Below are 72,089 nucleotides of genomic sequence, written 5' to 3'. Positions count from 1 at the left end.
CCGAAGTGTCCAGCCTTATGTCTCATCCAGCTCTGGGTGTAGATGTGGTAAATACAGGTTGCATCACAAGCCCTGAATGAATTATTTAAGAATTGCTCTCTATTTCACTGTCATTGTGTTTTGTTTTTGAAATTCATTTTGATAATGGGATTTATCGGATTTTCACTGCTGCTTCTAGGCCACTGCACACACGCTTGATTTCCTTATGGAGACATATAAATCCATGGGTTTTAAGATTCTTACTTGTCAGGTATCTTCCCAGGCGTTGAATATAGGGTGTTGAGTCCATTTCGTTCAGCAAGGAGTAGGTTTTGTCTATTATATATTTGGCTTATGGAACGGTATCTGTGCTAATTTCAATCTCTGGTTTTATGCAGCATCCCAACTGACCTTTCCCCATAAGCAAGCATAAGTTGGTTTGCTAAATTTGAGACCCTGTTCTGTTTTGTAATTCAGTTCATGGGTAGCCAAGTTTACATTCCGTGTATTAGTGATAACTTATGATGTTTCTTTTTCTGTCTGACTTATTTCTCATAGAATCATCATACCTGAATCCACTCATTATGCCGCTACGGTCCTGATGACGTAGATTTCATTGCTGAGAGATATTCCATTGTACGTGCGTACCACAACTTCTTTATCCATTTTATGCTTTCTCGGATATTTAACTTCTACCGTAGATGAGGTTCTTGTAAACAGAGCCATCCCAAACTTTGGGGTGGCTGTGTGTTTTTGATTTTAATTTCCCTAAGCTATAGGACCATAAGTGGAAGTGCCATAGGCTGTGTTGCTTTGTTTCCTACGTGTTTCAGGAAACACCATACACTTTTCCAGAGTGGCTGTTGGCAATTTAAATCCGCCCATCAGCATAACAAGGCTCCCTGTTCTCCATGACCTGTCCTGCCTTTCTGGATTTTACACTTTTTTCAGATGGCCCTTTTGACCGGGGGGCAGTGAGACTTCATTGTAGTGCAGATTTCCTTTACACGCTTGCTTGGTTGGCCAAAAAGGGCGTATGCGTTTTTTCCTGAATATATTCAGGAAAAAACGCATACGCCCTTTTTGGCCAAGTGCATCATTGTCAACATTCTGCCTCTTTTCCTATGCTTTAAGTGCAATTCCAGTCTACCCCCTGAAATCGTTTTCCTGAAATTCTGCCCCGCTTTCAAGTCCTCTTCGAAGACTTACTTCTATACATTTTTGGACGATAGCTGTCATTCATAACTCTGCAGGTTTGTGAATTACAGTGCCCCTGAGCTGCTTCCTTCAACTCGCTTTCTTGTGAACTGGCCGCAAATCCGCAGGATTGCTTCAGGCCCTAATCTCTTTCCGGCAGGACACGCTGAGCCTTTGGTTAATTCCTCTTCCTGGTGGGAAATGAGCGTTCCATTTGCCCGTGCAGACACCTACAGCTAGTCTCTCATTGCTTCTCCCTATTCCTGTTCATCTTGCGCAGAAATTGCAAAGTGTGCCAAACAGGAGGTTAAAGGCACTGACTCTCCAAGTGGGGAGAGTGTTAGTAAAGCGTCTGGAATGGTGAACCCGAGTACCAGGGGACGAAAACTGAGATGCATTTGAAAACGTTTCCCAATCACACGGCGGACGATAGTCTGGATTTCCCATTCATGTTTTAGCTGAAGGAAGAATCCCTTAAACCTGGAGAGTTGGGACCCATGGAATGGGTACCATGCAGTATGACTTCAAAGGGTCTGCGTTTGCTCACCGAACCTCACCAATGCTATCAGCCCGAAGTGTCCAGCTTTATGTCTCACCCAGCTCTGGGTGTAGATGTGGTAAATCCAGGTTGCATCACTAGCCCTGAATGAATTATTTAAGAATTGCTCTCTATTTCACTGTCATTGTGTTTTGTTTTTGAAATTTATTTTGATAATGGGATTTATCGGATTTTCACTGCTGCGTTTAGGCCGCTGTACACACGCTTGATTTCCTTATGGAGACATATAAATCCATGGGTTTTAAGATTCTTACTTGTCAGGTATCTTGCCAGGCGTTGAATATGGGTTGTTGAGTCCATTTCGTTGAGCAAGGAGTAGGTCTTGTCTATTATATATTTGCCTTATGGAACGGTATCTGTGCTAATTTCAATCTCTGGTTTTATGCAGCACCCCAACTCACCTTTCCCCATAAGCAAGCATAAGTTGGTTTTCTAAATTTGAGACCCTGTTCTGTTTTGTAATTCAGTTCATGTGTAGCCAACTTTACATTCCGTGTATTAGTGATATCTTATGATGTTTCTTTTTCTGTGTGACTTATTTCTCGTAGAATCAACGTACCTGAATCCACTCATTATGCCGCTACCCGCCTGATGACGTAGATTTCATTGCTGAGTGATATTCCATTGTACGTGCGTACCACAACTTCTTTATCCATTTTTTGCTTTCTGGGATATTTTACTTGTACCGTAGACGAGGTTCTTGTAAACAGAGCCGTCCCAAACTCTGGGGTGGCTGTGTGTTTTTGAATTTAATTTCCCTAAGCTATAGGACCATAAGTGGAAGTGCCATAGGCTGTGTTGCTTTGTTTCCTATGTGTTTCTGGAAAAACCATACACTTCTCCAGAGTGGTTGTTGGCAATTTACATCCCCCCCATCAGCATGACAAGGCTCCCTGTTCTCCATGACCTGTCCTGCCTTTCTGGATTTTACACTTTTTTCAGATGGCCCTTTTGACCGGGGGGCAGTGAGACTTCATTGTAGTGCAGATTTCCTTTACACGCTTGCTTGGTTGGCCAAAAAGGGCATATGCGTTTTTTCCTGAATATATTCAGGAAAAAACGCATACGCCCTTTTTGGCCAAGTGCATCGTTGTCGACATTCTGCCTCTTTTCCTATGCTTTTAGTACAATTCCAGTCTACCCCCTGAAATCGTTTTCCTGAAATTCTGCCCCGCTTTCAAGTCCTCTTGGAAGACTTACTTCAATACATTTTTGGACGATAGCTGTCATTCATAACTCTGCACGTTTGTGAATTACAGTGCCCCTGAGCTCATGTCTTCAACTCGCTTTCTTGTGAGCTGGCCGCAAAATCGCAGGATTGCTTCAGGCCAAAGTCTCTTTCCGGCAGGGCATGCTGAGCCTTTGTTTAATTCCTCTTCCTGGTCGGAAATGATCGCTCCTTTTGCCCGTGCAGGCACCTACAGCTAGTCTCTCATTGCTTCTCCCTATTCCTGTTCATCTTGCGCAGAAATTGCAAAGTGTGCCAAACAGCAGGTTAAATGCACTGACTCTCCAAGTGGGGAGAGTGTTAGTAAAGCGTCTGGAATGGTGAACCCGAGTACCAGGGGATGAAAACTGAGATGCATTTGAAAACGTTTCCCAATCACACGGTGGTCCATACTCTGGGTTTCCCATTCATGTTTTAGCTGAAGGAAGAATCCCTTAAACCTGGAGAGTTGGGACCCATGGAATGGGTACCATGCAGTATGACTTCAAAGGGTCTGCGTTTGCTCACCGAACCTCACCAATGCTATCAGCCCGAAGTGTCCAGCCTTATGTCTCACCCAGCTCTGGGTGTAGATGTGGTAAAGCCAGGTTGCATCACAAGCCCTGAATGAATTATTTAAGAATTGCTCTCTATTTCACTGTCATTGTGTTTTGTTTTTGAAATTTATTTTGATAATGGGATTTATCGGATTTTCACTGCTGCGTTTAGGCCGCTGTACACACGCTTGATTACCTTATGGAGACATATAAATCCATGGGTTTTAAGATTCTTACTTGTCAGGTATCTTGCCAGGCGTTGAATATGGGGTGTTGAGTCCATTTCGTTGAGCAAGGAGTAGGGCTTGTCTATTATATATTTGGCTTATGGAACGGTATCTCTGCTAATTTTTATCTCTGGTTTTATGCAGCACCCCAACTCACATTTCCCCATAAGCAAGCATAAGTTGGTTTTCTAAATTTGAGACCCTGTTCTGTTTTGTAATTCAGTTCATGTGTAGCCAACTTTACATTCCGTGTATTAGTGATATCTTATGATGTTTCTTTTTCTGTGTGACTTATTTCTCGTAGAATCATCGTACCTGAATCCACTCATTATGCCGCTACGGGCCTGATGACGTAGATTTCATTGCTGAGTGATATTCCATTGTACGTGCGTACCACAACTTCTTTATCCATTTTTTGCTTTCTGGGATATTTTACTTGTACCGTAGACGAGGTTCTTGTAAACAGAGCCGTCCCAAACTCTGGGGTGGCTGTGTGTTTTTGAATTTAATTTCCCTAAGCTATAGGACCATAAGTGGAAGTGCCATAGGCTGTGTTGCTTTGTTTCCTACGTGTTTCTGGAAAAACCATACACTTCTCCAGAGTGGTTGTTGGCAATTTACATCCCGCCCATCAGCATGACAAGGCTCCCTGTTCTCCATGACCTGTCCTGTCTTTCTGGATTTTACACTTTTTTCAGATGGCCCTTTTGACCGGGGGGCAGTGAGACTTCATTGTAGTGCAGATTTCCTTTACACGCTTGCTTGGTTGGCCAAAAAGGGCGTATGCGTTTTTTCCTGAATATATTCAGGAAAAAACGCATACGCCCTTTTTGGCCAAGTGCATCATTGTTGACATTCTGCCTCTTTTTCTACGCTTTAAGTGCAATTCCAGTCTACCCCCTGAAATCGTTTTCCTGAAATTCTGCCCCGCTTTCAAGTCCTCTTTGAAGACTTACTTCAGTACATTTTTGGACGATAGCTGTCATTCATAACTCTGCAGGTTTGTGAATTACAGTGCCCCTGAGCTCCTTTCTTCAACTCGTTTTCTTGTGAGCTGGCCGCAAAACCGCAGGATTGCTTCAGGCCCTAATATGTTTCCGGCCGGGCACGCTGAGCCTTTGGTTAATTCCTCTTCCTGGTGGGAAATGAGCGTTCAATTTGCCCGTGCAGACACCAACAGCTAGTCTCTCATTGCTTCTCCCTATTCCTGTTCATCTTGCGCAGAAATTGCAAAGTGTGCCAAACAGGAGGTTAATGGCACTGACTCTCCAAGTGGGGAGAGTGTTAGTAAAGCGTTCAAATGTTGAACCCGAGTACCAGGGGACGAAAACTGAGATGCATTTGAAAACGTTTCCCAATCACATGGTGGACCATACTCTGGGTTTCCCATGCATGTTTTAGCTGAAGGAAGAATCCCTTAAACCTGGAGAGTTGGGACCCATGGAATGGGTACCATGCAGTATGACTTCAAAGGGTCTGCGTTTGCTCACCGAACCTCACCAATGCTATCAGCCCGAAGTGTCCAGCCTTATGTCTCATCCAGCTCTGGGTGTAGATGTGGTAAATACAGGTTGCATCACAAGCCCTGAATGAATTATTTAAGAATTGCTCTCTATTTCACTGTCATTGTGTTTTGTTTTTGAAATTCATTTTGATAATGGGATTTATCGGATTTTCACTGCTGCTTTTAGGCCACTGTACACACGCTTGATTTCCTTATGGAGACATATAAATCCATGGGTTTTAAGATTCTTACTTGTCAGGTATCTTCCCAGGCGTTGAATATAGGGTGTTGAGTCCATTTCGTTGAGCAAGGAGTAGGTTTTGTCTATTATATATTTGGCTTATGGAACGGTATCTGTGCTAATTTCAATCTCTGGTTTTATGCAGCATCCCAACTGACCTTTCCCCATAAGCAAGCATAAGTTGGTTTGCTAAATTTGAGACCCTGTTCTGTTTTGTATTTCAGTTCATGGGTAGCCAAGTTTACATTCCGTGTATTAGTGATAACTTATGATGTTTCTTTTTCTGTCTGACTTATTTCTCATAGAATCATCGTACCTGAATCCACTCATTATGCCGCTACGGGCCTGATGACGTAGATTTCATTGCTGAGAGATATTCCATTGTACGTGCGTACCACAACTTCTTTATCCATTTTATGCTTTCTCAGATATTTAACTTCTACCGTAGATGAGGTTCTTGTAAACAGAGCCATCCCAAACTTTGGGGTGGCTGTGTGTTTTTGATTTTAATTTCCCTAAGCTATAGGACCATAAGTGGATGTGCCATAGGCTGTGTTGCTTTGTTTCCTACGTGTTTCAGGAAACACCATACACTTTTCCAGAGTGGCTATTGGCAATTTAAATCCGCCCATCAGCATAACAAGGCTCCCTGTTCTCCATGACCTGTCCTGCCTTTCTGGATTTTACAATTTTTTCAGATGGCCCTTTTGACCGGGGGGCAGTGAGACTTCATTGTAGTGCAGATTTCCTTTACACGCTTGCTTGGTTGGCCAAAAAGTGCGTATGCGTTTTTTCCTGAATATATTCAGGAAAATATATTCAGGAATATATATTCAGGAAAAAACGCATACGCCCTTTTTGGCCAAGTGCATCGTTGTCGACATTCTGCCTCTTTTCCTATGCTTTTAGTACAATTCCAGTCTACCCCCTGAAATCGTTTTCCTGAAATTCTGCCCCGCTTTCAAGTCCTCTTGGAAGACTTACTTCAATACATTTTTGGACGATAGCTGTCATTCATAACTCTGCACGTTTGTGAATTACAGTGCCCCTGAGCTCATGTCTTCAACTCGCTTTCTTGTGAGCTGGCCGCAAAACCGCAGGATTGCTTCAGGCCAAAGTCTCTTTCCGGCAGGGCATGCTGAGCCTTTGTTTAATTCCTCTTCCTGGTCGGAAATGATCGCTCCTTTTGCCCGTGCAGGCACCTACAGCTAGTCTCTCATTGCTTCTCCCTATTCCTGTACATCTTGCGCAGAAATTGCAAACTGTGCCAAACAGGAGGTTAATGGCACTGACTCTCCAAGTGGGGAGAGTGTTAGTAAAGCGTTCAAATGTTGAACCCAAGTACCAGGGGACGAAAACTGAGATGCATTTGAAAACGTTTACCGGTCACACAGTGCACTGTACTGTGGGTTTTCCATTCATGTTTTAGCTGAAGGAAGAATCCCTTAAACCTGGAGAGTTGGGACCCATGGAATGGGTACCATGCAGAATGGCTTCAAAGGGTCTGCGTTTGCTCACCGAACCTCACCAATGCTATCAGCCCAAAGTGTCCAGCCTTATGTCTCACCCAGCTCTGGGTGTAGATGTGGGAAATCCAGGTTGCATCACAAGCCCTGAATGAATTATTTAAGAATTGCTCTCTATTTCACTGTCATTGTGTTTTGTTTTTGAAATTTATTTTGATAATGGGATTTATCGGATTTTCACTTCTGCCTTTAGGCCGCTGTACACACGCTTGATTTCCTTATGGAGACATATAAATCCATGGGTTTTAAGATTCTTACTTGTCAGGTATCTTGCAAGGCGTTGAATATGGGGTGTTGAGTCCATTTCGTTGAGCAAGGAGTAGGTCTTGTCTATTATATATTTGGCTTATGGAACGGTATCTGTGCTAATTTCAATCTCTGGTTTTATGCAGCACCCCAACTCACCTTTCCCCATAAGCAAGCATAAGTTGGTTTTCTAAATTTGAGACCCTGTTCTGTTTTGTAATTCAGTTTATGTGTAGCCAAGTTTACATTCCGTGTATTACTGATATATTATGATGTTTCTTTTTCTGTGTGACTTATTTCTGTAGAATCATCGTACCTGAATCCACTCATTATGCCGCTATGGGCCTGAAGACGTAGATTTCATTGCTGAGTGATATTCCATTGTACGTGCGTACCAGAACTTCTTTATCCATTTTTTCCTTTCTCGGATATTTAACTTGTACTGTAGACAAGGTTCTTGTAAACAGAGCCATCCCAAACTTTGGGGTGGCTGTGTGTTTTTGATTTTAATTTCCCTAAGCTATAGGACCATAAGTGGAAGTGACATAGGCTGTGTTGCTTTGTCTCCTACGTGTTTCAGGATACACCATACATTTCTCCAGAGTGGCTGTTGGCAATTTACATCCCGCCCATCAGCATAACAAGGCTCCCTGTTCTCCATGACCTGTCCTGTCTTTCTGGATTTTACTCTTTTTTCAGATGGCCCTTTTGACCGGGGGGCAGTGAGACTTCATTGTAGTGCAGATTTCCTTTACACGCTTGCTTGGTTGGCCAAAAAGGGCGTATGCGTTTTTTCCTGAATATATTCAGGAAAAAACGCATACGCCCTTTTTGGCCAAGTGCATCATTGTCGACATTCTGCCTCTTTTCCTATGCTTTAAGTGCAATTCCAGTCTACCCCCTGAAATCTTTTTACTGAAATTCTGCCCCGCTTTCAAGTCCTCTTTGAAGACTTACTTCAGTACATTTTTGGACGATAGCTGTCATTCATAACTCTGCAGGTTTGTGAATTACAGTGCCCCTGAGCCCCTTTCTTCAACTCGTTTTCTTGTGAGCTGGCCGCAAAACCGCAGGATTGTTTCAGGCCCTAATCTCTTTCCAGCAGGGCACGCTGAGCCTTTGGTTAATTCCTCTTCCTGGTGGGAAATGAGCGTTCCATTTGCCCGTGCAGACACCAACAGCTAGTCTCTCATTGGTTCTCCCTATGCCTGTTCATCTTGCGCAGAAATTGCAAACTGTGCCAAACAGGAGGTTAAAGGCAGTGACTCTCCAAGTGGGGAGAGTGTTAGTAAAGCGTTCAAATGTTGAATCCGAGTACCAGGGGACGAAAACTGAGATGCATTTGAAAACGTTTCCCAATCACATGGTGGACCATACTCTGGGTTTCCCATGCATGTTTTAGCTGAAGGAAGAATCCCTTAAACCTGGAGAGTTGGGACCCATGGAATGGGTACCATGCAGTATGACTTCAAAGGGTCTGCGTTTGCTCACCGAACCTCACCAATGCTATCAGCCCGAAGTGTCCATCCTTATGACTCACCCAGCTCTGGGTGTAGATGTGGGAAATCCAGGTTGCATCACAAGCCCTGAATGAATTATTTAAGAATTGCTCTCTATTTCACTGTCATTGTGTTTTGTTTTTGAAATTTATTTTGATAATGGGATTTATCGGATTTTCACTGCTGCGTTTAGGCCGCTGTACACACGCTTGATTTCCTTATGGAGACATATAAATCCATGGGTTTTAAGATTCTTACTTGTCAGGTATCTTGCCAGGCGTTGAATATGGGGTGTTGAGTCCATTTCGTTGAGCAAGGAGTAGGTCTTGTCTATTATATATTTGGCTTATGGAACGGTATCTGTGCTAATTTCAATCTCTGGTTTTATGCAGCACCCCAACTCACCTTTCCCCATAAGCAAGCATAAGTTGGTTTTCTAAATTTGAGACCCTGTTCTGTTTTGTAATTCAGTTCATGGGTAGCCAAGTTTACATTCCGTGTATTAGTGATATCTTATGATGTTTCTTTTTCTGTGTGACTTATTTCTCGTAGAATCATCGTACCTGAATCCACTCATTATGCCGCTACAGGCCTGATGACGTAGATTTCATTGCTGAGTGATATTCCATTGTACGTGCGTACCACAAATTCTTTATCCATTTTTTACTTTCTGGGATATTTTACTTGTACCGTAGACGAGGTTCTTGTAAACAGAGCCGTCCCAAACACTGGGGTGGCTGTGTGTTTTTGATTTTAATTTCCCTAAGCTATAGGACTATAAGTGGAAGTGCCATAGGCTGTGTTGCTTTGTTTCCTACGTGTTTCTGGAAACACCATACACTTCTCCAGAGTGGTTGTTGGCAATTTACATCCCGCCCATCAGCATGACAAGGCTCCCTGTTCTCCATGACCTGTCCTGCCTTTCTGGATTTTACACTTTTTTCAGATGGCTCTTTTGACCGGGGGGGCAGTGAGACTTCATTGTAGTGCAGATTTCCTTTACACGCTTGCTTGGTTGGCCAAAAAGGGCGTATGCGTTTTTTCCTGAATATATTCAGGAAAAAACGCATACGCCCTTTTTGGCCAAGTGCATCGTTGTCGACATTCTGCCTCTTTTCCTATGCTTTTGGTACAATTCCAGTCTACCCCCTGAAATCGTTTTCCTGAAATTCTGCCCCGCTTTCAAGTCCTCTTGGAAGACTTACTTCAATACATTTTTGGACGATAGCTGTCATTCATAACTCTGCAGGTTTGTGAATTACAGTGCCCCTGAGCTCATGTCTTCAACTCGCTTTCTTGTGAGCTGGCCGCAAAACCGCAGGATTGCTTCAGGCCAAAGTCTCTTTCCGGCAGGGCATGCTGAGCCTTTGTTTAATTCCTCTTCCTGGTCGGAAATGAGCGTTCCATTTGCCCGTGCAGACACCTACAGCTAGTCTCTCATTGCTTCTCCCTATTCCTGTTCATCTTGCGCAGAAATTGCAAAGTGTGCCAAACAGGAGGTTAAATGCACTGACTCTCCAAGTGGGGAGAGTGTTAGTAAAGCGTCTGGAATGGTGAACCCGAGTACCAGGGGACGAAATCTGAGATGCATTTGAAAACGTTTCCCAATCACACGGTGGACCATACTATGGGTTTCCCATGCATGTTTTAGCTGAAGGAAGAATCCCTTAAACCTGGAAATTTGGAACCCATGGAATGGGTACCATGCAGTATGACTTCAAAGGGTCTGCGTTTGCTCACCGAACCTCACCAATGCTATCAGCCCGAAGTGTCCAGCCTTATATCTCACCCAGCTCTGGGTGTAGATGTGGGAAATCCAGGTTGCATCACAAGCCCTGAATGAATTATTTAAGAATTGCTCTCTATTTCACTGTCATTGTGTTTTGTTTTTGAAATTTATTTTGATAATGGGATTTATCGGATTTTCACTGCTGCCTTTAGGCCGCTGTACACACGCTTGATTTCCTTATGGAGACATATAAATCCATGGGTTTTAAGATTCTTACTTGTCAGGTATCTTGCCAGGCGTTGAATATGGGGTGTTGAGTCCATTTCGTTGAGCAAGGAGTAGGGCTTGTCTATTATATATTTGGCTTATGGAACGGTATCTGTGCTAATTTCAATCTCTGGTTTTATGCAGCACCCCAACTCACCTTTCCCCATAAGCAAGCATAAGTTGGTTTTCTAAATTTGAGACCCTGTTCTGTTTTGTAATTCAGTTCATGTGTAGCCAACTTTACATTCCGTGTATTAGTGATATCTTATGATGTTTCTTTTTCTGTGTGACTTATTTCTCGTAGAATCATCGTACCTGAATCCACTCATTATGCCGCTACGGGCCTGATGACGTAGATTTCATTGCTGAGTGATATTCCATTGTACGTGCGTACCACAACTTCTTTATCCATTTTTTGCTTTCTGGGATATTTTACTTGTACCGTAGACGAGGTTCTTGTAAACAGAGCCGTCCCAAACTCTGGGGTGGCTGTGTGTTTTTGAATTTAATTTCCCTAAGCTATAGGACCATAAGTGGAAGCGCCATAGGCTGTGTTGCTTTGTTTCCTACGTGTTTCTGGAAACACCATACACTTCTCCAGAGTGGTTGTTGGCAATTTACATCCCGCCCATCAGCATGACAAGGCTCCCTGTTCTCCATGACCTGTCCTGCGTTTCTGGATTTTACACTTTTTTCAGATGGCTCTTTTGACCGGGGGGGCAGTGAGACTTCATTGTAGTGCAGATTTCCTTTACACGCTTGCTTGGTTGGCCAAAAAGGGCGTATGCGTTTTTTCCTGAATATATTCAGGAAAAAACGCATACGCCCTTTTTGGCCAAGTGCATCGTTGTCGACATTCTGCCTCTTTTCCTATGCTTTTGGTACAATTCCAGTCTACCCCCTGAAATCGTTTTCTTGAAATTCTGCCCCGCTTTCAAGTCCTCTTGGAAGACTTACTTCAATACATTTTTGGACGATAGCTGTCATTCATAACTCTGCAGGTTTGTGAATTACAGTGCCCCTGAGCTCATGTCTTCAACTCGCTTTCTTGTGAGCTGGCCGCCAAACCGCAGGATTGCTTCAGGCCAAAGTCTCTTTCCAGCAGGGCATGCTGAGCCTTTGTTTAATTCCTCTTCCTGGTCGGAAATGAGCGTTCCATTTGCCCGTGCAGACACCTACAGCTGGTCTCTCATTGCTTCTCCCTATTCCTGTTCATCTTGCGCAGAAATTGCAAACTGTGCCAAACAGGAGGTTAAATGCACTGACTCTCCAAGTGGGGAGAGTGTTAGTAAAGCGTCTGGAATGGTGAACCCGAGTACCAGGGGACGAAAACTGAGATGCATTTGAAAACGTTTCCCAATCACACGGTGGACCATACTATGGGTTTCCCATGCATGTTTTAGCTGAAGGAAGAATCCCTTAAACCTGGAAATTTGGAACCCATGTAATGGGTACCATGCAGTATGACTTCAAAGGGTCTGCGTTTGCTCACCGAACCTCACCAATGCTATCAGCCCGAAGTGTCCAGCCTTATATCTCACCCAGCTCTGGGTGTAGATGTGGGAAATCCAGGTTGCATCACAAGCCCTGAATGAATTATTTAAGAATTGCTCTCTATTTCACTGTCATTGTGTTTTGTTTTTGAAATTTATTTTGATAATGGGATTTATCGGATTTTCACTGCTGCCTTTAGGCCGCTGTACACACGCTTGATTTCCTTATGGAGACATATAAATCCATGGGTTTTAAGATTCTTACTTGTCAGGTATCTTCCGAGGCGTTGAATATGGGGTGTTGAGTCCATTTCGTTGAGCAAGGAGTAGGTCTTGTCTATTATATATTGAGCTTATGGAAAGGTATCTGTGCTAATTTCACTCTCTGGTTTTATGCAGCACCCCAACTCACCTTTCCCCATATGCAAGCATAAGTTGGTTTTCTAAATTTGAGACCCTGTTCTGTTTTGTAATTCAGTTCATGTGTAGGCAAGTTTACATTCCGTGTATTAGTGATATCCTATGATATTTCTTTTTCTGTGTGACTTATTTCTCGTAAAATCATCGTACCTGAATCCACTCATTATGCCGCCACGGGCCTGATGACTTAGATTTCATTGCTGAGTGATATTCCATTGTACGTGCGTACCACAACTTCTTTATCCATTTTTTGCTCTCTCGGATATTTAACTTGTACTGTAGACGAGGTTCTTGTAAACAGAGCCGTCCCAAACTTTGGGGTGGCTGTGTGATTTTGATTTTAATTTCTCTATGCTATAGGACCATAAGTGGAAGTGCCATAGGCTGTGTTGCTTTTTTTCCTACGTGTTTCAGGAAACACCATACATTTCTCCAGAGTGGCTGTTGGCAATTTACATCCCGCCCATCAGCATAACAAGGCTCCCTGTTCTCCATGACCTGTCGTGCCTTTCTGGAATTTACACATTTTTCAGATGGCCCTTTTGACTGGTGGGCAGTGAGACTTCATTGTAGTGCACATTTCCTTTACACGCTTGCTTGGTTGGCCAAAAAGTGCGTATGCGTTTTTTCCTGAATATATTCAGGAAAAAACGCATACGCCCTTTTTGGCCAAGTGCATCATTGTCGACATTCTGCCTCTAATCTTATACTTTAAGTGCAATTCCATTCTACCCCCTGAAATCGTTTTCCTGAAATTCTGCCCCGATTTCAAGTCCTCTTCGAAGACTTACTTCAAAACATTTTTGGACGATAGCTGTCATTCATTACTCTGCAGGTTTGTGAATTACAGTGCCCCTGAGCTCCTTTCTTCAACTCGCTTTCTTGTGAGCTGGCCACAAACCCGAAGGATTGCTTCAGGCCCTAATATAGTTCCGGCATGGCATGCTGAGCCTTTGGTTAATTCCTCTTCCTTGTGGGAAATGAGCGTTAAATTAGCATGTGCAGACACCTTCACATGAGTCGTCATGGTGCCCCTTTGCCCCGGTTATCTCTATGGAGGTTGGAGTTGGAGGGCCTCCTCCCTCAAGATCAGTGTGCCCACGGAGCCAACCCTGCAACTTCAGGGCATGGTTGGGGGTTAGGATCACCACGAGGGTTCCTTTTCCCTTAGGAGGGAGGTGGCCTTTTGGGCTGCTGATTTCCAGGTTATCAGATACTGCCAGTATCTTGGCCAGATGTGGCGGTGGGCCAAGCCCCTTGGTGACCGTATTTTATCCTACCTGGATCGCATTCTTGCATTGTTCCATTTCAAGTGGTCCCAGGTTTTGCACTAATACTCCAGTGGCGATTCACCGTTCACCAGGAATGTAAAGGTCAAAGGGTTTAGCTAAATTAGGGAGTTCCAGGGCAAGGGTCTGAATTGACTGCTCTTTCCATTCTTGAAAGGCCACTTCTGCATTCTATTCAAAAGGATCATCACCTTTTCCTTTCAGTGTTTCATATAGAGGCCGAGCTAGTAGACTGTAGTTAGGGATCCAGAAGCAGCAAACCCTGGCCTCCCCAGGAACCCCTAAGCTGTCTTCTAGTTTTAGAAATGGGTAAGGCTGTAAATTGTTTCTTCCCTTTCCTGGGATGGGCTTCTCCGACCTTCTGTGAGAATGAAGCCCAGGCAGGTCACCGTAGTCTGTGATATTTGAGCTTTTTCTTGGACAACTTGTATCCTTTATTGGCTTCGTAGTTCAGAGGTCTCCTTAGTAGGGCTGGCGATCAGAATGTCGTCTGCATATTGAAGGAGTGTTTCCTTTTCCAGAGGTAGAACTTTTAGGTCTTTAGCTGAGCTTTCCCCAAAGATGGTGTGGGAATTTTTGAACCCTTGGGGCAACACGGCCCGGAAGTATTGTTTTAGTTGTATGTTGAGTCCTGCCACTCACAAGCCAAAATTTCTTGTGACTCTGGGACTAATAGAATACAAAAGAAGGCATCATTGAAGACTAATACAGAATACCATGTCCTGGTGGTTGGTAGAATGACCAGCAGGGTGTAGGATTTAGGAACTACTGGAGGTATATCCTCGGTGGCTTCACTGACTGTCCTGACATCCTTTACCAGGACTCCAGCAGCCCATGGGGCTCTCGAGGTCAGGCCAATCCCAGGATATGGAGCTCACCTGGGCAGGTACCCCACCCCAGCCCACGGGGCTCTCGTGGTCAGGCCCCTCCCAGGATACAGAGCTACCCTTGCAGGTACCATGGCAGGGCTGGGAACACAGGAACCGTGCATATCGCCCTCATTGCAGAGCACTCCCAGCTCACCTGTCACTCAGATCTGACACAGAGCACCTCAGAGCAGGACTTGAACTAACAAACAGCAGCTCCGACAGGTCTGTGACCCTGGGCATCACTCTGTGTGGCCTCCCTCCACCTGGTCTTCCAGAGACTTCCACTGCACCCGGGGCACCAGGCCTCTGTCTCCACCCACCAGCCACCCCTCCTCTCCCTGACTCCTGGGTTCCTCTCATTAGGAGAGGGTTTTCTTGAAGTTGTCTCCCACTCATGGGCCAGATAATATAATTAGAAAACAAGCCAGAGCTGCAGCCCCTTGTCTATCCTGACTCTCAGGAGCCCACACCTGTTCCTTGGACCTGGCCGATTCAGCAAGTTCCAGTTTCTGCAACTGTGAGCCCCTGAGGGGTGATTATTGGCTGGCCTGGGAAGCCTGACCGTGCCGGCCAGCCCTCCCCAGGTGTGCCTGGGTTCAGATCAATATAAACACTGCTCCAGGCAGCAAGAGCCCCTGCAGCTGTGCCTGACGCCATTTTCTCTGCCCTGTCAGCAGTCTTGGGGCTGGACTGGTGGGAGGGAGTGAGAGGCCACGGCTTTGTGGGTGGCCCAGTGTGAGTGGGGCTCTGCTGGACTTTCTGCAGCAGTTGCCAAGATGCCACCTGCTAAAGAAGAGGATGTGTCACCCATACCTGCCGCTGGAATTTCTCCCTGGGCAGAGGTGAGTGAGGAAGAAAGCAGTGGGGGCCGGGACAGCAGGGGTATCTCAGGCAGGGAAATGGAAAGCTTCCAGAAGAGCACCCAGGACCAGGACCATCCTGGCTGGCCTGCAGGCACCAAGTCGGCTGGCATGCTGTCGCTCATGTGGCTCCATGGCCCTTCCTCTAGGCTTTCAAGTCCTTGTACATATTCAAGTGTTTTACCTGGGAAGGGTGGGAACATTTCAGCAGCAGCTGGCCTGGGGCTCAGCCCACGTTTACTCACAGATGCCTCGGCACGGTCCCCCAGCTTTGCAATGAGGACGCTTGTTGCGTGGGGCCTGCTGGCTGAATGGGAGATGATTCCCCACCACTGACCAACTTCAGAATTGTTTACAACTGGAGCAAGTGCCCTGATACGGTTTTCCTCTGTGTAGCTGGTGGGTTCTGTTTTTTTTTCTTTTTTGGTTCAAGGTAGATTTTATTCCTCTTTTTTGTATTTACAGATATAAGCATGGAAATAATTTATTCATATAAATACATGTATGTGAAGGGAAGAATATTTTTTCTGTTTTACTTTTTGTAATTTGAATTTTATTTTATTTTTTTATACAGCAGGTTCTTTTTGGTTATCTATTTTATACATATAAATGTATACATGCCAATCCCAATCTCTCAACTCCTCCCACCACCACCCCCAAACAGCTTTCCCCCCTTGGTGTCCATACGTTTGTTGTCTACATCTGTTGCTCTATTTCTGCCTTGCAAAACGGTTCATCTGTACAATTTGTCTAGGTTCCACATATAGCCATTAATAGACAAGATTTCTTTTTCTCTTTCTGACTTACTTCACTCTGTATGACAGTCTCTAGATCCATCAACGTCTCTACAAATGACCCAATTTCATTCCTTTTTATGGCTTAGTAATATTCCATTTTATATATGTACCACATCTTTATGCATTCGTCTGTCTGTGGGCATTTAGGTTGCTTCCATTACCTGGATATTGTAAATAGTGATGCAATGAACATTGCGGTGAATGTCTCTTTTTGATTTATGGTTTTGTCTGGGTATATGCCCAGTAGTGGGACTGCTGTATCATATGGTAATTCTATTCTTAGTTTTATAAGAAACTCCATAACTTTCTCCACAGTGACTGTATCAATTTCATTCCCAACAATAGCGGAAGAGGGTTCCTTATCTCCACACCCTTTCCAGCATTTGTTGTTTGTAGATTTTCTGATGATGCCCATTCTAACAGGTGTGAGGTGATACACCATGGATGAGTCTGTTTCGTTGAGCAAAGAGTAGGTCTTGTCTATTACATATTTGGCTTATGGAATGGTATGTGTGCTAATTTCAATCTCTGGTTTTATACAGCACCGCAACTCAACTTTCCCCTTAAGCAAGCATAAGTTTTTATCTAAATGTGAGACTCTGTTCGGTTTTGGAATTCAGTTTATGTGTAGCCAAGTTTACACTCTCTCTATTAGTGATATCTTATGATAATTACCTTTCTCTGTGTGACATATTTCTCTTAGAATCATCATACTTAAATCCACTCAATTTGCTGCTACAGGCCTGATGACATTGATTTCATTGCTGAGTGATATTCCATTGTACGTAAGTAGCACAACTCCTTTATCCATATTTTTCTTTCTGGGATATTTAATTTGTACTGGACTCAAGGTTCTTGTAAACACAGCAGCCCTAAATTTGGTGTTGGCTGTGTCTTGTTGATTTTAATTTTCCTAAGCTATAGGGCCAAAAGTGGAAGTGCCCTAGGGTCTGTAGCTTTGTTTTTCAGATGTTTCAGGATACACCATAAACATCTCCAGAGTGTCTGTTGGCAATTTACATCCCGCCCATCAGCATAACAAGGCTCCCTGTTCTCCATGGCCTGTCCTGTGTTTCTGGTTTTTACACATTTTTCAGATGGCCCTTTTGACGAATGGGAAATGAGACTTCATTGTAGTGCGGATTTCCATTGCTCGAGTGCTTGGTTGGCCAAAAAGGGCATATGTGTTTTTTCCTGAATATATTCAGGAAAAAATGTTTACGCACTTTTGTCCAAGTGCATCACTGTCAAAGATCTGCCGCTTTTCACATGCTTTAAACGCAATTCCAATCTACCTCCTGAAATATGATTCCTGCAATTCTGCCTCGTTTTGAAGTCCTCTTTGCAGACTTACTTCAGTATATTTTTGCCAATAGCTGTCATTTATAACTCTGCAGGTTTGTGAATTACAGTGCCCGTGATTTCCTTTCTTAACTCGTTTCCTTGAAAGCTGGCCACAGAACCGCAGGTTTGCTTTAGGCCATAATCAGGGTCTGGCACGGCACTCTGAGCTTTTGGTTAATTCCTCTTCCTGGTGGGAAATTAGAGTTAAATGTGCCCCTCCGGACACCTGCCTCACTCCCAGCCCCTTGGTGATGTGTGTCCTGTGGTTTGAGGCCACATGTGCTGGGTTCCTCACCTTTGGCTGATGTGGCCCCACTGGTGTGAGGACACTCCTGCCTGGTTCCCATCCCCTTGGTGATGTGGGCCATCCGGTGAGAGTCTGATCCTGGTTGGGTTCCTCACACTTCTGTGAGGTGGGCCCTCTTCTCTGACGTCACTCCTGCCTGGCTGGCACACCCCGCCTTGGCGAAGTCGGCCCTCTGGTGGGATTTGGTGCCTGCTGGGGGTCTCCTGCCCTCGGTAATGAGGGCCCTCTGGCGTCAGGCCCTAATTCCTGGGCTCCCAATATTTTCTGATATGCGCCCTGTGGTTCGAGTACACTCATGCCAGGTTCCCAACCCCATGGGAATGTGGGCCTTCTGCTCTGAGGTCCCAACCGTGGGTTGCTCAGTTTCATGATGAGGGCCCTCTGCTGTGAGTTCTCTCCGGCCTGGATCCCATAGCCTCGCTGCTCCTGGCCACCTGCTGGGAGGTTCCAACTGCGGGATTCCTCACCTTTTTTCTTCTATGGACCCTCTGTTTTGAGACTCCTCCTGCCTGCCTCACTCCCAGTCCCTTGGTGATGTGTGTCCTCTGGTGTGAGGCCACGTGTGCTGGGTCCCTCGCCTTTGGATGATGTGGCCACACTGGTGTGAGGACACTCCTGCCTGCTTCCTATCCCCTTGATGATGTGGGCCCTCTGGTGAGAGTCTGATCCTGGCTGGGTTCCTCACCCTTCTGTGAGGTGGGCCCTCTGCTGTGAGGTCACTCCTGCCTGGCTGGCACACCCCACCTGGGCAACATCGGCCCTCTTGTGGCACTTGGAGCCTGCTGGGAGCCTCCTCCCCTCGGTGATGGGGGCCCTCTAGCGTCAGGCCCTAACTGCTGGGTACCCACATTTTCTGATACGTGCTAAGTGGTGCGAGGACACTCCTGCCAGGTTCCCATCCCCATGGGCATGTGGGCCTTCTGCTCTAAGGTCCCAACACCTGTGTTGTTCACCGTTTCATGATGTTGTCTCTCTGGTGTTAGTTCACTCAGGCCTAGATCCCATAGACTCTGTGCTCTGAGCCGACTGCTGGGAGGTTCCTACTGCTGGATTCCTTACCTTTTTTATTCTTTGGGTCCTGTGTTTTTATGCTCCTACTTCCTGACTCACTCCCAGCCCCTTTGTGATGTAGGTCCTCTGGTTTAAGGCCACATGTACCGGTTTCCTCACCTTTATTGATGTGGCCCCACTGGTGTGAGGACACTCCTGCCTGGTTCCCATCCCCTTGGTGATTGGGGCCCTCTTGTGAGAGTCTGATCCTGTCTGGATTCCTCACACTTCTGGGAGGTGGGCCCTCTGCTGTGAGGTCACTCCTGCCTGGCTGGCACACGTCACGTTGGCGATGTGGGCCCTCAGTTGGGAGTTGGTGCCTGCTGGGAGTCTCCTCCCCTCGGTAATGAGGGCCCTCTGGCGTCAGGCCCTAACTCATGGGCTCCCAAAATTTTCTGATGTGCGCCCTGTCGTGTGAGTACACTCCAGCCAGGGTCCCTTCCCTAGGGGATGTGGGCTTTCTGCTCTGTGGTCCCAACGGCTGGGTTGCTCACAGTGTCAGAATGTGGGCCCTCTGTTTTGAGTTCAGTCAGGCCTGGATCCCATAGCCTCGCTGCTCCTGGCCGCCTGCTGGGAGGTTCCAACTGCGGGATTCCTCACCTTTTTTACGCAATGGGCCCTCTGTTTTGAGGCTCCTCCTGCCTGCCTCACTCCCAGCCCCTTGGTGATGTGTGTCCTGTAGTTTGAGGCCACGTGTGCTGGGTCACTCACATTTCGGTGATGTGGCCCCACTGGTGTGAGGACACTCCTGCCTGGTTTCCATTCCCTTGGTGATGTGGGCCCTCTGGTGAGTGTCTGATCCTCTTTGGGTTCCTCACACTTTTGTGTGGTTGGCCCTCTGCTCTGAGGTCACTCCTGCCTGGCTGGCACACCCCGCATTGGCGACGTCGGCCCTCTGGTAGAAGTTGGAGCTTGCTGGGAGCCTCCTCTCCTCAGTGATGAGGGCCCTCTGGCGTCCGGCCCTAACTGCTGGGCTCCCCACATTTTCTGTTGTGTGCCCACTGGTGCGATGACACTCCTGCTTGGTTCCCATCCCCATGGGGATGTGGGCCTTGTGCTCTGAGGTCACAACAGCTGGGTTGCTTACAGTATCACGATGAGGGCCCTCTGTTGTGAGTTCATCACTGCCTGGATCCCATAGCCTCGGTGCTCTGGGCCGCCTGCTGGGATGTTCCAACTGCTGGATTCCTCACCTTTTTATACAATGGGCCATGTGTTTTGAGGTTAATCCTGCCTGCCTCGCTCTGAGACCCATGGTGATGTGGGTCTTCTGGTTTGAGGCCACATGTGCTGGGTACCTCAACTTTCGATGATGTGGCCCCACGGGTGTGAGGACACTCGTGCCTGATTCCCAGCCCCTTGCTTATGTGGGCACTCTGGTGAGAGTCTGATCATGACTGGGTTCCTTACCCTTCTGTGAGGTGGGCGCTCTGATGTGAGGTCACTCCTGCCTGGATGGCTCACGTCGCCTTGGCGACGTAGGCCCTCTGTTGGCCACTGAAGCATGCTGGGAGCCTCCTACCCTCTTTAATGAGGGCCCTGGAAGAAACGCATATGCCCTTTTTGACCAAGTGCATCATTGTCGAAGTTCTGCCTCTTCTCCTATACTTTCAGAGGACTTCCCATCTACCTCCTGAAATCGTATTCCTGGAATTCTGCCCCGCGTTCAAGTCCTCTTTGCAGCCTTACTTCAATATATTTTTGGACGATAGCTGTCATTTATAACTCTGCAGGTTTGTGAATTACAGTGCCCCTGAGCTCCATTCTTCAACTCGCTTTCTTGTGAGCTGGCCGCAAAACCGCAGGATTGCTTCAGGCCCTAATCTGGTTCCGGCACGGCATGTTGAGCCTTTGGCTAATTCCTCTTCCTGATGGGAAATGAGCATTAAATTTGCTCGTGCAGACACCTACAGCTAATCTCTCATTGGTTCTCCCTATTCCTGTTCATCTTGCTCAGAAATTCCAAACTGTGCCAAACAGGAGGTTAAAGGCACTGACTCTCCAATTGGGGAAAGAGTTAGTAAAGCGTCTGGAATGGTAAAACCGAGTATGAGGGGAAGAAAACTGAGATGCATTTAAAAAGGTTTCCCGGTCACACGGTGGACCATATTCTGGGTTTCCCATGCGTGTTTTACCTGAAGGAAGAATCCCTTAAACCTGGAGAGGTGGGACCCATGCAATGGGTACCATGCAGTATGACTTCAAATGGCCTGCATTTTCTCACCGAACCTCACCAATGCTATCAGCCCAAAGTGTCGAACCTTATGTCTCACTCAGCTCTAGGTGTAGATGTGGTAAATCCAGGTTGCATCACAAGCCCTGAATGAATTATTTAAGAATTGCTCTCTATTTCACTGTCATTGTGTTTGTTTTTGTAGTTTATTTTGATAATGGGATTTATCGGATTTTCTCTGCTGCCTTCATGCAGCTGTACACACACTTGATTCTATTACGGAGACATATAAATCCATGGATTTGAAGATTCTTACTAGTCATGTGTAATCCTAGGAGTTGAATATGGTGTGTTTAGTCCATTTCGTTGAGCAAGGTGTAAGTCTTGACTATTACATATTTGGCTTATGGAAAGGTATGTGTGCTAATTTCTATCTCTGGTTTTATGCAGCACCCCACCTCACCTTTCCCCATAAGCAAGCATAAGTTGGTGTTCTAAATTTGAGACCCTGTTCTGTTTTGTAATTCAGTTCATGTGTAGCCAAGTTTACATTCCGTGTATTAGTGATATCTTATGATGTTTCATTTTCTGTGTGACTTATTTCACTTAGAATCATCGTACCTGGATCCACTCAATATGCCGCGACGGGCCTGATGACATAGATTTCATTGGTGAGTGATATTCCATTGTACGTGCGTACCACAACTTCTTTAACCATTTTTCACATTCTGGGATATTTAACTTGTACCGTAGACGACGTTCTTGTAAACAGAGCTGTCCCAAACTTTGGGGTGGCTGTGTGTTTTTGATTTTAATTTCCCTAAGCTATAGGACCATAAGTGGAAGTGACATAGGCTCCGTTGCTTTGTTTCCTACGTGTTTCAGGAAACCCCATACACTTCTCCAGAGTGGCTGTTTGCAATTTACATCCCCCCCATCAGCATAACAAGTCTCCCTGTTTTCCATGACCTGTCCTGCCTTTCTGAATTTTACACTTTTTCAGATTGCCCTTTTGACCGGGGGGCAGTGAGACTTCATTGTAGTGCAGATTTCATTTACCTGCTTGCTTGCTTGGCCAAAAATGGCGTATGCGTTTTTTCCTGAATATATTCAGGAAAAAACGCATACGCACTTTTTGGCCAGTGTATCATTGTCGACATTCTGCCTCTATTCCTAAGCTTTAAGTGCAATTCCAGTCTACCCCCTGAAATCGTTTTCCTGAAATTCTGCCCCGCTTTCAAGTCCTATTCGAAGACTTACTTCAATACATTTTTGGACGATAGCTGTCATTCATAACTCTGCAGGTTTGTGAAATACAGTGCCCCTGAGCTCGTTTCCTCAACACGCTTTCTTGTGAGCTGGCCGCAAAACCGAAGGATTGCTGCAGGCCCTAATCTGTTTCCGTCAGGGCACACTGAGCCTTTGGTGAATTCCTCTTCCTGGTGGGAAATGAGCGTTCCATTTGCCCGTGCAGACACCTACAGCTAGTCTCTCATTGTTTCTCCCTATTCCTGTTAATCTTGCGGAGAAATTGCAAACTGTGCCAAACAGGAGGTTAAAGGCACTGACTCTCCAAGTGGGGAGAATATGAGTAAAGTGTCTGGAATGGTGAACCCGAGTACCAGGGTTCGAAAACTGAGATATATTTGAAAACGTTTCCCAATCACACGGTGGACAATACTCTGGGTTTCCCATGCATGTCTTAGCTGAAGGAAGAATCCCTTAAACCTGGAGAGCTGGGAACCATGGAATGGGTACCATGCAGTATGACTACAAAGGGTCTGCGTTTGCTCACCGAACCTCACAAATGCTATCAGCCCGAAGTATCCAGCCGTATATCTCACCCAGCTCTGGATGTAGATGTGGTAAATCCAGGTTGCATCACAAGCCCTGAATGAATTATTTAAGAATTGCTCTCTATTTCACTGTCAATGTGTTTTGGTTTTGAAATTTATTTTGATAATGGGATTTATCGGATTTTCACTGCTGCGTTTAGGCTGCTGTACACACGCTTGATTTCCTTATGGAGACATATAAATCCATGGGTTTTAAGATTCTTACTTGTCAGGTATATTCCCAGGCTTTGAGTCCGTTTCGTTGAGCAAGGAGTAGGTCTTGTCTATTATATATTTGGCTTATGGAACGGTATCTGTACTAATTTCAATCTCTGGTTTTATGCAGCACCCCAACTCACCTTTCCCCATAAGCAAGCATAAGTTGGTTTTCTAAATTTGAGACCCTGTTCTGTTTTGTAATTCAGTTCATGGGTAGCCAAGTTTACATTCCGTGTATTAGTCATATCTTATGATGTTTCTTTTTCTGTGTGACTTATTTCTCGTAGAATCATCATACCTGAATCCACTCATTATGCCGTTACGGGCCTGATGAAGTAGATTTCATTGCTGAGTGATATTCCATTGTACGTGCGTACCACAACTTCTTTATCCATTTTTTACTTTCTGGGATATTTTACTTGTACCGTAGACGAGGTTCTTGTAAACAGAGCCGTCCCAAACTCTGGGGTGGCTGTGTGTTTTTGATTTTAATTTCCCTAAGCTATAGGACCATAAGTGGAAGTGACATAGGCTGTGTTGCTTTGTTTCCCACGTGTTTCTGGAAACACCATACACTTCTCCAGAGTGGTTGTTGGCAATTTACATCCCGCCCACCAGCATGACAAGGCTCCCTGTTCTACATGACCTGTCCTGCCTTTCTGGATTTTACACTTTTTTCAGATGGCCCTTTTGACCGGGGGGCAGTGAGACTTCATTGTAGTACAGATTTCCTTTACACGCTTGCTTGGTTGGCCAAAAAGGGCGTATGCGTTTTTTCCTGAATATATTCAGGAAAAAACGCATACGCCCTTTTTGGCCAAGTGCATCATTGTCGACATTCTGCCTCTTTTCCTATGCTTTAAGTGCAATTCCAGTCTACCCCCTGAAATCGTTTTCCTGAAAATCTGCCCCGCTTTCAAGTCCTCTTTGAAGACTTACTTCAGTATATTTTTGGACGATAGCTGACATTCATAACTCTGCAGGTTTGTGAATTACAGGACCCTGAGCTCCTTTCTTCAACTCGTTTTCTTGTGAGCTGGCCGCAAAACCGCAGGATTGCTTCAGGCCCTAATCTGTTTCCGGCCGGGCACACTGAGCCTTTGGTTAATTCCTCTTCCTGGTGGGAAATGAGCGTTCAATTTGCCCGTGCAGACACCAACAGCAAGTCTCTCATTGGTTCTCCCTATGCCTGTTCATCTTGCGCAGAAATTGCAAACTGTGCCAAACAGGAGGTTAAAGTACTGACTCTCCAAGTGGGGAGAGTGTTAGTAAAGCGTCTGGAATGGTGAACCCGAGTACCAGGGGACGAAAACTGAGATGCATTTGAAAACGTTTCCCAATCACACGGTGGACGATAGTCTGGGTTTCCAATGCATGTTTTAGCTGAAGGAAGAATCCCTTAAACCTGGAGAGTTGGGACCCATGGAATGGGTACCATGCAGTATGACTTCAAAGGGTCTGCGTTTGCTCACCGAACCTCACCAATGCTATCAGCCTGAAGTGCCCAGCCTTATGTCTCACCCAGCTCTGGGTGTAGATGTGGTAAATCCAGGTTGCATCACAAGCCCTGAATGAATTATTTAAGAATTGCTCTCTATTTCACTGTCATTGTGTTTGGTTTTTGAAATTTATTTTGATAATGGGATTTATCGGATTTTCACTGCTGCGTTTAGGCCGCTGTACACACGCTTGATTTCCTTAAGGAGACATATAAATCCATGGGTTTTAAGATTCTTACTTGTCAGGTATCTTCCCAGGCGTTGAATATGTTGTGTTGAGTCCATTTCGTTGAGCAAGTAGTAGGGCTTGTCTATTATATATTTGGCTTATGGAACGGTATCTGTGCTAATTTCAATCTCTGGTTTTATGCAGCACCCCAACTCACCTTTCCCCATAAGCAAGCATAAGTTGGTTTTCTAAATTTGAGACCCTGTTCTGTTTTGTAATTCAGTTTATGTGTAGCCAAGTTTACATTCCGTGTATTAGTCATATCTTATGATGTTTCTTTTTCTGTGTGACGTATTTCTTGTAGAATCATCGTACCTGAATCCACTCATTATGCCGCTACGGGCCTGGTGACGTAGATTTCATTGCTGAGTGATATTCCATTGTACGTGCGTACCAGAACTTCCTTATCCATTTTTTCCTTTCTCGGATATTTAACTTGTACCGTAGACAAGGTTCTTGTAAACAGAGCCATTCCAAACTTTGGGGTGGCTGTGTGTTTGTGATTTTAATTTCCCTAAGCTATAGGACCATAAGTGGAAGTGCCATAGGCTGTGTTGCTTTGTTTCCTACGTGTTTCTGGAAACACCATACACTTCTCCAGAGTGGTTGTTGGCAATTTACATCCCGCCCACCAGCATGACAAGGCTCCCTGTTCTCCATGATCTGTCCTGACTTTCTGGATTTTACATTTTTTTCAGATGGCCCTTTTGACCGGGGGGCAGTGAGACTTCATTGTAGTGCAGATTTCCATTACACGCTTGCTTGGTTGGCCAAAAAGGGCGTATGCGTTTTTTCCTGAATATATTCAGGAAAAAACGCATACGCCCTTTTTGGCCAAGTGCATCGTTGTCGACATTCTGCCTCTTTTCCTATGCTTTTAGTACAATTCCAGTCTACCCCCTGAAATCGTTTTCCTGAAATTCTGCCCCGCTTTCAAGTCCTCTTGGAAGACTTACTTAAATATATTTTTGGACGATAGCTGTCATTCATAACTCTGCAGGTTTGTGAATTACAGTGCCCTGAGCTCATGTCTTCAACTCGCTTTCTTGTGAGCTGGCCGCAAAACCGCAGGATTGCTTCAGGCCAATGTCTCTTTCCGGCAGGGCATGCTGAGCCTTTGTTTAATTCCTCTTCCTGGTCGGAAATGAGCGTTCCTTTTGCCCGTGCAGGCACCTACAGCTAGTCTCTCATTGGTTCTCCCTATTCCTGTACATCTTGCGCAGAAATTGCAAACTGTGCCAAACAGGAGGTTAAATGCACTGACTCTCCAAGTGGGGAGAGTGTTAGTAAAGCGTTCAAATGTTGAACCCGAGTACCAGGGGACGAAAACTGAGATGCATTTGAAAACATTTCCCGGTCACACAGTGCAGTGTACTGTGGGTTTCCCATGCATGTTTTAGCTGAAGGAAGAATCCCTTAAACCTGGAGAGTTGGGACCCATGGAATGGGTACCATGCAGTATGACTTCAAAGGGTCTGCGTTTGCTCACCGAACCTCACCAATGCTATCAGCCCGAAGTGTCCAGCCTTATGTCTCACCCAGCTCTGGGTGTAGATGTGGGAAATCCAGGTTGCATCTCAAGCCCTGAATGAATTATTTAAGAATTGCTCTCTATTTCACTGTCATTGTGTTTTGTTTTTGAAATTTATTTTGATAATGGGATTTATCGGATTTTCACTGCTGCGTTTATGCCACTGTACACACGCTTGATTTCCTTATGGAGACATATAAATCCATGGGTTTTAAGATTCTTACTTGTCAGGTATCTTGCCAGGCGTTGAATATGGGGTGTTGAGTCCATTTCGTTGAGCAAGGAGTAGGGCTTGTCTATTATATATTTGGCTTATGGAACGGTATCTGTGCTAATTTCAATCTCTGGTTTTATGCAGCACCCCAACTCACCTTTCCCCATAAGCAAGCATAAGTTGGTTTTCTAATTTTGAGACCCTGTTCTGTTTTGTAATTCAGTTCATGGGTAGCCAAGTTTACATTCCGTGTATTAGTGATATCTTATGATGTTTCTTTTTCTGTGTGACTTATTTCTCGTAGAATCATCGTATCTGAATCCACTCATTATGCCGCTACGGGCCTGGTGACGTAGATTTCATTGCTGAGTGATATTCCATTGTACGTGCGTACCACAACTTCTTTATCCATTTTTTACTTTCTGGGATATTTTACTTGTACCGTAGACGAGGTTCTTGTAAACAGAGCCATCCCAAACTTTGGGGTGGCTGTGTGTTTTTGATTTTAATTTCCCTAAGCTATAGGACCATAAGTGGAATTGACATAGGCTGTGTTGCTTTGTTTCCTACGTGTTTCAGGATACACCATACATTTCTCCAGAGTGGCTGTTGGCACTTTACATCCCACCCATCAGCATAACAAGGCTCCCTGTTCTCCAAGACCTGTCCTGCCTTTCTGGATTTTACACGTTTTTCAGATGGCCCTTTTGACCGGGGGTAGTGAGACTTCATTGTAGTGCAGATTTCCTTTACACGCTTGCTTGGTTGGCCAAAAAGGGCGTATGCGTTTTTTCCTGAATATATTCAGGAGAAAACGCATACGCCCTTTTTGGCCAAGTGCATCATTGTCGACATTCTGCCTCTTTTCCTATGCTTTAAGTGCAATTCCAGTCTACCCCCTGAAATCGTTTTCCTGAAATTCTGCCCCGCTTTCAAGTCCTCTTTGAAGACTTACTTCAGTACATTTTTGGACGATAGCTGTCATTCATAACTCTGCAGGTTTGTGAATTACAGTGCCCCTGAGCTCCTTTCCTCAACTCGTTTTCTTGTGAGCTGGCCGCAAAACCGGAGGATTGCTTCAGGCCCTAATATGTTTCCAGCCGGGCACGCTGAGCCTTTGGTTAATTCCTCTTCCTGGTGGGAAATGAGCGTTCAATTTGCCCGTGCAGACACCAACAGCTAGTCTCTCATTGGTTCTCCCTATGCCTGTTCATCTTGAGCAGAAATTGCAAACTGTGCCAAACAGGAGGTTAAAGGCACTGACTCTCCAAGTGGGGAGAGTGTTAGTAAAGCGTCTGGAATGGTGAACCCGAGTACCAGGGGACGAAAACTGAGATGCATTTGAAAATGTTTCCCAATCACACGGTGGACCACACTATGGGTTTCCCATGCATGTTTTAGCTGAAGGAAGAATCCCTTAAACCTGGAAATTTGGGACGCATGGAATGGGTACCATGCAGTATGACTTCAAAGGGTCTGCGTTTGCTCACCGAACCTCACCAATGCTATCAGCCCGAAGTGTCCAGCCTTATGTCTCACCCAGCTCTGGGTGTAGATGTGGTAAATCCAGGTTGCATCACAAGCCCTGAATGAATTATTTAAGAATTGCTCTCTATTTCACTGTCATTTTGTTTTGTTTTTGAAATTTATTTTGATAATGGGATTTATCGGATGTTCACTGCTGCGTTTAGGCCGCTGTACACACGCTTGATTTCCTTATGGAGACATATAAATCCATGGGTTTTAAGATTCTTACTTGTCAGGTATCTTGCCAGGCGTTGAATATGGGGTGTTGAGTCCATTACGTTGAGCAAGGAGTAGGTCTTGTCTATTATATATTTGGCTTATGGAACGGTATCTGTGCTAATTTCAATCTCTGGTTTTATGCAGCACCCCAACTCACCTTTCCCCATAAGCAAGCATAAGTTGGTTTTCTAAATTTGAGACCCTGTTCTGTTTTGTAATTCAGTTCATGTGTAGTCAAGTTTACATTCCGTGTATTAGTGATATCTTATGATGTTTCTTTTTCTGTGTGACTTATTTCTCGTAGAATCATCGTACCTGAATCCACTCATTATGCCGCTACGGGACTTATGACGTAGATTTCATTGCTGAGTGATATTCCATTGTACGTGCGTACCACAACTTCTTTATCCATTTTATGCTTTCTGGGATATTTAACTGCTACCGTAGATGAGGTTCTTGTAAACAGAGCCATCCCAAACTTTGGGGTGGCTGTGTGGTTTTGATTTTAATTTCCCTAAGCTATAGGACCATAAGTGGAAGTGCCATAGGCTGTGTTGCTTTGTTTGCTACGTGTTTCAGGAAACACCATACACTTTTCCAGAGTGGCTGTTGGCAATTTAAATCCGCCCATCAGCATAACAAGGCTCCCTGTTCTCCATGACCTGTCCTGCCTTTCTGGATTTTACACTTTTTTCAGATGGCCCTTTTGACCGGGGGGCAGTGAGACTTCATTGTAGTGTAGATTTCCTTTACACGCTTGCTTGGTTGGCCAAAAAGGGCGTATGCGTTTTTTCCTGAATATATTCAGGAAAAAACGCATACGCCCTTTTTGGCCAAGTGCATCATTGTCAACATTCTGCCTCTTTTCCTATGCTTTAAGTGCAATTCCAGTCTACCCCCTGAAATCGTTTTCCTGAAATTCTGCCCCGCTTTCAAGTCCTCTTCGAAGACTTACTTCTATACATTTTTGGACGATAGGTGTCATTCATAACTCTGCAGATTTGTGAATTACAGTGTCCCTGAGCTCCTTTCTTCAACTCGCTTTCTTGTGAGCTGGCCGCAAAACCGCAAGATTGCTTCAGGCCCTAATCTGTTTCCAGCAGGGCATGCTGAGCCTTTTGTTAATTCCTCTTCCTGGTGGGAAAAGAGCGTTCCATTTGCCCGTGCAGACACCTACAGCTAGTCTCTCATTGCTTCTCCCTATGCCTGTTCATCTTGCGCAGAAATTGCAAACTGTGCCAAACAGGAGGTTAAAGGCACTGACTCTCCAAGTGGGGAGAGTGTTAGTAAAGCGTCTGGAATGGTGAACCCGAGTACCAGGGGACGAAAACTGAGATGCATTTGAAAATGTTTCCCAATCACACGGTGGACCACACTATGGGTTTCCCATGCATGATTTAGCTGAAGGAAGAATCCCTTAAACCTGGAAATTTGGGACGCATGGAATGGGTACCATGCAGTATGACTTCAAAGGGTCTGCGTTTGCTCACCGAACCTCACCAATGCTATCAGTCCGAAGTGTCCAGCCTTATGTCTCACCCAGCTCTGGGTGTAGATGTGGTAAATCCAGGTTGCATCACAAGCCCTGAATGAATTATTTAAGAATTGCTCTCTATTTCACTGTCATTTTGTTTTGTTTTTGAAATTTATTTTGATAATGGGATTTATCGGATGTTCACTGCTGCGTTTAGGCCGCTGTACACACGCTTGATTTCCTTATGGAGACATATAAATCCATGGGTTTTAAGATTCTTACTTGTCAGGTATCTTGCCAGGCGTTGAATATGGGGTGTTGAGTCCATTACGTTGAGCAAGGAGTAGGTCTTGTCTATTATATATTTGGCTTATGGAACGGTATCTGTGCTAATTTCAATCTCTGGTTTTATGCAGCACCCCAACTCACCTTTCCCCATAAGCAAGCATAAGTTGGTTTTCTAAATTTGAGACCCTGTTCTGTTTTGTAATTCAGTTCATGTGTAGTCAAGTTTACATTCCGTGTATTAGTGATATCTTATGATGTTTCTTTTTCTGTGTGACTTATTTCTCGTAGAATCATCGTACCTGAATCCACTCATTATGCCGCTACGGGCCTGATGACGTAGATTTCATTGCTGAGTGATATTCCATTGTACGTGCGTACCACAACTTCTTTATCCATTTTTTACTTTCTGGGATATTTTACTTGTACTGTAGACGAGGTTCTTGTAAACAGAGCCGTCCCAAACTCTGGGGTGTCTGTGTGTTTTTGATTTTAATTTACCTAAGTTATAGGACCATAAGTGGAAGTGCCATAGGCTGTGTTGCTTTGTTTCCTACGTGTTTCTGGAAACACCATACACTTCTCCAGAGTGGTTGTTGGCAATTCACATCCCGCCCATCAGGATGACAAGGCTCCCTGTTCTCCATGACCTGTCCTGCCTTTCTGGATTTTACACTTTTTTCAGATGGCCCTTTTGACCGGGGGGGCAGTGAGACTTCCTTGTAGTGCAGAGTTCCTTTACACGCTTGCTTGGTTGGCCAAAAAGGGCGTATGCCTTTTTTTTCTGAATATATTCAGGAAAAAACGCATACGCCCTTTTTGGCCAAGTGCATCGTTGTCGACATTCTGCCTCTTTTCCTATGCTTTTAGTACAATTCCAGTCTACCCCCTGAAATCGTTTTCCTGAAATTCTGCCCCGCTTACAAGTCCTCTTCGAAGACTTACTTCAATACATTTTTGGACGATAGATGTCATTCATAACTCTGTAGGTTTGTGAATTACTGTGCCCCTGAGCTCATGTCTTCAACTCGCTTTCTTGTGAGCTGGCCGCAAAACCGCAGGATTGCTTCAGGCCATAATCTCTTTCCGGCAGGGCATGCTGAGCCTTTGTTTAATTCCTCTTCCTGGTCGGAAATGAGTGTTCCTTTTGCCCGTGCAGGCACCTACAGCTAGTCTCTCATTGGTTCTCCCTATTCCTGTACATCTTGCGCAGAAATTGCAAACTGTGCCAAACAGGAGGTTAATGGCACTGACTCTCCAAGTGGGGAGAGTGTTACTAAAGCGTCTGGAATGGTGAACCCGAGTACCAGGGGACGATAACTAAAATGCATTTGAAAAGGTTTCCCGGTCTCACAGTGCACTGTACTGTGGGTTTCCCATGCATGTTTTAGCTGAAGGAAGAATTCCTTAAACCTGGAGAGTTGGGACCCATGGAAAGGTTACCATGCAGTATGACTTCAAAGGGTCTGCGTTTGCTCACCGAACCTCACCAATGCTATCAGACCGAAGTGTCCAGCCTTATGTCTCACCCAGCTCTGGGTGTAGATGTGGTAAATCCAGGTTGCATCACAAGCCCTGAATGAATTATTTAAGAATTGCTCCCTATTTCACTGTCATTTTTTTTGTTTTTGAAATTTATTTTGATAATGGGATTTATCGGATGTTCACTGCTGCGTTTAGGCCGCTGTACACACGCTTGATTTCCTTATGGAGACATATAAATCCATGGGTTTTAAGATTCTTACTTGTCAGGTATCTTGCCAGCCATTGAATATGGGTTGTTGAGTCCATTACGTTGAGCAAGGAGTAGGTCTTGTCTATTATATATTTGGCTTATGGAACGGTATCTGTGCTAATTTCAATCTCTGGTTTTATGCAGCACCCCAACTCACCTTTCCCCATAAGCAAGCATAAGTTGGTTTTCTAAATTTGAGACCCTGTTCTGTTTTGTAATTCAGTTCATGTGTAGTCAAGTTTACCTTCCGTGTATTAGTGATATCTTATGATGTTTCTTTTTCTGTGTGACTTATTTCTCGTAGAATCATCGTACCTGAATCCACTCATTATGCCGCTACGGGACTGATGACGTAGATTTCATTGCTGAGTGATATTCCATTGTACGTGCGTACCACAACTTCTTTATCCATTTTATGCTTTCTGGGATATTTAACTGCTACCGTAGATGAGGTTCTTGTAAACAGAGCCATCCCAAACTTTGGAGTGGGTGTGTGTTTGTGATTTGAATTTCCCTAAGCTATAGGACCATAAGTGGAAGTGCCATAGGCTGTGTTGCTTTGTTTGCTACGTGTTTCAGGAAACACCATACACTTCTCCAGAGTGGTTGTTGGCAATTTACATCCCGCCCATCAGCATGACAAGGCTCCCTGTTCTCCATGACCTGTCCTGCCTTTCTGGATTTTACACTTTTTTCAGATGTCTCTTTTGACCGGGGGGGCAGTGAGACTTCATTGTAGTGCAGATTTCCTTTACACGCTTGCTTGGTTGGCCAAAAAGGGCGTATGCGTTTTTTCCTGAATATATTCAGGAAAAAACGCATACGCCCTTTTTGGCCAAGTGCATCGTTGTCGACATTCTGCCTCTTTTCCTATGCTTTTGGTGCAATTCCAGTCTACCCCCTGAAATCGTTTTCCTGAAATTCTGCCCTGCTTTCAAGTCCTCTTGGAAGACTTACTTCAATACATTTTTGGACGATAGCTGTCATTCATAACTCTGCAGGTTTGTGAATTACAGTGCCCCTGAGCTCATGTCTTCAACTCGCTTTCTTGTGAGCTGGCCGCAAAACCGCAGGATTGCTTCAGGCCAAAGTCTCTTTCCAGCAGGGCATGCTGAGCCTTTGTTTAATTCCTCTTCCTGGTCGGAAATGAGCGTTCCATTTGCCCGTGCAGACACCTACAGCTAGTCTCTCATTGCTTCTCCCTATTCCTGTTCATCTTGCACAGAAATTGCAAAGTGTGCCAAACAGGAGGTTAAAGGCACTGACTCTCCAAGTGGGGAGAGTGTTAGTAAAGCGTCTGGAATGGTGAACCCGAGTACCAGGGGACGAAAACTGAGATGCATTTGAAAACGTTTCCCAATCACACGGTGGACCATACTATGGGTTTCCCATGCATGTTTTAGCTGAAGGAAGAATCCCTTAAACCTGGAAATTTGGAACCCATGGAATGGGTACCATGCAGTATGACTTCAAAGGGTCTGCGTTTGCTCACCGAACCTCACCAATGCTATCAGCCCGAAGTGTCCAGCCTTATATCTCACCCAGCTCTGGGTGTAGATGTGGGAAATCCAGGTTGCATCACAAGCCCTGAATGAATTATTTAAGAATTGCTCTCTATTTCACTGTCATTGTGTTTTGTTTTTGAAATTTATTTTGATAATGGGATTTATCGGATTTTCACTGCTGCGTTTAGGCCGCTATACACACGCTTGATTTCCTTATGGAGACATATAAATCCATGGGTTTTAAGATTCTTACTTGTCAGGTATCTTGCCAGGCGTTGAATATGGGGTGTTGAGTCCATTTCGTTGAGCAAGGAGTAGGGCTTGTCTATTATATATTTGGCTTATGGAACGGTATCTGTGCTAATTTCAATCTCTGGTTTTATGCAGCACCCCAACTCACCTTTCCCCATAAGCAAGCATAAGTTGGTTTTCTAAATTTGAGACCCTGTTCTGTTTTGTAATTCAGTTCATGGGTAGCCAAGTTTACATTCCGTGTATTAGTGATATCTTATGATGTTTCTTTTTCTGTGTGACTTATTTCTCGTAGAATCATCATACCTGAATCCACTCATTATGCCGCTACTGGCCTGATGACGTAGATTTCATTGCTGAGTGATATTCCATTGTACGTGCGTACCACAACTTCTTTATCCATTTTTTACTTTCTGGGATATTTTACTTGTACCGTAGACGAGGTTCTTGTAAACAGAGCCGTCCCAAACTCTGGGGTGGCTGTGTGTTTTTGGTTTTAATTTCTCTAAGCTATAGGACCATAAGTGGAAGTGCCATAGGCTGTGTTGCTTTGTTTCCTACGTGTTTCTGGAAACACCATACACTTCTCCAGAGTGGTTGTTGGCAATTTACATCCCGCCCATCAGCATGACAAGGCTCCCTGTTCTCCATGACCTGTCCTGCCTTTCTGGATTTTACACTTTTTTCAGATGGCCCTTTTGACCGGGGGGGCAGTGAGACTTCATTGTAGTGCAGATTTCCTTTACATGCTTGCTTGGTTGGCCAAAAAGGGCGTATGCGTTTTTTCCTGAATATATTCAGGAAAAAACGCATACGCCCTTTTTGGCCAAGTGCATCGTTGTCGACATTCTGCCTCTTTTCCTATGCTTTTAGTACAATTCCAGTCTACCCCCTGAAATCGTTTTCCTGAAATTCTGCCCCGCTTTCAAGTCCTCTTGGAAGACTTACTTCAATACATTTTTGGACGATAGCTGTCATTCATAACTCTGCACGTTTGTGAATTACAGTGCCCCTGAGCTCATGTCTTTAACTCGCTTTCTTGTGAGCTGGCCGCAAAACCGCAGGATTGCTTCAGGCCAAAGTCTCTTTCCGGCAGGGCATGCTGAGCCTTTGTTTAATTCCTCTTCCTGGTCGGAAATGATCGCTCCTTTTGCCCGTGCAGGCACCTACAGCTAGTCTCTCATTGCTTCTCCCTATTCCTGTTCATCTTGCGCAGAAATTGCAAAGTGTGCCAAACAGCAGGTTAAATGCACTGACTCTCCAAGTGGGGAGAGTGTTAGTAAAGCGTCTGGAATGGTGAACCCGAGTACCAGGGGACGAAAACTGAGATGCATTTGAAAACGTTTCCCAATCACACGGCGGACGATAGTCTGGGTTTCCCATTCATGTTTTAGCTGAAGGAAGAATCCCTTAAACCTGGAGAGTTGGGACCCATGGAATGGGTACCATGCAGTATGACTTCAAAGGGTCTGCGTTTGCTCACCGAACCTCACCAATGCTATCAGCCCGAAGTGTCCAGCCTTATGTCTCACCCAGCTCTGGGTGTAGATGTGGTAAAGCCAGGTTGCATCACAAGCCCTGAATGAATTATTTAAGAATTGCTCTCTATTTCACTGTCATTGTGTTTTGTTTTTGAAATTTATTTTGATAATGGGATTTATCGGATTTTCACTGCTGCGTTTAGGCCGCTGTACACACGCTTGATTTCCTTATGGAGACATATAAATCCATGGGTTTTAAGATTCTTACTTGTCAGGTATCTTGCCAGGCGTTGAATATGGGGTGTTGAGTCCATTTCGTTGAGCAAGGAGTAGGGCTTGTCTATTATATATTTGGCTTATGGAACGGTATCTGTGCTAATTTCAATCTCTGGTTTTATGCAGCACCCCAACTCACCTTTCCCCATAAGCAAGCATAAGTTGGTTTTCTAAATTTGAGACCCTGTTCTGTTTTGTAATTCAGTTCATGTGTAGCCAACTTTACATTCCGTGTATTAGTGATATCTTATGATGTTTCTTTTTCTGTGTGACTTATTTCTCGTAGAATCATCGTACCTGAATCCACTCATTATGCCGCTACGGGCCTGATGACGTAGATTTCATTGCTGAGTGATATTCCATTGTACGTGCGTACCACAACTTCTTTATCCATTTTTTGCTTTCTGGGATATTTTACTTGTACCGTAGACGAGGTTCTTGTGAACAGAGCCGTCCCAAACTCTGGGGTGGCTGTGTGTTTTTGAATTTAATTTCCCTAAGCTATAGGACCATAAGTGGAAGTGCCATAGGCTGTGTTGCTTTGTTTCCTACGTGTTTCTGGAAAAACCATACACTTCTCCAGAGTGGTTGTTGGCAATTTACATCCCGCCCATCAGCATGACAAGGCTCCCTGTTCTCCATAACCTGTCCTGTCTTTCTGGATTTTACACTTTTTTCAGATGGCCCTTTTGACCGGGGGGCAGTGAGACTTCATTGTAGTGCAGATTTCCTTTACACGCTTGCTTGGTTGGCCAAAAAGGGCGTATGCGTTTTTTCCTGAATATATTCAGGAAAAAACGCATACGCCCTTTTTGGCCAAGTGCATCATTGTTGACATTCTGCCTCTTTTTCTACGCTTTAAGTGCAATTCCAGTCTACCCCCTGAAATCGTTTTCCTGAAATTCTGCCCCGCTTTCAAGTCCTCTTTGAAGACTTACTTCAGTACATTTTTGGACGATAGCTGTCATTCATAACTCTGCAGGTTTGTGAATTACAGTGCCCCTGAGCTCCTTTCTTCAACTCGTTTTCTTGTGAGCTGGCCGCAAAACCGCAGGATTGCTTCAGGCCCTAATATATTTCCGGCCGGGCATGCTGAGCCTTTGGTTAATTCCTCTTCCTGGTGGGAAATGAGCGTTCAATTTGCCCGTGCAGACACCAACAGCTAGTCTCTCATTGCTTCTCCCTATTCCTGTTCATCTTGCGCAGAAATTGCAAAGTGTGCCAAACAGGAGGTTAATGGCACTGACTCTCCAAGTGGGGAGAGTGTTAGTAAAGCGTTCAAATGTTGAACCCGAGTACCAGGGGACGAAAACTGAGATGCATTTGAAAACGTTTCCCAATCACATGGTGGACCATACTCTGGGTTTCCCATGCATGTTTTAGCTGAAGGAAGAATCCCTTAAACCTGGAGAGTTGGGACCCATGGAACGGGTACCATGCAGTATGACTTCAAAGGGTCTGCGTTTGCTCACCGAACCTCACCAATGCTATCAGCCCGAAGTGTCCAGCCTTATGTCTCATCCAGCTCTGGGTGTAGATGTGGTAAATACAGGTTGCATCACAAGCCCTGAATGAATTATTTAAGAATTGCTCTCTATTTCACTGTCATTTTGTTTTGTTTTTGAAATTCATTTTGATAATGGGATTTATCGGATTTTCACTGCTGCTTTTAGGCCACTGTACACACGCTTGATTTCCTTATGGAGACATATAAATCCATGGGTTTTAAGATTCTTACTTGTCAGGTATCTTCCCAGGCGTTGAATATAGGGTGTTGAGTCCATTTCGTTGAGCAAGGAGTAGGTTTTGTCTATTATATATTTGGCTTATGGAACGGTATCTGTGCTAATTTCAATCTCTGGTTTTATGCAGCATCCAACTGACCTTTCCCCATAAGCAAGCATAAGTTGGTTTGCTAAATTTGAGACCCTGTTCTGTTTTGTAATTCAGTTCATGGGTAGCCAAGTTTACATTCCGTGTATTAGTGATAACTTATGATGTTTCTTTTTCTGTCTGACTTATTTCTCATAGAATCATCGTACCTGAATCCACTCATTATGCCGCTACGGTCCTGATGACGTAGATTTCATTGCTGAGAGATATTCCATTGTACGTGCGTACCACAACTTCTTTATCCATTTTATGCTTTCTCAGATATTTAACTTCTACCGGAGATGAGGTTCTTGTAAACAGAGCCATCCCAAACTTTGGGGTGGCTGTGTGTTTTTGATTTTAATTTCCCTAAGCTATAGGACCATAAGTGGAAGTGCCATAGGCTGTGTTGCTTTGTTTCCTACGTGTTTCAGGAAACACCATACACTTTTCCAGAGTGGCTATTGGCAATTTAAATCCGCCCATCAGCATAACAAGGCTCCCTGTTCTCCATGACCTGTCCTGCCTTTCTGGATTTTACACTTTTTTCAGATGGCCCTTTTGACCGGGGGGCAGTGAGACTTCATTGTAGTGCAGATTTCCTTTACACGCTTGCTTGGTTGGCCAAAAAGGGCGTATGCGTTTTTTCCTGAATATATTCAGGAAAATATATTCAGGAAAATATATTCAGGAAAAAACGCATACGCCCTTTTTGGCCAAGTGCATCGTTGTCGACATTCTGCCTCTTTTCCTATGCTTTTAGTACAATTCCAGTCTACCCCCTGAAATCGTTTTCTTGAAATTCTGCCCCGCTTTCAAGTCCTCTTGGAAGACTTACTTCAATACATTTTTGGACGATAGCTGTCATTCATAACTCTGCAGGTTTGTGAATTACAGTGCCCCTGAGCTCATGTCTTCAACTCGCTTTCTTGTGAGCTGGCCGCAAAACCGCAGGATTGCTTCAGGCCAAAGTCTCTTTCCAGCAGGGCATGCTGAGCCTTTGTTTAATTCCTCTTCCTGGTCGGAAATGAGCGTTCCATTTGCCCGTGCAGACACCTACAGCTAGTCTCTCATTGCTTCTCCCTATTCCTGTTCATCTTGCGCAGAAATTGCAAAGTGTGCCAAACAGGAGGTTAAATGCACTGACTCTCCAAGTGGGGAGAGTGTTAGTAAAGCGTCTGGAATGGTGAACCCGAGTACCAGGGGACGAAAACTGAGATGCATTTGAAAACGTTTCCCAATCACACGGTGGACCATACTATGGGTTTCCCATGCATGTTTTAGCTGAAGGAAGAATCCCTTAAACCTGGAAATTTGGAACCCATGGAATGGGTACCATGCAGTATGACTTCAAAGGGTCTGCGTTTGCTCACCGAACCTCACCAATGCTATCAGCCCGAAGTGTCCAGCCTTATATCTCACCCAGCTCTGGGTGTAGATGTGGGAAATCCAGGTTGCATCACAAGCCCTGAATGAATTATTTAAGAATTGCTCTCTATTTCACTGTCATTGTGTTTTGTTTTTGAAATTTATTTTGATAATGGGATTTATCGGATTTTCACTGCTGCGTTTAGGCCGCTGTACACACGCTTGATTTCCTTATGGAGACATATAAATCCATGGGTTTTAAGATTCTTACTTGTCAGGTATCTTGCCAGGCGTTGAATATGTGGTGTTGAGTCCATTTCGTTGAGCAAGGAGTAGGGCTTGTCTATTATATATTTGGCTTATGGAACGGTATCTGTGCTAATTTCAATCTCTGGTTTTATGCAGCACCCCAACTCACCTTTCCCCATAAGCAAGCATAAGTTGGTTTTCTAAATTTGAGACCCTGTTCTGTTTTGTAATTCAGTTCATGGGTTGCCAAGTTTACATTCCGTGTATTAGTGATATCTTATGATGTTTCTTTTTCTGTGTGACTTATTTCTCGTAGAATCATCATACCTGAATCCACTCATTATGCCGCTACGGGCCTGATGACGTAGATTTCATTGCTGAGTGATATTCCATTGTACGTGCGTACCACAACTTCTTTATCCATTTTTTGCTTTCTGGGATATTTTACTTGTACCGTAGACGAGGTTCTTGTAAACAGAGCCGTCCCAAACTCTGGGGTGGCTGTGTGTTTTTGATTTTAATTTCTCTAAGCTATAGGACCATAAGTGGAAGTGCCATAGGCTGTGTTGCTTTGTTTCCTACGTGTTTCTGGAAACACCATACACTTCTCCAGAGTGGTTGTTGGCAATTTACATCCCGCCCATCAGCATGACAAGGCTCCCTGTTCTCCATGACCTGTCCTGCCTTTCTGGATTTTACACTTTTTTCAGATGGCCCTTTTGACCGTGGGGGCAGTGAGACTTCATTGTAGTGCAGATTTCCTTTACACGCTTGCTTGGTTGGCCAAAAAGGGCGTATGCGTTTTTTCCTGAATATATTCAGGAAAAAACGCATACGCCCTTTTTGGCCAAGTGCATCGTTGTCGACATTCTGCCTCTTTTCCTATGCTTTTAGTACAATTCCAGTCTACCCCCTGAAATCGTTTTCCTGAAATTCTGCCCCGCTTTCAAGTCCTCTTGGAAGACTTACTTCAATACATTTTTGGACGATAGCTGTCATTCATAACTCTGCACGTTTGTGAATTACAGTGCCCCTGAGCTCATGTCTTCAACTCGCTTTCTTGTGAGCTGGCCGCAAAACCGCAGGATTGCTTCAGGCCAAAGTCTCTTTCCGGCAGGGCATGCTGAGCCTTTGTTTAATTCCTCTTCCTGGTCGGAAATGATCGCTCCTTTTGCCCGTGCAGGCACCTACAGCTAGTCTCTCATTGCTTCTCCCTATTCCTGTTCATCTTGCGCAGAAATTGCAAAGTGTGCCAAACAGGAGGTTAAATGCACTGACTCTCCAAGTGGGGAGAGTGTTAGTAAAGCGTCTGGAATGGTGAACCCGAGTACCAGGGGACGAAAACTGAGATGCATTTGAAAACGTTTCCCAATCACACGGCGGACGATAGTCTGGGTTTCCCATTCATGTTTTAGCTGAAGGAAGAATCCCTTAAACCTGGAGAGTTGGGACCCATGGAATGGGTACCATGCAGTATGACTTCAAAGGGTCTGCGTTTGCTCACCGAACCTCACCAATGCTACCAGCCCGAAGTGTCCAGCCTTATGTCTCACCCAGCTCTGGGTGTAGATGTGGTAAAGCCAGGTTGCATCACAAGCCCTGAATGAATTATTTAAGAATTGCTCTCTATTTCACTGTCATTGTGTTTTGTTTTTGAAATTTATTTTGATAATGGGATTTATCAGATTTTCACTGCTGCGTTTAGGCCGCTGTACACACGCTTGATTTCCTTATGGAGACATATAAATCCATGGGTTTTAAGATTCTTACTTGTCAGGTATCTTGCCAGGCGTTGAATATGGGGTGTTGAGTCCATTTCGTTGAGCAAGGAGTAGGGCTTGTCTATTATATATTTGGCTTATGGAACGGTATCTGTGCTAATTTCAATCTCTGGTTTTATGCAGCACCCCAACTCACCTTTCCCCATAAGCAAGCATAAGTTGGTTTTCTAAATTTGAGACCCTGTTCTGTTTTGTAATTCAGTTCATGTGTAGCCAACTTTACATTCCGTGTATTAGTGATATCTTATGATGTTTCTTTTTCTGTGTGACTTATTTCTCGTAGAATCATCGTACCTGAATCCACTCATTATGCCGCTACAGGCCTGATGACGTAGATTTCATTGCTGAGTGATATTCCATTGTACGTGCGTACCACAACTTCTTTATCCATTTTTTGCTTTCTGGGATATTTTACTTGTACCGTAGACGAGGTTCTTGTAAACAGAGCCGTCCCAAACTCTGGGGTGGCTGTGTGTTTTTGAATTTAATTTCCCTAAGCTATAGGACCATAAGTGGAAGTGCCATAGGCTGTGTTGCTTTGTTTCCTACGTGTTTCTGGAAAAACCATACACTTCTCCAGAGTGGTTGTTGGCAATTTACATCCCGCCCATCAGCATGACAAGGCTCCCTGTTCTCCATAACCTGTCCTGTCTTTCTGGATTTTACACTTTTTTCAGATGGCCCTTTTGACCGGGGGGCAGTGAGACTTCATTGTAGTGCAGATTTCCTTTACACGCTTGCTTGGTTGGCCAAAAAGGGCGTATGCGTTTTTTCCTGAATATATTCAGGAAAAAACGCATACGCCCTTTTTGGCCAAGTGCATCATTGTTGACATTCTGCCTCTTTTTCTACGCTTTAAGTGCAATTCCAGTCTACCCCCTGAAATCGTTTTCCTGAAATTCTGCCCCGCTTTCAAGTCCTCTTTGAAGACTTACTTCAGTACATTTTTGGACGATAGCTGTCATTCATAACTCTGCAGGTTTGTGAATTACAGTGCCCCTGAGCTCCTTTCTTCAACTCGTTTTCTTGTGAGCTGGCCGCAAAACCGCAGGATTGCTTCAGGCCCTAATATATTTCCGGCCGGGCACGCTGAGCCTTTGGTTAATTCCTCTTCCTGGTGGGAAATGAGCGTTCAATTTGCCCGTGCAGACACCAACAGCTAGTCTCTCATTGCTTCTCCCTATTCCTGTTCATCTTGCGCAGAAATTGCAAAGTGTGCCAAACAGGAGGTTAATGGCACTGACTCTCCAAGTGGGGAGAGTGTTAGTAAAGCGTCTGGAATGGTGAAACCAAGTACCAGGGGACGAAAACTGAGATGCATTTGAAAACGTTTCCCGGTCACCCAGCGGACGATAGTCTGGCTTTCCCATGCATGTTTTAGCTGAAGGAAGAATCCCTTAAACCTGGAGAGTTGGGACCCATGGAATGGGTACCATGAAGTATGACTTCAAAGGGTCTGCGTTTGCTCACCGAACCTCACCAATGCTATCAGCCCGAAGTGTCCAGCCTTATGTCTCACGTAGCTCTGGGTGTAGATGTGGGAAATCCAGGTTGCATCACAAGCCCTGAATGAATTATTTAAGAATTGCTCTCTATTTCACTGTCATTGTGTTTTGTTTTTGAAATTTATTTTGATAATGGGATTTATCGGATTTTCACTGCTGCCTTTAGGCCGCTGTACACACGCTTGATTTCCTTATGGAGACATATAAATCCATGGGTTTTAAGATTCTTACTTGTCAGGTATCTTGCCAGGCGTTGAATATGGGGTGTTGAGTCCATTTCGTTGAGCAAGGAGTAGGTCTTGTCTATTATATATTTGGCTTATGGAACGGTATCTGTGCTAATTTCAATCTCTGGTTTTATGCAGCACCCCAACTCACCTTTCCCCATAAGCAAGCATAAGTTGGTTTTCTAAATTTGAGACCCTGTTCTGTTTTGTAATTCAGTTCATGGGTAGCCAAGTTTACATTCCGTGTATTAGTGATATCTTATGATGTTTCTTTTTCTGTGTGACTTATTTCTCGTAGAATCATCATACCTGAAAACACTCATTATGCCGCTACGGGCCTGATGACATAGATTTCATTGCTGAGTGATATTCCATTGTACGTGCGTACCACAACTTCTTTATCCATTTTTTACTTTCTGGGATATTTTACTTGTACCGTAGACGAGGTTCTTGTAAACAGAGCCGTCCCAAACTCTGGGGTGGCTGTGTGTTTTTGATTTTAATTTCCCTAAGCTATAGGACCATAAGTGGAAGTGCCATAGGCTGTGTTGCTTTGTTTCCTACGTGTTTCTGGAAACACCATACACTTCTCCAGAGTGGTTGTTGGCAATTTACATCCCGCCCATCAGCATGACAAGGCTCCCTGTTTTCCATGACCTGTCCTGCCTTTCTGGATTTTACACATTTTTCAGATGGCCCTTTTGACCGTGGGGGCAGTGAGACTTCATTGTAGTGCAGATTTCCTTTACACGCTTGCTTGGTTGGCCAAAAAGGGCGTATGCGTTTTTTCCTGAATATATTCAGGAAAAAACGCATACGCCCTTTTTGGCCAAGTGCATCGTTGTCGACATTCTGCCTCTTTTCCTATGCTTTTAGTACAATTCCAGTCTACCCCGTAGAATCGTTTTCCTGAAATTCTGCCCCGCTTTCAAGTCCTCTTGGAAGACTTACTTCAATACATTTTTGGACGATAGCTGTCATTCATAACTCTGCACGTTTGTGAATTACAGTGCCCCTGAGCTCATGTCTTCAACTCGCTTTCTTGTTAGCTGGCCGCAAAACCGCAGGATTGCTTCAGGCCAAAGTCTCTTTCCGGCAGGGCATGCTGAGCCTTTGTTTAATTCCTCTTCCTGGTCGGAAATGATCGCTCCTTTTGCCCGTGCAGGCACCTACAGCTAGTCTCTCATTGGTTCTCCCTATTCCTGTACACCTTGCGCAGAAATTGCAAACTGTGCCAAACAGGAGGTTAATGGCACTGACTCTCCAAGTGGGGAGAGTGTTAGTAAAGCGTTCAAATGTTGAACCCAAGTACCAGGGGACGAAAACTGAGATGCATTTGAAAACCTTTACCGGTCACACAGTGCACTGTACTGTGGGTTTCCCATGCATGTTTTAGCTGAAGGAAGAATCCCTTAAACCTGGAGAGTTGTGACCCATGGAATGGGTACCATGCAGAATGGCATCAAAGGGTCTGCGTTTGCTCACCGAACCTCACCAATGCTATCAGCCCAAAGTGTCCAGCCTTATGTCTCACCCAGCTCTGGGTGTAGATGTGGTAAATCCAGGTTGCATCACAAGCCCTGAATGAATTATTTAAGAATTGCTCTCTATTTCACTGTCATTGTGTTTTGTTTTTGAAATTTATTTTGATAATGGGATTTATCGGATTTTCACTTCTGCCTTTAGGCCGCTTTACACACGCTTGATTTCCTTATGGAGACATATAAATCCATGGGTTTTAAGATTCTTACTTGTCAGGTATCTTGCCAGGCGTTGAATATGGGGTGTTGAGTCCATTTCGTTGAGCAAGGAGTAGGTCTTGTCTATTATATATTTGGCTTATGGAACGGTATCTGTGCTAATTTCAATCTCTGGTTTTATGCAGCACCCCAACTCACCTTTCCCCATAAGCAAGCATAAGTTGGTTTTCTAAATTTGAGACCCTGTTCTGTTTTGTAATTCAGTTTATGTGTAGCCAAGTTTACATTCCGTGTATTACTGATATATTATGATGTTTCTTTTTCTGTGTGACTTATTTCTGTAGAATCATCGTACCTGAATCCACTCATTATGCCGCTATGGGCCTGAAGACGTAGATTTCATTGCTGAGTGATATTCCATTGTACGTGCGTACCAGAACTTCTTTATCCATTTTTTCCTTTCTCGGATATTTAACTTGTACCGTAGACAAGGTTCTTGTAAACAGAGCCATCCCAAACTTTGGGGTGGCTGTGTGTTTTTGATTTTAATTTCCCTAAGCTATAGGACCATAAGTGGAAGTGACATAGGCTGTGTTGCTTTGTTTCCTACGTGTTTCAGGATACACCATACATTTCTCCAGAGTGGCTGTTGGCAATTTACATCCCGCCCATCAGCATAACAAGGCTCCCTGTTCTCCATGACCTGTCCTGTCTTTCTGGATTTTACTCTTTTTTCAGATGGCCCTTTTGACCGGGGGGCAGTGAGACTTCATTGTAGTGCAGACTTCCTTTACACGCTTGCTTGGTTGGCCAAAAAGGGCGTATGCGTTTTTTCCTGAATATATTCAGGAAAAAACGCATACGCCCTTTTTGGCCAAGTGCATCATTGTCGACATTCTGCCTCTTTTCCTATGCTTTAAGTGCAATTCCAGTCTACCCCCTGAAATCTTTTTACTGAAATTCTGCCCCGCTTTCAAGTCCTCTTTGAAGACTTACTTCAGTACATTTTTGGACGATAGCTGTCATTCATAACTCTGCAGGTTTGTGAATTACAGTGCCCCTGAGCCCCTTTCTTCAACTCGTTTTCTTGTGAGCTGGCCGCAAAACCGCAGGATTGCTTCAGGCCCTAATCTCTTTCCAGCAGGGCACGCTGAGCCTTTGGTTAATTCCTCTTCCTGGTGGGAAATGAGCGTTCCATTTGCCCGTGCAGACACCAACAGCTAGTCTCTCATTGGTTCTCCCTATGCCTGTTCATCTTGCGCAGAAATTGCAAACTGTGCCAAACAGGAGGTTAAAGGCACTGACTCTCCAAGTGGGGAGAGTGTTAGTAAAGCGTCTGGAATGGTGAACCCGAGTACCAGGGGACGAAAACTGAGATGCATTTGAAAACGTTTCCCAATCACACGGCGGACGATAGTCTGGGTTTCCCATTCATGTTTTAGCTGAAGGAAGAATCCCTTAAACCTGGAGAGTTGGGACCCATGGAATGGGTACCATGCAGTATGACTTCAAAGGGTCTGCGTTTGCTCACCGAACCTCACCAATGCTATCAGCCCGAAGTGTCCAGCCTTATGTCTCACCCAGCTCTGGGTGTAGATGTGGTAAAGCCAGGTTGCATCACAAGCCCTGAATGAATTATTTAAGAATTGCTCTCTATTTCACTGTCATTGTGTTTTGTTTTTGAAATTTATTTTGATAATGGGATTTATCGGATTTTCACTGCTGCGTTTAGGCCACTGTACACACGCTTGATTTCCTTATGGAGACATATAAATCCATGGGTTTTAAGATTCTTACTTGTCAGGTATCTTGCCAGGCGTTGAATATGGGGTGTTGAGTCCATTTCGTTGAGCAAGGAGTAGGGCTTGTCTATTATATATTTGGCTTATGGAACGGTATCTGTGCTAATTTCAATCTCTGGTTTTATGCAGCACCCCAACTCACCTTTCCCCATAAGCAAGCATAAGTTGGTTTTCTAAATTTGAGACCCTGTTCTGTTTTGTAATTCAGTTCATGTGTAGCCAACTTTACATTCCGTGTATTAGTGATATCTTATGATGTTTCTTTTTCTGTGTGACTTATTTCTCGTAGAATCATCGTACCTGAATCCACTCATTATGCTGCTACGGGCCTCATGACGTAGATTTCATTGCTGAGTGATATTCCATTGTACGTGCGTACCACAACTTCTGTATCCATTTTTTGCTTTCTGGGATATTTTACTTGTACCGTAGACGAGGTTCTTGTAAACAGAGCCGTCCCAAACTCTGGGGTGGCTGTGTGTTTTTGAATTTAATTTCCCTAAGCTATAGGACCATAAGTGGAACTGCCATAGGCTGTGTTGCTTTGTTTCCTACGTGTTTCTGGAAAAACCATACACTTCTCCAGAGTGGTTGTTGGCAATTTACATCCCGCCCATCAGCATGACAAGGCTCCCTGTTCTCCATGACCTGTCCTGTCTTTCTGGATTTTACACTTTTTTCAGATGGCCCTTTTGACCGGGGGCAGTGAGACTTCATTGTAGTGCAGATTTCCTTTACACGCTTGCTTGGTTGGCCAAAAAGGGCGTATGCGTTTTTTCCTGAATATATTCAGGAAAAAACGCATACGCCCTTTTTGGCCAAGTGCATCATTGTTGACATTCTGTCTCTTTTTCTACGCTTTAAGTGCAATTCCAGTCTACCCCCTGAAATCGTTTTCCTGAAATTCTGCCCCGCTTTCAAGTCCTCTTTGAAGACTTACTTCAGTACATTTTTGGACGATAGCTGTCATTCATAACTCTGCAGGTTTGTGAATTACAGTGCCCCTGAGCTCCTTTCTTCAACTCGTTTTCTTGTGAGCTGGCCGCAAAACCGCAGGATTGCTTCAGGCCCTAATATGTTTCCGGCCGGGCACGCTGAGCCTTTGGTTAATTCCTCTTCCTGGTGGGAAATGAGCGTTCCATTTGCCCGTGCAGACACCAACAGCTAGTCTCTCAATGCTTCTCCCTATTCCTGTACATCTTGCGCAGAAATTGCAAACTGTGCCAAACAGGAGGTTAATGGCACTGACTCTCCAAGTGGGGAGAGTGTTAGTAAAGCGTTCAAATGTTGAACCCGCGTACCAGGGGACGAAAACTGAGATGCATTTGAAAACGTTTCCCAATCACATGGTGGACCATACTCTGGGTTTCCCATGCATGTTTTAGCTGAAGGAAGAATCCCTTAAACCTGGAGAGTTGGGACCCATGGAATGGGTACCATGCAGTATGACTTCAAAGGGTCTGCGTTTGCTCACCGAACTTCACCAATGCTATCAGCCCGAAGTGTCCAGCCTTATGTCTCATCCAGCTCTGGGTGTAGATGTGGTAAATACAGGTTGCATCACAAGCCCTGAATGAATTATTTAAGAATTGCTCTCTATTTCACTGTCATTGTGTTTTGTTTTTGAAATTCATTTTGATAATGGGATTTATCGGATTTTCACTGCTGCTTCTAGGCCACTGCACACACGCTTGATTTCCTTATGGAGACATATAAATCCATGGGTTTTAAGATTCTTACTTGTCAGGTATCTTCCCAGGCGTTGAATATAGGGTGTTGAGTCCATTTCGTTCAGCAAGGAGTAGGTTTTGTCTATTATATATTTGGCTTATGGAACGGTATCTGTGCTAATTTCAATCTCTGGTTTTATGCAGCATCCCAACTGACCTTTCCCCATAAGCAAGCATAAGTTGGTTTGCTAAATTTGAGACCCTGTTCTGTTTTGTAATTCAGTTCATGGGTAGCCAAGTTTACATTCCGTGTATTAGTGATAACTTATGATGTTTCTTTTTCTGTCTGACTTATTTCTCATAGAATCATCGTACCTGAATCCACTCATTATGCCGCTACGGTCCTGATGACGTAGATTTCATTGCTGAGAGATATTCCATTGTACGTGCGTACCACAACTTCTTTATCCATTTTATGCTTTCTCGGATATTTAACTTCTACCGTAGATGAGGTTCTTGTAAACAGAGCCATCCCAAACTTTGGGGTGGCTGTGTGTTTTTGATTTTAATTTCCCTAAGCTATAGGACCATAAGTGGAAGTGCCATAGGCTGTGTTGCTTTGTTTCCTACGTGTTTCAGGAAACACCATACACTTTTCCAGAGTGGCTGTTGGCAATTTAAATCCGCCCATCAGCATAACAAGGCTCCCTGTTCTCCATGACCTGTCCTGCCTTTCTGGATTTTACACTTTTTTCAGATGGCCCTTTTGACCGGGGGGCAGTGAGACTTCATTGTAGTGCAGATTTCCTTTACACGCTTGCTTGGTTGGCCAAAAAGTGCGTATGCGTTTTTTCCTGAATATATTCAGGAAAAAACGCATACGCCCTTTTTGGCCAAGTGCATCATTGTCAACATTCTGCCTCTTTTCCTATGCTTTAAGTGCAATTCCAGTCTACCCCCTGAAATCGTTTTCCTGAAATTCTGCCCCGCTTTCAAGTCCTCTTCGAAGACTTACTTCTATACATTTTTGGACGATAGCTGTCATTCATAACTCTGCAGGTTTGTGAATTACAGTGCCCCTGAGCTGCTTCCTTCAACTCGCTTTCTTGTGAACTGGCCGCAAATCCGCAGGATTGCTTCAGGCCCTAATCTCTTTCCGGCAGGACACGCTGAGCCTTTGGTTAATTCCTCTTCCTGGTGGGAAATGAGCGTTCCATTTGCCCGTGCAGACACCTACAGCTAGTCTCTCATTGCTTCTCCCTATTCCTGTTCATCTTGCGCAGAAATTGCAAAGTGTGCCAAACAGGAGGTTAAAGGCACTGACTCTCCAAGTGGGGAGAGTGTTAGTAAAGCGTCTGGAATGGTGAACCCGAGTACCAGGGGACGAAAACTGAGATGCATTTGAAAACGTTTCCCAATCACACGGCGGACGATAGTCTGGATTTCCCATTCATGTTTTAGCTGAAGGAAGAATCCCTTAAACCTGGAGAGTTGGGACCCATGGAATGGGTACCATGCAGTATGACTTCAAAGGGTCTGCGTTTGCTCACCGAACCTCACCAATGCTATCAGCCCGAAGTGTCCAGCTTTATGTCTCACCCAGCTCTGGGTGTAGATGTGGTAAATCCAGGTTGCATCACAAGCCCTGAATGAATTATTTAAGAATTGCTCTCTATTTCACTGTCATTGTGTTTTGTTTTTGAAATTTATTTTGATAATGGGATTTATCGGATTTTCACTGCTGCGTTTAGGCCGCTGTACACACGCTTGATTTCCTTATGGAGACATATAAATCCATGGGTTTTAAGATTCTTACTTGTCAGGTATCTTGCCAGGCGTTGAATATGGGTTGTTGAGTCCATTTCGTTGAGCAAGGAGTAGGTCTTGTCTATTATATATTTGCCTTATGGAACGGTATCTGTGCTAATTTCAATCTCTGGTTTTATGCAGCACCCCAACTCACCTTTCCCCATAAGCAAGCATAAGTTGGTTTTCTAAATTTGAGACCCTGTTCTGTTTTGTAATTCAGTTCATGTGTAGCCAACTTTACATTCCGTGTATTAGTGATATCTTATGATGTTTCTTTTTCTGTGTGACTTATTTCTCGTAGAATCAACGTACCTGAATCCACTCATTATGCCGCTACGGGCCTGATGACGTAGATTTCATTGCTGAGTGATATTCCATTGTACGTGCGTAGCACAACTTCTTTATCCATTTTTTGCTTTCTGGGATATTTTACTTGTACCGTAGACGAGGTTCTTGTAAACAGAGCCGTCCCAAACTCTGGGGTGGCTGTGTGTTTTTGAATTTAATTTCCCTAAGCTATAGGACCATAAGTGGAAGTGCCATAGGCTGTGTTGCTTTGTTTCCTATGTGTTTCTGGAAAAACCATACACTTCTCCAGAGTGGTTGTTGGCAATTTACATCCCGCCCATCAGCATGACAAGGCTCCCTGTTCTCCATGACCTGTCCTGCCTTTCTGGATTTTACACTTTTTTCAGATGGCCCTTTTGACCGGGGGGCAGTGAGACTTCATTGTAGTGCAGATTTCCTTTACACGCTTGCTTGGTTGGCCAAAAAGGGCATATGCGTTTTTTCCTGAATATATTCAGGAAAAAACGCATACGCCCTTTTTGGCCAAGTGCATCGTTGTCGACATTCTGCCTCTTTTCCTATGCTTTTAGTACAATTCCAGTCTACCCCCTGAAATCGTTTTCCTGAAATTCTGCCCCGCTTTCAAGTCCTCTTGGAAGACTTACTTCAATACATTTTTGGACGATAGCTGTCATTCATAACTCTGCACGTTTGTGAATTACAGTGCCCCTGAGCTCATGTCTTCAACTCGCTTTCTTGTGAGCTGGCCGCAAAATCGCAGGATTGCTTCAGGCCAAAGTCTCTTTCCGGCAGGGCATGCTGAGCCTTTGTTTAATTCCTCTTCCTGGTCGGAAATGATCGCTCCTTTTGCCCGTGCAGGCACCTACAGCTAGTCTCTCATTGCTTCTCCCTATTCCTGTTCATCTTGCGCAGAAATTGCAAAGTGTGCCAAACAGCAGGTTAAATGCACTGACTCTCCAAGTGGGGAGAGTGTTAGTAAAGCGTCTGGAATGGTGAACCCGAGTACCAGGGGACGAAAACTGAGATGCATTTGAAAACGTTTCCCAATCACACGGTGGTCCATACTCTGGGTTTCCCATTCATGTTTTAGCTGAAGGAAGAATCCCTTAAACCTGGAGAGTTGGGACCCATGGAATGGGTACCATGCAGTATGACTTCAAAGGGTCTGCGTTTGCTCACCGAACCTCACCAATGCTATCAGCCCGAAGTGTCCAGCCTTATGTCTCACCCAGCTCTGGGTGTAGATGTGGTAAAGCCAGGTTGCATCACAAGCCCTGAATGAATTATTTAAGAATTGCTCTCTATTTCACTGTCATTGTGTTTTGTTTTTGAAATTTATTTTGATAATGGGATTTATCGGATTTTCACTGCTGCGTTTAGGCCGCTGTACACACGCTTGATTACCTTATGGAGACATATAAATCCATGGGTTTTAAGATTCTTACTTGTCAGGTATCTTGCCAGGCGTTGAATATGGGGTGTTGAGTCCATTTCGTTGAGCAAGGAGTAGGGCTTGTCTATTATATATTTGGCTTATGGAACGGTATCTGTGCTAATTTCAATCTCTGGTTTTATGCAGCACCCCAACTCACATTTCCCCATAAGCAAGCATAAGTTGGTTTTCTAAATTTGAGACCCTGTTCTGTTTTGTAATTCAGTTCATGTGTAGCCAACTTTACATTCCGTGTATTAGTGATATCTTATGATGTTTCTTTTTCTGTGTGACTTATTTCTCGTAGAATCATCGTACCTGAATCCACTCATTATGCCGCTACGGGCCTGATGACGTAGATTTCATTGCTGAGTGATATTCCATTGTACGTGCGTACCACAACTTCTTTATCCATTTTTTGCTTTCTGGGATATTTTACTTGTACCGTAGACGAGGTTCTTGTAAACAGAGCCGTCCCAAACTCTGGGGTGGCTGTGTGTTTTTGAATTTAATTTCCCTAAGCTATAGGACCATAAGTGGAAGTGCCATAGGCTGTGTTGCTTTGTTTCCTACGTGTTTCTGGAAAAACCATACACTTCTCCAGAGTGGTTGTTGGCAATTTACATCCCGCCCATCAGCATGACAAGGCTCCCTGTTCTCCATGACCTGTCCTGTCTTTCTGGATTTTACACTTTTTTCAGATGGCCCTTTTGACCGGGGGGCAGTGAGACTTCATTGTAGTGCAGATTTCCTTTACACGCTTGCTTGGTTGGCCAAAAAGGGCGTATGCGTTTTTTCCTGAATATATTCAGGAAAAAACGCATACGCCCTTTTTGGCCAAGTGCATCATTGTTGACATTCTGCCTCTTTTTCTACGCTTTAAGTGCAATTCCAGTCTACCCCCTGAAATCGTTTTCCTGAAATTCTGCCCCGCTTTCAAGTCCTCTTTGAAGACTTACTTCAGTACATTTTTGGACGATAGCTGTCATTCATAACTCTGCAGGTTTGTGAATTACAGTGCCCCTGAGCTCCTTTCTTCAACTCGTTTTCTTGTGAGCTGGCCGCAAAACCGCAGGATTGCTTCAGGCCCTAATATGTTTCCGGCCGGGCACGCTGAGCCTTTGGTTAATTCCTCTTCCTGGTGGGAAATGAGCGTTCAATTTGCCCGTGCAGACACCAACAGCTAGTCTCTCATTGCTTCTCCCTATTCCTGTTCATCTTGCGCAGAAATTGCAAAGTGTGCCAAACAGGAGGTTAATGGCACTGACTCTCCAAGTGGGGAGAGTGTTAGTAAAGCGTTCAAATGTTGAACCCGAGTACCAGGGGACGAAAACTGAGATGCATTTGAAAACGTTTCCCAATCACATGGTGGACCATACTCTGGGTTTCCCATGCATGTTTTAGCTGAAGGAAGAATCCCTTAAACCTGGAGAGTTGGGACCCATGGAATGGGTACCATGCAGTATGACTTCAAAGGGTCTGCGTTTGCTCACCGAACCTCACCAATGCTATCAGCCCGACGTGTCCAGCCTTATGTCTCATCCAGCTCTGGGTGTAGATGTGGTAAATACAGGTTGCATCACAAGCCCTGAATGAATTATTTAAGAATTGCTCTCTATTTCACTGTCATTGTGTTTTGTTTTTGAAATTCATTTTGATAATGGGATTTATCGGATTTTCACTGCTGCTTTTAGGCCACTGTACACACGCTTGATTTCCTTATGGAGACATATAAATCCATGGGTTTTAAGATTCTTACTTGTCAGGTATCTTCCCAGGCGTTGAATATAGGGTGTTGAGTCCATTTCGTTGAGCAAGGAGTAGGTTTTGTCTATTATATATTTGGCTTATGGAACGGTATCTGTGCTAATTTCAATCTCTGGTTTTATGCAGCATCCCAACTGACCTTTCCCCATAAGCAAGCATAAGTTGGTTTGCTAAATTTGAGACCCTGTTCTGTTTTGTATTTCAGTTCATGGGTAGCCAAGTTTACATTCCGTGTATTAGTGATAACTTATGATGTTTCTTTTTCTGTCTGACTTATTTCTCATAGAATCATCGTACCTGAATCCACTCATTATGCCGCTACGGGCCTGATGACGTAGATTTCATTGCTGAGAGATATTCCATTGTACGTGCGTACCACAACTTCTTTATCCATTTTATGCTTTCTCAGATATTTAACTTCTACCGTAGATGAGGTTCTTGTAAACAGAGCCATCCCAAACTTTGGGGTGGCTGTGTGTTTTTGATTTTAATTTCCCTAAGCTATAGGACCATAAGTGGATGTGCCATAGGCTGTGTTGCTTTGTTTCCTACGTGTTTCAGGAAACACCATACACTTTTCCAGAGTGGCTATTGGCAATTTAAATCCGCCCATCAGCATAACAAGGCTCCCTGTTCTCCATGACCTGTCCTGCCTTTCTGGATTTTACAATTTTTTCAGATGGCCCTTTTGACCGGGGGGCAGTGAGACTTCATTGTAGTGCAGATTTCCTTTACACGCTTGCTTGGTTGGCCAAAAAGGGCGTATGCGTTTTTTCCTGAATATATTCAGGAAAATATATTCAGGAATATATATTCAGGAAAAAACGCATACGCCCTTTTTGGCCAAGTGCATCGTTGTCGACATTCTGCCTCTTTTCCTATGCTTTTAGTACAATTCCAGTCTACCCCCTGAAATCGTTTTCCTGAAATTCTGCCCCGCTTTCAAGTCCTCTTGGAAGACTTACTTCAATACATTTTTGGACGATAGCTGTCATTCATAACTCTGCACGTTTGTGAATTACAGTGCCCCTGAGCTCATGTCTTCAACTCGCTTTCTTGTGAGCTGGCCGCAAAACCGCAGGATTGCTTCAGGCCAAAGTCTCTTTCCGGCAGGGCATGCTGAGCCTTTGTTTAATTCCTCTTCCTGGTCGGAAATGATCGCTCCTTTTGCCCGTGCAGGCACCTACAGCTAGTCTCTCATTGCTTCTCCCTATTCCTGTACATCTTGCGCAGAAATTGCAAACTGTGCCAAACAGGAGGTTAATGGCACTGACTCTCCAAGTGGGGAGAGTGTTACTAAAGCGTTCAAATGTTGAACCCAAGTACCAGGGGACGAAAACTGAGATGCATTTGAAAACGTTTACCGGTCACACAGTGCACTGTACTGTGGGTTTTCCATGCATGTTTTAGCTGAAGGAAGAATCCCTTAAACCTGGAGAGTTGGGACCCATGGAATGGGTACCATGCAGAATGGCTTCAAAGGGTCTGCGTTTGCTCACCGAACCTCACCAATGCTATCAGCCCAAAGTGTCCAGCCTTATGTCTCACCCAGCTCTGGGTGTAGATGTGGGAAATCCAGGTTGCATCACAAGCCCTGAATGAATTATTTAAGAATTGCTCTCTATTTCACTGTCATTGTGTTTTGTTTTTGAAATTTATTTTGATAATGGGATTTATCGGATTTTCACTTCTGCCTTTAGGCCGCTGTACACACGCTTGATTTCCTTATGGAGACATATAAATCCATGGGTTTTAAGATTCTTACTTGTCAGGTATCTTGCAAGGCGTTGAATATGGGGTGTTGAGTCCATTTCGTTGAGCAAGGAGTAGGTCTTGTCTATTATATATTTGGCTTATGGAACGGTATCTGTGCTAATTTCAATCTCTGGTTTTATGCAGCACCCCAACTCACCTTTCCCCATAAGCAAGCATAAGTTGGTTTTCTAAATTTGAGACCCTGTTCTGTTTTGTAATTCAGTTTATGTGTAGCCAAGTTTACATTCCGTGTATTACTGATATATTATGATGTTTCTTTTTCTGTGTGACTTATTTCTGTAGAATCATCGTACCTGAATCCACTCATTATGCCGCTATGGGCCTGAAGACGTAGATTTCATTGCTGAGTGATATTCCATTGTACGTGCGTACCAGAACTTCTTTATCCATTTTTTCCTTTCTCGGATATTTAACTTGTACTGTAGACAAGGTTCTTGTAAACAGAGCCATCCCAAACTTTGGGGTGGCTGTGTGTTTTTGATTTTAATTTCCCTAAGCTATAGGACCATAAGTGGAAGTGACATAGGCTGTGTTGCTTTGTCTCCTACGTGTTTCAGGATACACCATACATTTCTCCAGAGTGGCTGTTGGCAATTTACATCCCGCCCATCAGCATAACAAGGCTCCCTGTTCTCCATGACCTGTCCTGTCTTTCTGGATTTTACTCTTTTTTCAGATGGCCCTTTTGACCGGGGGGCAGTGAGACTTCATTGTAGTGCAGATTTCCTTTACACGCTTGCTTGGTTGGCCAAAAAGGGCGTATGCGTTTTTTCCTGAATATATTCAGGAAAAAACGCATACGCCCTTTTTGGCCAAGTGCATCATTGTCGACATTCTGCCTCTTTTCCTATGCTTTAAGTGCAATTCCAGTCTACCCCCTGAAATCTTTTTACTGAAATTCTGCCCCGCTTTCAAGTCCTCTTTGAAGACTTACTTCAGTACATTTTTGGACGATAGCTGTCATTCATAACTCTGCAGGTTTGTGAATTACAGTGCCCCTGAGCCCCTTTCTTCAACTCGTTTTCTTGTGAGCTGGCCGCAAAACCGCAGGATTGTTTCAGGCCCTAATCTCTTTCCAGCAGGGCACGCTGAGCCTTTGGTTAATTCCTCTTCCTGGTGGGAAATGAGCGTTCCATTTGCCCGTGCAGACACCAACAGCTAGTCTCTCATTGGTTCTCCCTATGCCTGTTCATCTTGCGCAGAAATTGCAAACTGTGCCAAACAGGAGGTTAAAGGCAGTGACTCTCCAAGTGGGGAGAGTGTTAGTAAAGCGTTCAAATGTTGAACCCGAGTACCAGGGGACGAAAACTGAGATGCATTTGAAAACGTTTCCCAATCACATGGTGGACCATACTCTGGGTTTCCCATGCATGTTTTAGCTGAAGGAAGAATCCCTTAAACCTGGAGAGTTGGGACCCATGGAATGGGTACCATGCAGTATGACTTCAAAGGGTCTGCGTTTGCTCACCGAACCTCACCAATGCTATCAGCCCGAAGTGTCCATCCTTATGACTCACCCAGCTCTGGGTGTAGATGTGGGAAATCCAGGTTGCATCACAAGCCCTGAATGAATTATTTAAGAATTGCTCTCTATTTCACTGTCATTGTGTTTTGTTTTTGAAATTTATTTTGATAATGGGATTTATCGGATTTTCACTGCTGCGTTTAGGCCGCTGTACACACGCTTGATTTCCTTATGGAGACATATAAATCCATGGGTTTTAAGATTCTTACTTGTCAGGTATCTTGCCAGGCGTTGAATATGGGGTGTTGAGTCCATTTCGTTGAGCAAGGAGTAGGTCTTGTCTATTATATATTTGGCTTATGGAACGGTATCTGTGCTAATTTCAATCTCTGGTTTTATGCAGCACCCCAACTCACCTTTCCCCATAAGCAAGCATAAGTTGGTTTTCTAAATTTGAGACCCTGTTCTGTTTTGTAATTCAGTTCATGGGTAGCCAAGTTTACATTCCGTGTATTAGTGATATCTTATGATGTTTCTTTTTCTGTGTGACTTATTTCTCGTAGAATCATCGTACCTGAATCCACTCATTATGCCGCTACAGGCCTGATGACGTAGATTTCATTGCTGAGTGATATTCCATTGTACGTGCGTACCACAAATTCTTTATCCATTTTTTACTTTCTGGGATATTTTACTTGTACCGTAGACGAGGTTCTTGTAAACAGAGCCGTCCCAAACACTGGGGTGGCTGTGTGTTTTTGATTTTAATTTCCCTAAGCTATAGGACTATAAGTGGAAGTGCCATAGGCTGTGTTGCTTTGTTTCCTACGTGTTTCTGGAAACACCATACACTTCTCCAGAGTGGTTGTTGGCAATTTACATCCCGCCCATCAGCATGACAAGGCTCCCTGTTCTCCATGACCTGTCCTGCCTTTCTGGATTTTACACTTTTTTCAGATGGCTCTTTTGACCGGGGGGGCAGTGAGACTTCATTGTAGTGCAGATTTCCTTTACACGCTTGCTTGGTTGGCCAAAAAGGGCGTATGCGTTTTTTCCTGAATATATTCAGGAAAAAACGCATACGCCCTTTTTGGCCAAGTGCATCGTTGTCGACATTCTGCCTCTTTTCCTATGCTTTTGGTACAATTCCAGTCTACCCCCTGAAATCGTTTTCCTGAAATTCTGCCCCGCTTTCAAGTCCTCTTGGAAGACTTACTTCAATACATTTTTGGACGATAGCTGTCATTCATAACTCTGCAGGTTTGTGAATTACAGTGCCCCTGAGCTCATGTCTTCAACTCGCTTTCTTGTGAGCTGGCCGCAAAACCGCAGGATTGCTTCAGGCCAAAGTCTCTTTCCGGCAGGGCATGCTGAGCCTTTGTTTAATTCCTCTTCCTGGTCGGAAATGAGCGTTCCATTTGCCCGTGCAGACACCTACAGCTAGTCTCTCATTGCTTCTCCCTATTCCTGTTCATCTTGCGCAGAAATTGCAAAGTGTGCCAAACAGGAGGTTAAATGCACTGACTCTCCAAGTGGGGAGAGTGTTAGTAAAGCGTCTGGAATGGTGAACCCGAGTACCAGGGGACGAAATCTGAGATGCATTTGAAAACGTTTCCCAATCACACGGTGGACCATACTATGGGTTTCCCATGCATGTTTTAGCTGAAGGAAGAATCCCTTAAACCTGGAAATTTGGAACCCATGGAATGGGTACCATGCAGTATGACTTCAAAGGGTCTGCGTTTGCTCACCGAACCTCACCAATGCTATCAGCCCGAAGTGTCCAGCCTTATATCTCACCCAGCTCTGGGTGTAGATGTGGGAAATCCAGGTTGCATCACAAGCCCTGAATGAATTATTTAAGAATTGCTCTCTATTTCACTGTCATTGTGTTTTGTTTTTGAAATTTATTTTGATAATGGGATTTATCGGATTTTCACTGCTGCCTTTAGGCCGCTGTACACACGCTTGATTTCCTTATGGAGACATATAAATCCATGGGTTTTAAGATTCTTACTTGTCAGGTATCTTGCCAGGCGTTGAATATGGGGTGTTGAGTCCATTTCGTTGAGCAAGGAGTAGGGCTTGTCTATTATATATTTGGCTTATGGAACGGTATCTGTGCTAATTTCAATCTCTGGTTTTATGCAGCACCCCAACTCACCTTTCCCCATAAGCAAGCATAAGTTGGTTTTCTAAATTTGAGACCCTGTTCTGTTTTGTAATTCAGTTCATGTGTAGCCAACTTTACATTCCGTGTATTAGTGATATCTTATGATGTTTCTTTTTCTGTGTGACTTATTTCTCGTAGAATCATCGTACCTGAATCCACTCATTATGCCGCTACGGGCCTGATGACGTAGATTTCATTGCTGAGTGATATTCCATTGTACGTGCGTACCACAACTTCTTTATCCATTTTTTGCTTTCTGGGATATTTTACTTGTACCGTAGACGAGGTTCTTGTAAACAGAGCCGTCCCAAACTCTGGGGTGGCTGTGTGTTTTTGAATTTAATTTCCCTAAGCTATAGGACCATAAGTGGAAGCGCCATAGGCTGTGTTGCTTTGTTTCCTACGTGTTTCTGGAAACACCATACACTTCTCCAGAGTGGTTGTTGGCAATTTACATCCCGCCCATCAGCATGACAAGGCTCCCTGTTCTCCATGACCTGTCCTGCGTTTCTGGATTTTACACTTTTTTCAGATGGCTCTTTTGACCGGGGGGGCAGTGAGACTTCATTGTAGTGCAGATTTCCTTTACACGCTTGCTTGGTTGGCCAAAAAGGGCGTATGCGTTTTTTCCTGAATATATTCAGGAAAAAACCCATACGCCCTTTTTGGCCAAGTGCATCGTTGTCGACATTCTGCCTCTTTTCCTATGCTTTTGGTACAATTCCAGTCTACCCCCTGAAATCGTTTTCTTGAAATTCTGCCCCGCTTTCAAGTCCTCTTGGAAGACTTACTTCAATACATTTTTGGACGATAGCTGTCATTCATAACTCTGCAGGTTTGTGAATTACAGTGCCCCTGAGCTCATGTCTTCAACTCGCTTTCTTGTGAGCTGGCCGCCAAACCGCAGGATTGCTTCAGGCCAAAGTCTCTTTCCAGCAGGGCATGCTGAGCCTTTGTTTAATTCCTCTTCCTGGTCGGAAATGAGCGTTCCATTTGCCCGTGCAGACACCTACAGCTGGTCTCTCATTGCTTCTCCCTATTCCTGTTCATCTTGCGCAGAAATTGCAAACTGTGCCAAACAGGAGGTTAAATGCACTGACTCTCCAAGTGGGGAGAGTGTTAGTAAAGCGTCTGGAATGGTGAACCCGAGTACCAGGGGACGAAAACTGAGATGCATTTGAAAACGTTTCCCAATCACACGGTGGACCATACTATGGGTTTCCCATGCATGTTTTAGCTGAAGGAAGAATCCCTTAAACCTGGAAATTTGGAACCCATGTAATGGGTACCATGCAGTATGACTTCAAAGGGTCTGCGTTTGCTCACCGAACCTCACCAATGCTATCAGCCCGAAGTGTCCAGCCTTATATCTCACCCAGCTCTGGGTGTAGATGTGGGAAATCCAGGTTGCATCACAAGCCCTGAATGAATTATTTAAGAATTGCTCTCTATTTCACTGTCATTGTGTTTTGTTTTTGAAATTTATTTTGATAATGGGATTTATCGGATTTTCACTGCTGCCTTTAGGCCGCTGTACACACGCTTGATTTCCTTATGGAGACATATAAATCCATGGGTTTTAAGATTCTTACTTGTCAGGTATCTTCCGAGGCGTTGAATATGGGGTGTTGAGTCCATTTCGTTGAGCAAGGAGTAGGTCTTGTCTATTATATATTGAGCTTATGGAAAGGTATCTGTGCTAATTTCACTCTCTGGTTTTATGCAGCACCCCAACTCACCTTTCCCCATATGCAAGCATAAGTTGGTTTTCTAAATTTGAGACCCTGTTCTGTTTTGTAATTCAGTTCATGTGTAGGCAAGTTTACATTCCGTGTATTAGTGATATCCTATGATATTTCTTTTTCTGTGTGACTTATTTCTCGTAAAATCATCGTACCTGAATCCACTCATTATGCCGCCACGGGCCTGATGACTTAGATTTCATTGCTGAGTGATATTCCATTGTACGTGCGTACCACAACTTCTTTATCCATTTTTTGCTCTCTCGGATATTTAACTTGTACTGTAGACGAGGTTCCTGTAAACAGAGCCGTCCCAAACTTTGGGGTGGCTGTGTGCTTTTTATTTTAATTTCCCTAAGCTATAGGACCATAAGTGGAAGTGCCATAGGCTGTGTTGCTTTGTTTCCTACGTGTTTCAGGAAACACCATACACTTCTCCAGAGTGGCTGTTGGCAATTTACATCCCGCCCATCAGCATGACAAGGCTCCCTGTTCTCCATGACCTGTCCTGCCTTTCTGGATTTTACACGTTTTTCAGATGGCCCTTTTGACCGCTGGGCAGTGAGACTTCACTGTAGTGCAGATTTCTTTTACACGCCGGCCTGGTTGGCCAAAAAGGGCGTATGCGTTTTTTCCTGAATATATTCAGGAAAAAACGCATACGCCCTTTTTGGCCAAGTGCATCATTGTCGACATTCTGCCTCTTTTCCTATGCTTTAAGTGCAATTCCAGCCTACCCCCTGAAATCGTTTTCCTGAAATTCTGCCCCGCTTTCAAGTCCTCTTCGAAGACTTACTTCAGTACATTTTTGGACGATAGCTGTCATTCATAACTCTGCATGTTTGTGAATTACAGTGCCCCTGAGCTCCTTTCCTCAACACGCTTTCTTGTGATCTGGCCGCAAAACCGCAGCATTGCTTCAGGCCCTAATCTGTTTCCGGCAGGGCACGCTGAGCCTTTGGTTAATTCCTCTTCCTGGTGGGAAATGAGCGTTCCATTTGCCCGTGCAGACACCTACAGCTAGTCTCTCATTGGTTCTCCCTATTCCTGTTCATCTTGCGCAGAAATTGCAAACTGTGCCAAACAGGACGTTAAAGGCACTGACTCTCCAAGTGGGGAGAATGTTAGTAAAGCATCTGGAATGGTGAACCCGAGTACCAGGGTTCGAAAACTGAGATGCATTTGAAAACGTTTCCCAATCACACGGTGGACCATACTCTGGGTTTCCCATGCATGTTTTAGCTGAAGGAAGAATCCCTTAAACGTGGAGAGTTGGGACCCATGGAATGGGTACCATGCAGTATGACTTCAAAGGGTCTGCGTTTGCTCACCGAAGCTCACCAATGCTATCAGCCCGAAGTGTGCAGCCTTATGTCTCACCCAGCTCTGGGTGTAGATGTGGTAAATCCAGGTTGCATCACAAGCCCTGAATGAATTATTTAAGAATTGCTCTCTATTTCACTGTCATTGTGTTTTGTTTTTGAAATTTATTTTGATAATGGGATTTATCGGATTTTCACTGCTGCATTTAGGCCGCTGTACACACGCTTTATTTCCTTATGGAGACATATAAATCCATGGGTTTTAAGATTCTTAATTGTCAGGTATCTTGCCAGGCGTTGAATATGGGGTGTTGAGTCCATTTCGTTGAGCAAGGAGTAGGTATTGTCTATTATATATTTTGCTTATGGAATGGTATCTGTGCTAATTTCAATCTCTGCTTTTATGCAGCACCCAAACTCACCTTTCCCCATAAGCAAGCATAAGTTGGTTTTCTAAATTTGAGACCCTGTTCTGTTTTGTAATTCAGTTCATGTGTGGCCAAGTATACATTCCGTGTATTAGTGATATCTTATGATGTTTCTTTTTCTGTGTGACTTATTTCTCGTAGAATCATCGTACCTGAATCCACTCATTATGCCGCTACGGGCCTGATGACGTAGGTTTCATTGCTGAGTGATATTCCATTGTACGTGCGTACCACAAATTCTTTATCCATTTTTTGCTTTCTCGCATATTTAACTTGTACCGTAGACGAGGTTCTTGTAAACAGAGCCATCTCAAATTTTGGGGTGGCTGTGTGATTTTGATTTTAATTTCTCTATGCTATAGGACCATAAGTGGAAGTGCCATAGGCTGTGTTGCTTTTTTTCCTACGTGTTTCAGGAAACACCATACATTTCTCCAGAGTGGCTGTTGGCAATTTACATCCCGCCCATCAGCATAACAAGGCTCCCTGTTCTCCATGACCTGTCGTGCCTTTCTGGAATTTACACATTTTTCAGATGGCCCTTTTGACTGGTGGGCAGTGAGACTTCATTGTAGTGCACATTTCCTTTACACGCTTGCTTGGTTGGCCAAAAAGTGCGTATGCGTTTTTTCCTGAATATATTAAGGAAAAAACGCATACGCCCTTTTTGGCCAAGTGCATCATTGTCGACATTCTGCCTCTAATCTTATACTTTAAGTGCAATTCCATTCTACCCCCTGAAATCGTTTTCCTGAAATTCTGCCCCGATTTCAAGTCCTCTTCGAAGACTTACTTCAAAACATTTTTGGACGATAGCTGTCATTCATTACTCTGCAGGTTTGTGAATTACAGTGCCCCTGAGCTCCTTTCTTCAACTCGCTTTCTTGTGAGCTGGCCACAAACCCGAAGGATTGCTTCAGGCCCTAATATAGTTCCGGCATGGCATGCTGAGCCTTTGGTTAATTCCTCTTCCTTGTGGGAAATGAGCGTTAAATTTGCATGTGCAGACACCTTCACATGAGTCGTCATGGTGCCCCTTTGCCCCGGTTATCTCTATGGAGGTTGGAGTTGGAGGGCCTCCTCCCTCAAGATCAGTGTGCCCACGGAGCCAACCCTGCAACTTCAGGGCATGGTTGGGGGTTAGGATCACCACGAGGGTTCCTTTTCCCTTAGGAGGGAGGTGGCCTTTTGGGCTGCTGATTTCCAGGTTATCAGATACTGCCAGTATCTTGGCCAGATGTGGCGGTGGGCCAAGCCCCTTGGTGACCGTATTTTATCCTACCTGGATCGCATTCTTGCATTGTTCCATTTCAAGTGGTCCCAGGTTTTGCACTAATACTCCAGTGGCGATTCACCGTTCACCAGGAATGTAAAGGTCAAAGGGTTTAGCTAAATTAGGGAGTTCCAGGGCAAGGGTCTGAATTGACTGCTCTTTCCATTCTTGAAAGGCCACTTCTGCATTCTATTCAAAAGGATCATCACCTTTTCCTTTCAGTGTTTCATATAGAGGCCGAGCTAGTAGACTGTAGTTAGGGATCCAGAAGCAGCAAACCCTGGCCTCCCCAGGAACCCCTAAGCTGTCTTCTAGTTTTAGAAATGGGTAAGGCTGTAAATTGTTTCTTCCCTTTCCTGGGATGGGCTTCTCCGACCTTCTGTGAGAATGAAGCCCAGGCAGGTCACCGTAGTCTGTGATATTTGAGCTTTTTCTTGGACAACTTGTATCCTTTATTGGCTTCGTAGTTCAGAGGTCTCCTTAGTAGGGCTGGCGATCAGAATGTCGTCTGCATATTGAAGGAGTGTTTCCTTTTCCAGAGGTAGAACTTTTAGGTCTTTAGCTGAGCTTTCCCCAAAGATGGTGTGGGAATTTTTGAACCCTTGGGGCAACACGGCCCGGAAGTATTGTTTTAGTTGTATGTTGAGTCCTGCCACTCACAAGCCAAAATTTCTTGTGACTCTGGGACTAATAGAATACAAAAGAAGGCATCATTGAAGACTAATACAGAATACCATGTCCTGGTGGTTGGTAGAATGACCAGCAGGGTGTAGGATTTAGGAACTACTGGAGGTATATCCTCGGTGGCTTCACTGACTGTCCTGACATCCTTTACCAGGACTCCAGCAGCCCATGGGGCTCTCGAGGTCAGGCCAATCCCAGGATATGGAGCTCACCTGGGCAGGTACCCCACCCCAGCCCACGGGGCTCTCGTGGTCAGGCCCCTCCCAGGATACAGAGCTACCCTTGCAGGTACCATGGCAGGGCTGGGAACACAGGAACCGTGCATATCGCCCTCATTGCAGAGCACTCCCAGCTCACCTGTCACTCAGATCTGACACAGAGCACCTCAGAGCAGGACTTGAACTAACAAACAGCAGCTCCGACAGGTCTGTGACCCTGGGCATCACTCTGTGTGGCCTCCCTCCACCTGGTCTTCCAGAGACTTCCACTGCACCCGGGGCACCAGGCCTCTGTCTCCACCCACCAGCCACCCCTCCTCTCCCTGACTCCTGGGTTCCTCTCATTAGGAGAGGGTTTTCTTGAAGTTGTCTCCCACTCATGGGCCAGATAATATAATTAGAAAACAAGCCAGAGCTGCAGCCCCTTGTCTATCCTGACTCTCAGGAGCCCACACCTGTTCCTTGGACCTGGCCGATTCAGCAAGTTCCAGTTTCTGCAACTGTGAGCCCCTGAGGGGTGATTATTGGCTGGCCTGGGAAGCCTGACCGTGCCGGCCAGCCCTCCCCAGGTGTGCCTGGGTTCAGATCAATATAAACACTGCTCCAGGCAGCAAGAGCCCCTGCAGCTGTGCCTGACGCCATTTTCTCTGCCCTGTCAGCAGTCTTGGGGCTGGACTGGTGGGAGGGAGTGAGAGGCCACGGCTTTGTGGGTGGCCCAGTGTGAGTGGGGCTCTGCTGGACTTTCTGCAGCAGTTGCCAAGATGCCACCTGCTAAAGAAGAGGATGTGTCACCCATACCTGCCGCTGGAATTTCTCCCTGGGCAGAGGTGAGTGAGGAAGAAAGCAGTGGGGGCCGGGACAGCAGGGGTATCTCAGGCAGGGAAATGGAAAGCTTCCAGAAGAGCACCCAGGACCAGGACCATCCTGGCTGGCCTGCAGGCACCAAGTCGGCTGGCATGCTGTCGCTCATGTGGCTCCATGGCCCTTCCTCTAGGCTTTCAAGTCCTTGTACATATTCAAGTGTTTTACCTGGGAAGGGTGGGAACATTTCAGCAGCAGCTGGCCTGGGGCTCAGCCCACGTTTACTCACAGATGCCTCGGCACGGTCCCCCAGCTTTGCAATGAGGACGCTTGTTGCGTGGGGCCTGCTGGCTGAATGGGAGATGATTCCCCACCACTGACCAACTTCAGAATTGTTTACAACTGGAGCAAGTGCCCTGATACGGTTTTCCTCTGTGTAGCTGGTGGGTTTTTTTTTTTTTCTTTTTTGGTTCAAGGTAGATTTTATTCCTCTTTTTTGTATTTACAGATATAAGCATGGAAATAATTTATTCATATAAATACATGTATGTGAAGGGAAGAATATTTTTTCTGTTTTACTTTTTGTAATTTGAATTTTATTTTATTTTTTTATACAGCAGGTTCTTTTTGGTTATCTATTTTATACATATAAATGTATACATGCCAATCCCAATCTCTCAACTCCTCCCACCACCACCCCCAAACAGCTTTCCCCCCTTGGTGTCCATACGTTTGTTGTCTACATCTGTTGCTCTATTTCTGCCTTGCAAAACGGTTCATCTGTACAATTTGTCTAGGTTCCACATATAGCCATTAATAGACAAGATTTCTTTTTCTCTTTCTGACTTACTTCACTCTGTATGACAGTCTCTAGATCCATCAACGTCTCTACAAATGACCCAATTTCATTCCTTTTTATGGCTTAGTAATATTCCATTTTATATATGTACCACATCTTTATGCATTCGTCTGTCTGTGGGCATTTAGGTTGCTTCCATTACCTGGATATTGTAAATAGTGATGCAATGAACATTGCGGTGAATGTCTCTTTTTGATTTATGGTTTTGTCTGGGTATATGCCCAGTAGTGGGACTGCTGTATCATATGGTAATTCTATTCTTAGTTTTATAAGAAACTCCATAACTTTCTCCACAGTGACTGTATCAATTTCATTCCCAACAATAGCGGAAGAGGGTTCCTTATCTCCACACCCTTTCCAGCATTTGTTGTTTGTAGATTTTCTGATGATGCCCATTCTAACAGGTGTGAGGTGATACACCATGGATGAGTCTATTTCGTTGAGCAAAGAGTAGGTCTTGTCTATTACATATTTGGCTTATGGAATGGTATGTGTGCTAATTTCAATCTCTGGTTTTATACAGCACCGCAACTCAACTTTCCCCTTAAGCAAGCATAAGTTTTTATCTAAATGTGAGACTCTGTTCGGTTTTGGAATTCAGTTTATGTGTAGCCAAGTTTACACTCTCTCTATTAGTGATATCTTATGATAATTACCTTTCTCTGTGTGACATATTTCTCTTAGAATCATCATACTTAAATCCACTCAATTTGCTGCTACAGGCCTGATGACATTGATTTCATTGCTGAGTGATATTCCATTGTACGTAAGTAGCACAACTCCTTTATCCATATTTTTCTTTCTGGGATATTTAATTTGTACTGGACTCAAGGTTCTTGTAAACACAGCAGCCCTAAATTTGGTGTTGGCTGTGTCTTGTTGATTTTAATTTTCCTAAGCTATAGGGCCAAAAGTGGAAGTGCCCTAGGGTCTGTAGCTTTGTTTTTCAGATGTTTCAGGATACACCATAAACATCTCCAGAGTGTCTGTTGGCAATTTACATCCCGCCCATCAGCATAACAAGGCTCCCTGTTCTCCATGGCCTGTCCTGTGTTTCTGGTTTTTACACATTTTTCAGATGGCCCTTTTGACGAATGGGAAATGAGACTTCATTGTAGTGCGGATTTCCATTGCTCGAGTGCTTGGTTGGCCAAAAAGGGCATATGTGTTTTTTCCTGAATATATTCAGGAAAAAATGTTTACGCACTTTTGTCCAAGTGCATCACTGTCAAAGATCTGCCGCTTTTCACATGCTTTAAACGCAATTCCAATCTACCTCCTGAAATATGATTCCTGCAATTCTGCCTCGTTTTGAAGTCCTCTTTGCAGACTTACTTCAGTATATTTTTGCCAATAGCTGTCATTTATAACTCTGCAGGTTTGTGAATTACAGTGCCTGTGATTTCCTTTCTTAACTCGTTTCCTTGAAAGCTGGCCACAGAACCGCAGGTTTGCTTTAGGCCATAATCAGGGTCTGGCACGGCACTCTGAGCTTTTGGTTAATTCCTCTTCCTGGTGGGAAATTAGAGTTAAATGTGCCCCTCCGGACACCTGCCTCACTCCCAGCCCCTTGGTGATGTGTGTCCTGTGGTTTGAGGCCACATGTGCTGGGTTCCTCACCTTTGGCTGATGTGGCCCCACTGGTGTGAGGACACTCCTGCCTGGTTCCCATCCCCTTGGTGATGTGGGCCATCCGGTGAGAGTCTGATCCTGGTTGGGTTCCTCACACTTCTGTGAGGTGGGCCCTCTTCTCTGACGTCACTCCTGCCTGGCTGGCACACCCCGCCTTGGCGAAGTCGGCCCTCTGGTGGGATTTGGTGCCTGCTGGGTGTCTCCTGCCCTCGGTAATGAGGGCCCTCTGGCGTCAGGCCCTAATTCCTGGGCTCCCAATATTTTCTGATATGCGCCCTGTGGTTCGAGTACACTCATGCCAGGTTCCCAACCCCATGGGAATGTGGGCCTTCTGCTCTGAGGTCCCAACCGTGGGTTGCTCAGTTTCATGATGAGGGCCCTCTGCTGTGAGTTCTCTCCGGCCTGGATCCCATAGCCTCGCTGCTCCTGGCCACCTGCTGGGAGGTTCCAACTGCGGGATTCCTCACCTTTTTTCTTCTATGGACCCTCTGTTTTGAGACTCCTCCTGCCTGCCTCACTCCCAGTCCCTTGGTGATGTGTGTCCTCTGGTGTGAGGCCACGTGTGCTGGGTCCCTCGCCTTTGGATGATGTGGCCACACTGGTGTGAGGACACTCCTGCCTGCTTCCTATCCCCTTGATGATGTGGGCCCTCTGGTGAGAGTCTGATCCTGGCTGGGTTCCTCACCCTTCTGTGAGGTGGGCCCTCTGCTGTGAGGTCACTCCTGCCTGGCTGGCACACCCCACCTGGGCAACATCGGCCCTCTTGTGGCACTTGGAGCCTGCTGGGAGCCTCCTCCCCTCGGTGATGGGGGCCCTCTAGCGTCAGGCCCTAACTGCTGGGTACCCACATTTTCTGATACGTGCTAAGTGGTGCGAGGACACTCCTGCGAGGTTCCCATCCCCATGGGCATGTGGGCCTTCTGCTCTAAGGTCCCAACACCTGTGTTGTTCACCGTTTCATGATGTTGTCTCTCTGGTGTTAGTTCACTCAGGCCTAGATCCCATAGACTCTGTGCTCTGAGCCGACTGCTGGGAGGTTCCTACTGCTGGATTCCTTACCTTTTTTATTCTTTGGGTCCTGTGTTTTTATGCTCCTACTTCCTGACTCACTCCCAGCCCCTTTGTGATGTAGGTCCTCTGGTTTAAGGCCACATGTACCGGTTTCCTCACCTTTATTGATGTGGCCCCACTGGTGTGAGGACACTCCTGCCTGGTTCCCATCCCCTTGGTGATTGGGGCCCTCTTGTGAGAGTCTGATCCTGTCTGGATTCCTCACACTTCTGGGAGGTGGGCCCTCTGCTGTGAGGTCACTCCTGCCTGGCTGGCACACGTCACGTTGGCGATGTGGGCCCTCAGTTGGGAGTTGGTGCCTGCTGGGAGTCTCCTCCCCTCGGTAATGAGGGCCCTCTGGCGTCAGGCCCTAACTCATGGGCTCCCAAAATTTTCTGATGTGCGCCCTGTCGTGTGAGTACACTCCAGCCAGGGTCCCTTCCCTAGGGGATGTGGGCTTTCTGCTCTGTGGTCCCAACGGCTGGGTTGCTCACAGTGTCAGAATGTGGGCCCTCTGTTTTGAGTTCAGTCAGGCCTGGATCCCATAGCCTCGCTGCTCCTGGCCGCCTGCTGGGAGGTTCCAACTGCGGGATTCCTCACCTTTTTTACGCAATGGGCCCTCTGTTTTGAGGCTCCTCCTGCCTGCCTCACTCCCAGCCCCTTGGTGATGTGTGTCCTGTAGTTTGAGGCCACGTGTGCTGGGTCCCTCACATTTCGGTGATGTGGCCCCACTGGTGTGAGGACACTCCTGCCTGGTTTCCATTCCCTTGGTGATGTGGGCCCTCTGGTGAGTGTCTGATCCTCTTTGGGTTCCTCACACTTTTGTGTGGTTGGCCCTCTGCTCTGAGGTCACTCCTGCCTGGCTGGCACACCCCGCATTGGCGACGTCGGCCCTCTGGTAGAAGTTGGAGCTTGCTGGGAGCCTCCTCTCCTCAGTGATGAGGGCCCTCTGGCGTCCGGCCCTAACTGCTGGGCTCCCCACATTTTCTGTTGTGTGCCCACTGGTGCGATGACACTCCTGCTTGGTTCCCTTCCCCATGGGGATGTGGGCCTTGTGCTCTGAGGTCACAACAGCTGGGTTGCTTACAGTATCACGATGAGGGCCCTCTGTTGTGAGTTCATCACTGCCTGGATCCCATAGCCTCGGTGCTCTGGGCCGCCTGCTGGGATGTTCCAACTGCTGGATTCCTCACCTTTTTATACAATGGGCCATGTGTTTTGAGGTTAATCCTGCCTGCCTCGCTCTGAGACCCATGGTGATGTGGGTCTTCTGGTTTGAGGCCACATGTGCTGGGTACCTCAACTTTCGATGATGTGGCCCCACGGGTGTGAGGACACTCGTGCCTGATTCCCAGCCCCTTGCTTATGTGGGCACTCTGGTGAGAGTCTGATCATGACTGGGTTCCTTACCCTTCTGTGAGGTGGGCGCTCTGATGTGAGGTCACTCCTGCCTGGATGGCTCACGTCGCCTTGGCGACGTAGGCCCTCTGTTGGCCACTGAAGCATGCTGGGAGCCTCCTACCCTCTTTAATGAGGGCCCTGGAAGAAACGCATATGCCCTTTTTGACCAAGTGCATCATTGTCGAAGTTCTGCCTCTTCTCCTATACTTTCAGAGGACTTCCCATCTACCTCCTGAAATCGTATTCCTGGAATTCTGCCCCGCGTTCAAGTCCTCTTTGCAGCCTTACTTCAATATATTTTTGGACGATAGCTGTCATTTATAACTCTGCAGGTTTGTGAATTACAGTGCCCCTGAGCTCCATTCTTCAACTCGCTTTCTTGTGAGCTGGTCGCAAAACCGCAGGATTGCTTCAGGCCCTAATCTGGTTCCGGCACGGCATGTTGAGCCTTTGGCTAATTCCTCTTCCTGATGGGAAATGAGCATTAAATTTGCTCGTGCAGACACCTACAGCTAATCTCTCATTGGTTCTCCCTATTCCTGTTCATCTTGCTCAGAAATTCCAAACTGTGCCAAACAGGAGGTTAAAGGCACTGACTCTCCAATTGGGGAAAGAGTTAGTAAAGCGTCTGGAATGGTAAAACCGAGTATGAGGGGAAGAAAACTGAGATGCATTTAAAAAGGTTTCCCGGTCACACGGTGGACCATATTCTGGGTTTCCCATGCGTGTTTTACCTGAAGGAAGAATCCCTTAAACCTGGAGAGGTGGGACCCATGCAATGGGTACCATGCAGTATGACTTCAAATGGCCTGCATTTTCTCACCGAACCTCACCAATGCTATCAGCCCAAAGTGTCGAACCTTATGTCTCACTCAGCTCTAGGTGTAGATGTGGTAAATCCAGGTTGCATCACAAGCCCTGAATGAATTATTTAAGAATTGCTCTCTATTTCACTGTCATTGTGTTTGTTTTTGTAGTTTATTTTGATAATGGGATTTATCGGATTTTCTCTGCTGCCTTCATGCAGCTGTACACACACTTGATTCTCTTACGGAGACATATAAATCCATGGATTTGAAGATTCTTACTAGTCATGTGTAATCCTAGGAGTTGAATATGGTGTGTTTAGTCCATTTCGTTGAGCAAGGTGTAAGTCTTGACTATTACATATTTGGCTTATGGAAAGGTATGTGTGCTAATTTCTATCTCTGGTTTTATGCAGCACCCCACCTCACCTTTCCCCATAAGCAAGCATAAGTTGGTGTTCTAAATTTGAGACCCTGTTCTGTTTTGTAATTCAGTTCATGTGTAGCCAAGTTTACATTCCGTGTATTAGTGATATCTTATGATGTTTCATTTTCTGTGTGACTTATTTCTCGTAGAATCATCATACCTAGATCCACTCAATATGCCGTTACGGGCCTGATGACATAGATTTCATTGGTGAGTGATATTCCATTGTACGTGCGTACCACAACTTCTTTATCCATTTTTTACTTTCTGGGATATTTTACTTGTACCGTAGACGACGTTCTTGTAAACAGAGCTGTCCCAAACTTTGGGGTGGCTGTGTGTTTTTGATTTTAATTTCCCTAAGCTATAGGACCATAAGTGGAAGTGACATAGGCTCCGTTGCTTTGTTTCCTACGTGTTTCAGGAAACCCCATACACTTCTCCAGAGTGGCTGTTTGCAATTTACATCCCGCCCACCAGCATGACAAGGCTCCCTGTTCTACATGACCTGTCCTGCCTTTCTGGATTTTACACTTTTTTCAGATGGCCCTTTTGACCGGGGGGCAGTGAGACTTCATTGTAGTACAGATTTCCTTTACACGCTTGCTTGGTTGGCCAAAAAGGGCGTATGCGTTTTTTCCTGAATATATTCAGGAAAAAACGCATACGCCCTTTTTGGCCAAGTGCATCATTGTCGACATTCTGCCTCTTTTCCTATGCTTTAAGTGCAATTCCAGTCTACCCCCTGAAATCGTTTTCCTGAAAATCTGCCCCGCTTTCAAGTCCTCTTTGAAGACTTACTTCATTATATTTTTGGACGATAGCTGACATTCATAACTCTGCAGGTTTGTGAATTACAGTGCCCCTGAGCTCCTTTCTTCAACTCGTTTTCTTGTGAGCTGGCCGCAAAACCGCAGGAT

Source organism: Delphinapterus leucas, unplaced genomic scaffold (assembly GCF_059928025.1).
Source record: "Delphinapterus leucas isolate spDelLeu-1000000601 "Yukka" unplaced genomic scaffold, BTC_Dleu_Yukka2 spDelLeu_asBTCV2_sq31, whole genome shotgun sequence".
Taxonomy (NCBI): Eukaryota; Metazoa; Chordata; class Mammalia; order Artiodactyla; family Monodontidae; genus Delphinapterus; species Delphinapterus leucas.
This window is presented reverse-complemented; position numbering follows the sequence as displayed.